This window comes from Podarcis pityusensis (assembly GCF_964106645.2).
Source record: "Podarcis pityusensis genome assembly, chromosome: 10".
NCBI lineage: Eukaryota > Metazoa > Chordata > Lepidosauria > Squamata > Lacertidae > Podarcis > Podarcis pityusensis.
The window spans coordinates 34,621,005-34,691,822 of record NC_138035.1 but is presented as its reverse complement, the minus strand read 5'-3'; the positions used below and the strand labels follow the sequence as shown (position 1 = coordinate 34,691,822).

The following is a 70,818-nucleotide window of genomic DNA, read 5'->3' as shown; positions in this document are numbered from 1 at the left end:
GTGTGATCCCAAACTCATCCTACACTGGGCCCTTTGTGTGTGCTGTGGTTGTCCTCAGAATGGTAGGCTCTGGACCCATCACTGCCTTAGAACACAGCTAAGCCATTCTTTTTCTCAATTCAGATTGAAGCTGGTTTGGGGATAAGCACATAAAAATGCAGCGTTCCACAAGAAACGACAGGATCGATACGAGATAAATATAGATTGTGGCTACTGTCGGGTGAACACAGCTTCCTAAGCTAGCAGTAGGGGTGCAATGGATGCAGAGTAAATAGGAAGCATGTTCACACTAGTAGTCAGGAGCTCCAAAAGAAGCCATTCATAAGTATTGCACCTGTGATATCACTGTAGCCATTTGCTACCTAGAATCTTCTCAATCAAGATTCAGACATAATTATGGTTGTATTGAGAAATCATGCTATTCCAGTTTGGTTTTTGTGGGAGACTGATTGCCCAAAATCAGTTATTTCCAACATCTGCTGATATTTTATTCTTCTCAAGCCAAAGGAGAAATGCTTTAAAAGGGGGAATCACATGCCCCCACCCTACACTATACACACACACTCTCTCTCTAAATGTCTAAATGCAATTACCATACGTTTTCACTACACATCTTTTCCCAGCCACTAGCTCGCTGATAATAAGAATGTACAGGCAGCAGACATCATATTGTGAAGGAAGAAATGTTGGCAGCTCCTTGTAATTGGTTGAATATTTTAGGAATCAGGTGAAACCCTGCTCCAATAGATGTCAATGGCAAAACACCCACTGGTTTTAATAAAGCCCCACTTTAGCCTTTGCCACCCTTCCATCTTCCTGATACAATCTCAAGGCATCAACACTTTAAAGTCCTTCAAAGACCACATCGGACACCCACCATGCACCCTTGATAAAAAAGCTCTTTAATTACATTCTTCAAACCACTTCAGACAATTCTGCAAGCCAACTCAGCTAAGAATAGAGTCCCATGAAGTTTGCAACTGCCAACGGGTAAGCCAAAACGCTATCAAGAAAAATACTACGGTAAAAGTGACTAACAGAATAAAACTTGCCTGTATGTCCAACTGACTACCTATATAACTGAGTCCAATGAAAGATTTATTGCATTCTTCTTGAAAAAGTCACATAATCATAAGGCAAATTATATAACCTTTACTGCTGGTGTTAAGAGTCCTTCAGATTAAAAAAAGATCAAAGAAAAGGGAAGTTTAAACAAGTCCTCCTGGGTTTCAATCCATGCTTTTTTCTAATTTCAAAGCACAGTCCACAAGAACTCCTTTCTCTCTTCCCTGCTTCACTGTCTACAAAATGCAGATTTTTTTTAAAAATGAAAACTTACAGTGTTGTGAGCTCCTCTTGGAAACCATGAAGTTAATTCCCACCCGCTTGATGAGAAAAATCTCTCTGAAAGGCAAAGCACCCTCCAGAAATACTCCAGGGTGTCCTAATCCACCAGGTGACTTCACTGTCAAATGGCACCAATGACAATGTGTCATGCCTCAGAGGAGGAGGAGTGGACATGTTTCTGAGAGTGTTGATCCCAGATTTACTTTAGAGTGCATTTTGGGGGAGCTGTGCTAGAATACGACAAGCATGAGAAGACATTCCTCAGAGGAAGGGGATGAGATTGTCTGGCACTGACTGGACGTTTCTTACCTGCCCTGAAATTCTCACTTTACTGAAAAAAGAAAAGAAAAGAGGGAATCAGATACATAGGGGGAGGCTCTCACATAAATGCAGAAGCTGTTGTATGAAATTAAAGCTTTTTCAACAGTGCCAGAATAGGGGAAGCCCTGGGCCAAATGATTAGGAACAAAACAACAAAAGGGGTACTTTTCAATTCAACACCACATTGTTAAGATCCTTTAGAGAGACTCACACTTCTCCTGTTTGATAGTATTCACTGTACATTTTCTGTCTAATATCTTCTAGTTACATAATAACATGTGGCTCCAAGTCTGAGGAGTGTGCCTGTGTACTTGGCAGCAGTAACTACAATAATTAGTTTCCAGTTTGTTTCTGGGCCTAGTTCAAGGTGCTCATATTGGTCTTTAAAGCCTTACACAACTTAGGTCCTGACTATCTGAAAGACCACTTTCATCACTACAGATGCTCTCAGGTGTTAAGATCACAAGAGAAGTGTTTCACCACCCTCAGAAGTGCAGATTATGACATTTTAGGAGAGGGTTTTTCTACGTCCAAGCACACTGGTCCGGTAACCCGGGTGGAGGTTCTGCTATAGCAAAAATGATGACAAAACAATAATCTGGGATTAAAATTGGCCACAACTTCATTGATTACAGATGTAGTAGATATTGGCATAGGCATTGGGTATGCATCCTAAATCAACCTGCCTGCTTGCTGATTGATTACTACTTCAGGGTTGATCCTGGGTGCAGGGATCTCCCCTTGACGTAGATCAAATGGGGCGATCCCACCAGAATGCCAGCAGGGTGTTCTATGGCCCAATGGGCCCAGTCTGTAGTGGCAGGCCTTGATTTGTGGAATTCCCCACAGAGGTGTATGAAGTAGGATTGCCTATGACCACTTTGACATCATCATGAGTACAAATCATGATGAGTGCAGAACGATAAGGATGTGTCCTTTTTATTGCACATTCATGATTATTTCTGCTCATGATGCTATTGGGGTGGTCACATACAATCCCACTTTCAATACTGCTTGCACCTGAAAACGTTTGGGGGCAGTCACATTGCTTCATTCCCAGTCAGTGCATATCCTGTAACTTCCTGCTGAAGTCCTGTAACTTTTTATACCACAAACGTTCTGGGTTTCTTTTATCCTCCTTTTGTTGCGCTGTAGCCCCACTGGACAGCATTAACGTGGTAGTGTTGTGGAATCACCACAGAACAACTAATGATGCAGAAGAAACCCACCACTAATGCACTATAATTGTGGGCTCATCCAGACTTCTGCTTGTCCCACCACTTCCCCCCATGAAAATCTTTACAGCAGAATAGCAGCAAACATCAATGGGGTTTTCTGCGGATTGATGCTTGCTCTGATTCAGTGCTAAAGCGTGTGGAAAGCGGAGGGGCAAACAGAAAATCACTCAAACCTGTGCACAAAAAGCTTTCTAGGCATAAGACAAGTGGAAGTGTGGACAAGCCCACAGTCAGTAACAGGTTGCAAAATACACCCGTGATAAAACAGCAGTCTACCCCCCCCCCCCGTGTTAGGTTGCTATTAAAGGCATATGAGCAGGACATTTATTTTTTTTTAAGACAATTATAGAGAAAAGAGACTGTAGTTTGTGAGGCCATGTGCCTTCCTTTTGTGTGTGAATGCCAATACATACACACACACAGATCCCTCAGGGATGAAATCTCCTCCGCACAGTGCCTGGGACCTTGAGATTATTCATGTTGCACATGACATGATAAGCGTTGGCTGCAGCCAGCTGGAGGAACCATGCACAGATTCAGCAGCAGGCTTGTTGCATCTGCCGCCGCCGCCGCCACTCCACCCACATGTCTGCTCACCTCTGAGTTTCCATCTGTCTCGGCAGCCACGCAAAGGGTTGCTTCTTGCCACTGTCCCCTTTTTATGCGGTACTTGCTCTCTCCTCTCTTTTTAACATGCCTCACGGCTTGTGGCCTCTTTTACCATTTCCTTATTTCTTTATGAGATTCCTTACCCACCTTTTCACCGCAAGGCTGGCTACAACAACAGAACACACAAATATCAAGACAGACATAACAGTTACAGTTTTAAAAACAAGTTTAAACTGTTTCAGCCGGAACAGAACAAATTGAGCAATAGAGGCGAGTCCCACAAAACATCCTGTCTTAACTGCCAAAGGGCAGAGTAAAGAGATGGATTTTCATTTGTTTTTCTCCCCACCCCCGACGTCTTGTGATCGATTATGCAAAGCGGGGCTTACCTGCCCCCCCAATATTTTATTCAAGTTGGCACCCCTGGTGAGTATTGTGTTTTGGCGAGTGTATTCTACAACATATAATTGATACAATGATTGTGCATTATGGGTAGATTTATACTGGATGGCCCACACACTATTCTGCTTTATTAGTTGTTCTGCAATGCTTCCCCAATGTAACTGAATGTAACAATATTTCAGCAGGAAGTTACAGGGCATGAACCAATTGGAAATGATGCGGTATGCCCACACCTCGAAACTTTTGCAGTTGCAAACAGTATGGAAAGTGGATTTGCATATAACCTCCCTGATAAAATCATGAGTGCAACTAACCATGAATGCACAATAAAAGGGACAGCTGGTCTTCTACTCACGACCCCCTATTGAGTCTCATTCTTCTTCCTAGCTAAGGACCAAACTAGGCAAGATCTCACATGGTCAATGCCCCTGAAAATGGCAGCTGGGCATCTCATTTCCCTCCCCCCACCCTTCATAAGCAAGGTCAACCATTGAAGGGTTGGTTCACCCGTGAGGCAAGGTAAGACAATCTCTACAAGCAGCAGAATTGACAGAAGCAGCATACGCAACCTCCAAGGAATGCTTCTCCTGCTGCTGCCACCACTGCTGCACATTCCTTGGAAGCCAGATCTGCGTTCTTCTTGGCAGCACCCCAACTCCCAATGCTGCCTCTGCAGATGCCTCTCAGTGAATAGGGGATGCTGCTGGTCTACTCCCACCCCAGGGAGGAAATGGCAGGGGCTGTCCTCTGGGGTCTTCTAGGCTCTACTTGCATGGGACGCGGGTGGCGTTGTGGTCTAAACCACTGAGCCTTTTGGGCTTGCTGATCAGAAGGTCGACGGTTCAAATCCCCGTGATAGAGCAAGCTCCCATTGCTCTGTCCCAGCTCCTGCCAACCTAGCAGTTCGAAAGCATGCCAGTGCAAGTAGATAAATAGGTACCGCTGTGGTGGGAAGGTAAACGGCGTTTCCGTGCGCTCTGGCTTCCGTCACAGTGTTCCGTTGAGCCAGAAGTGGTTTAGTCATGCTGGCCACATGACCTGGAAAGTTGTCTGTGGACAAACACCAGTTCCCTTGGCCTGAAAGAGAGATGAGCGCCGCAAGCCCATAGTCACCTTTGACGGGACTTAACCATCCAGGGGTCATTTACCTTTACCTTTTACCTAGGCTCTGCACCCAGCATGATTCAGAGTGGCTCCCTTTCCCTCTCACAATGGTCTTTGATTCCCATTCCAACCTTTCGGGAAAGTTGATTTGATTGCCCCTTGCTCCTGATGTAGTTCTTCACTCAATCCTTCTTCCCTGGTGGTGGGGGCAACATCTTGTGGTTCACTTCAGGTGCCAAAATGTCTTGAGTTGGCCCTGTTGCCTTGTGTTGTGACATGATGGGTTCCCCCATCCCTGCTCTGAATAACTGATGACAGCAAGGAGGGGAGGGGGAAATTTGGTACGTTGTGACATCACATCATGGGGTAAGCTGTACTATATGTCATGGAAAGGCTGGAAGAACTAGATGTTCCCTCTGCTAATTGCTGGTTTTGACAGTAGCCATCTGTTATAGCATTTTTGCTTCTTCCGATCTTTAATTAAAATGCTTCGTTATCTATAATAATAAACAACACTAGAAATGAAGGAGAAGAATGGTAAATAAAAGTACTGTAACACAGCCTTCACCAGTGTGGTGCTTCCATCAACTCCCATTAAAAATTCCCATCAGTTCCATCCAGGATGGCCAATGCTCAGGGATGATGGGAGTTGCAGCCCAACAACATATGGAAGGACCACAGTTTCCCAACCCTGCGCCAGTCCAAAATCAACAAGCCACACACATTTGGAAGCTCTTAAGCAGGATATGAAGATTATGAATGTCTCATATTGTTTACTTCCAGCACCTGATAATGACATAAAGATTCCATTTAGCTGTCATGGTGAACGGCCGTTGACAGAATGATTGTCCATTGATTTGCTTAATCAGGTTTGAGATCCGTTTAAGCTTTGGCCATCATTCCTTCTTCAGATAGTGAATTCTAAAGGGGATGGGGGACAATTCCCTTTTCTCTCCTGACCCTATCGCAGATAACTTTTGCTGGGTAGCTGTGACCCAAGGTACCAATATTGTGAGAGAGGAAGAAAAAAAATATCTCTCCAACTACCCTCTCTCAGCATTACTGGTAATTCATGAACTCTTATTATCTCTCCCCTAAATGTGGGAACACGTGCTGCAGCTGCTTTTAAACTTCAGATACACTGCTGGGAAATTGGATTATGGATCTTCTCCTACATCTCAGCTTGTTTGGTCCTGACTCAGAGCATGCAGTTAAGACTGCCTTGCCAATTTTATTGTTGAAAACAGATAGCTTTCACCTCAGTTCTGCTGAGAAACACCATAACCTTTCAAAATGAGTACTCCATTTAAACCTTGCTTTCACTTTAATCCAGTTTTCCAAAATAATAACTTAAGCTTGTTTTCTGTATGGAAACCAGAGGGATCCAACACAGCGTCCATGGCTTATGTGTAGCTGTATACTTGGATATCAGTACTTTGCCTGGCGTGTCCCACTAGAATTTTTTTTTAGTAACCTTAACTACAAAATATATACTTTCCTACCTCTAAAACCCTTATGGCAACATTTACGTATCTCCCATTCTTACGATTTCCAGTGTAATACCAGCAAAATTTGATTCCCTATATACAATTATAAAATACCCATGTTTGGAGCAGTGTCCTTTATTCCTTTCCCACTCCAGAAACTAACCCCCACCCCACCCCCTTCTGGCAGCAAAAAGCGCCTGAGTTGGTGATACACTAGAGGAGGCAATCATTTTCCGTGTGTCCAATTGATGTGCAACCGCCAATGCACAGGTCATTTTGGACCTGGAAGGGCTCAGAACGGGGGCGGGGTTATGTCTGCTCCGCCGACATTTGCAGGGGCAGAATGGAATCCTTGTGCAAAATGGCCACCACCTGTTGTTGTTGTTGTCGTTTAGTCGTGTCCGACTCTTCGTGACCCCATGGATCAGAGCACGCCAGGCACTTCTGTCTTCCACTGCCTCCTGCAGTTTAGTCAAACTCAGGCTGGTAGCTTCGAGAACACTATCCAACCATCTCGTCCTCTGACGTCCCCTTCTCCTTGTGCCCTCAATCTTTCCCAACATCAGAGTCTTTTCCAGGGAATCTTCTCTTCTCATGAGGTGGCCAAAGTATTGGAGCCTCAGCTTCACTATCTGTCCTTCCAGTGAGCACTCAGGGCTGATTTCCTTAAGAATGGATAGGTTTGTTCTTCTTGCAGTCCATGGGACTCTCAAGAGTCTCCTCCAGCACCATAATTCAAAAGCATCAATTCTTCGGCAATCAGCCTTCTTTATGGTCCAGCTCTCACTTCCATACATCACTTGGGAAAACCATAGCTTTAACTATACGGACCTTTGTTGGCAAGGTGATGTCTCTGCTTTTTAGGATGCTGTCTAGGTTTGTCATTGCTTTTCTCCCAAGAAGCAGGCGTCTTTTAATTTCGTGGCTGCTGTCACCATCTGCAGTGATCATGAAGCCCAAGAAAGTAAAATCTCTCACTGCCTCCATTTCTTCCCCTTCTATTTGCTAGGCACCTGTAGTTAATAACAAATTTTGAACTTTTTGAATTATGCTGGAGCAAAGCAGGAGTGATGAACACTTTTCACCTCCAGGGTCAGGCAGCCACCTGGGGGTGAACAGGGTAAAGGAAAAAGGAGGTGGAACATGGGATGTGACTCTTAACATGGTGCAGGTGCCTACATCTCAGCCATGTAATAGAAGCCCGATGCTTCTACATTTTGCCATCTGTTCACTCAACTTGGAGAGGTCTCCACAATCTGCTTTTGTTTCGACGACCCTGGACAATTTAGTGCCGAGGTGTATAACTGGCTTTGCTGCAACTCGTGCAGGAAGGGTAAAATTATATAGCATGCTCCTGCCCAGAGATTTGCAATCTAATAAAAGGAGCTGAAAAATCAATAAGGCCCCAGGCAGGCAACTAGTTATTAACACAGTGTTCAAAAAGATTTATGAGATTATAAGAGTGCGAGTGTTTTGCTGTGTATATAATTAGCTGCAGGACTGGGACCGGATGTTCAGTTTCAAAGTGCACTTGTTCTTTACTCTGTGCTCACTTACAGGAATTTCGCCATTTCCCTGGAAAGAGTAATTGCTAAAAAGTATGTATTGTGTGGCATCCTGACCTTCCAGAGGACGTTCAGGCAGATTTTCTGCAGCACAACAGAGCCCTGATCTTAGCTTGCTTTTACTCTCATGCAGCACAATCCTGTGCATGTTTACTCAGAATTCCTGCTATGCTATTTATTCCTTATTCCTGCATCGTTGAGGGTTGGACTAGATGACCCTTGGTGTCCTTTCCAGTTCTACAGTTCTATGATTCTCTATGTTCAATGGGCTAAAATGTGCAGAGGATTTCAGCTGGAGCAGTCTCACACCTTGCTTCTTTTGGAGGATCTTTTCAGCTGATCAGCTGACCGGTTACAACTATGGAATTACATTTGAAACACCTGTACTGCATGTTATTCCACTGGCTCTAGAGGCAAATTTCTCAGGGAAACATGCACCATATTTCAAATTGTTTTAGTATTTTGGCACTGTAGTACTTCAGTTGCTGAAGAATGAGGCTTTTTTTGTTTACTCAGAAGTAATCACTGTTTATGTCAATGGGGATTTACTTCCAGGTACATATAACTAGCATTATACTCAGATCCTAGCTATGCACCCATTGAAGACTTTGCTATTTGTCTGGGTATTTTAAGTGATTCCAGATTGTTCTACAATGCTCTTTAGTCATTCAGATTTTAACTTGTTTTTGTTTCATATTTTGTAATGTTAATTTAGCAGTTTCAATTTGTATTTATATGCACTGTGAACTTTCGTGTTTATTTACATTTTTTGTATACCATCCTGGAATCTTTTTTATGAAGAGTTATTAACAAATATTTTAAATAAATAAAATGAATACATTTTTAAGTCCAAAAATTAAAGTCAAGAAGTTGAACTCCATTTTGAAATCTGTAATATTTAACTTTACATAAAATATATAAATGTATATATGGACACAAGGCCTCTTAACACCTATTATCTACAAATAGGTTTTGCACTTCTGTATAATTTACTTATGCACTTTTCACATCCAGTTATGATTCTAAAACCTGGATGTAGCACACAGAATATTATTATTATAATAATTATTATAGAATATGTATTTCTAAACTTGAAATTTCAGCCTTTCTAGAAGCAATACTTTCCTTAGGGAGCCAAGGGGATTAGTGAGGTGCACTAACATCTCCTTTAATTAAATATCCTGCTTGCTGCAGTGGATCTTTCAGAATCATGAAACAAAGAGAGCTTTCCAAACTTTACAGGCTGATGGGAGTTGGAGTTCCCCATCTGGGTCCTAGCTGCTTTTTGAAAAGACACCAGCACCAAGATGTGTTGTATTATTTCCCACAAACATTGAAGAAAATATGTATTCCTTACTGCAATTATAAATCTAAAAGATTTCATGATACATCATTTTTAAACATCTCTTTTCAAATCTTTGGTCTAATATCGAGAACTGACAGGGTTTTCATACGGCAGTAGGAAGAGAGGGGAACATTGCACACAGAAGGATTAAAGGAGAGAATGAGTCTCCTTGTCTCCCTCCATCATAGTCCTTTCCACTCCCCAACCTGAACACGTTTGTTTCTTGAAGCATCATTGCCTCAGCGCCACAATCAGTCAGCAAGAAGCAGGAGCAGCACTTGCCCACGTGTCTTATTTTTCTCACCTTTAAGCTAGGGACAGGAGCTAGGCGATTAGCTGGCCTGTAAGCGGATTAATAAGGCATTAAAACTCCCCATCTTCTAAATGGTGGAGGAGTGATGGACTGTCATGTATGTTAACAAGACAAGCCCCGCTTCCTACCTGTGCAAAGCCTCCTGAGAGCTTTACATGTCATTCAGGTACTAGCTGCAATCAACACCCATAATACATACCCTTTCCTTTGTAGTATTGTGGATGGCTGTCCCCACTTTGCCAGACACCTGATACAGCGGGCCTATAATGCAATTTAATCATGTAACTGTAGCACTGGAAGGAACCATGAGGGCCATCTAATCTAACCCACTGAAACGCAGGAATCTCAGCTAAAGCATCCATGACAGATGGCCATCCCACCTCTGCTTAGAAACCTCCAAGGAAGGAGAGTCCACAACTTCCCACTCTCAAGCAGCTCTTACTGTTGAAAAGGTCTTTCTGATGTTTAGTCAGAATCTCCTTTTTTGTAACTTGAATCCATTGGTTCAAGTCCTACCCTCCGGGGCTTATTCTGATTTATTACTTTCTTTTCCCACTATTACTCCAATTAGCTCCAGGCACCATTCACGTACATTGTTAGCCACCATGGGTTGCATCTTCACAAGATGCAGTGGGATATGGTGGTACCTCAGGTTACATACGCTTCAGGTTACATATGCTTCAGGTTACAGACTCCACTAACCCAGAAATCGTGCTTCAGGATGAGAACAGAAATCGTGCTTCAGCGGCGCGGCAGCAGCAGGAGGCCCCATTAGCTAAAGTGGTGCTTCAGGTTAAGAACAGTTTCAGGTTAAGTATGGACTTCCAGAAGGAATTAAGTACTTAACCCGAGGTACCACTGTATACATTTTTAAAATAATGGCAAGAGCGGTTCTCTCCTGATCCCCACCACTCTCTTAACCTCACAACAAATCTGTGAGATTGTTTAGGTTTAGGATTAAAGGCCATAGCTCAACAACAGATCTCTTGCTTTGCAGGCAACAGATCTTGGGGTAGAGCTGGAAAATATTCCTCTCAAAAATCCTGGAGAGCCACTGCCAGTCAGTGTAGAAAATATGGAATTATATCAGCATCCTTCAGCCTTGGGTCCCCAGATGCTGTCTGACTCCCACCATCCCATTGGCTATGATGGTTGGGGGATGAGGGGAGTTGCAGTCCAACATCTGGAGACCCATGGTTGACGAACACTGAGCTATATGGGCAAATGGTATACGGAAACTTCCTGTATCCTATTACTGACATAAGGCCACCCAATGAGCTTCATGACTAGTAGAGGGAATTTAAACCCATGACTCTCTGTTTCAGTCAAGCATGCTACTGACTGCACCATACCAGCACCCTGTCCTATAATTTGGCACACATATTCTCTTTATGCACACATAAGCCACATACCCTATCCAGCCGATATACCTGTAACCTGCCACATTACGGAGAATGTAGACATTCTGACCATATTGACAGGCTGTACATCTGGTTTTAGTAATTTTCCTCACATTTGGAATGTGGCCTCTCTTTTCAACATGCGGTAATTTAAACACAACTATAGTTGGAGCTGTGGGTAATTGAAAAGGAGAGGCTCCATATTTTAGATGGCAATTGTTCCGGCTCCCATAAAAAAACACGTAATGCAGGGACATTGGGTCCTTACCGTGATTTACACAATTATGGAAGGGTGTGTTCATACTCAGTAACACCAGCTTCAGCTTAGGAATCTGCAGGGGATCAAGGTTCAAGTTGCCTTCCATGAATTCTTATACAATAATAGCTAAACTGCTAGGTAAACGAGGCTTGCTGGATTGATTCCAACTAAGGCTGCAGTCCTTACCCCACCTACTTGGGAGTAAGTCACATTGAATTCAATGGAACTGACTTCTGAGTAGATCTGGCAAGGACCGCAGGCTAAGTCATACTTGGAGTAGACCCATTGAAATCAATGGGCTTAAATTAGTCAAGTCTATTGATTTCAGTGGATTTTCTCTTACAGCTTGGATACATCTTGAGGAAAGGTAATCCTCTCGGTTTACAAACAAAACAACATGGCTATTACAGCATTTGCTAAATCTCAGAATATAACATGCAAGTTCTGAAATGTATGGATTAGAGAACTGCACCTGCAGCTTCTAGCACAGGGGTCAGCAAACTTTTTCAGCAGGGGGCCGGTCCACTGTCCCTCAAACCTTGTGGGGGGCCGGACTATATTTTGGGGGAAAAATGAATGAATTCCTATGCCCCACAAATAACCCAGAGATGCATTTTAAATAAAAGCACACATTCTACTCATGTAAGAACACCAGGCAGGCCCCACAAATAACCCAGAGACGCATTTTAAATAAAAGGACACATTCTACTCATGTAAAAACACGCTGATTCCTGGACCGTCCTTGGGCCGGATTTAGAAGGCGATTGGGCCGGATCTGGCCCCCAGGCCTTAGTTTGCCTACCCATGTTCTAGCAGCTAGCTCACAGAAGAAATTGCCTAATAGTCATTCTTACTCTTACAGTTGGCAAACAGGAAGAAGGTTATAGAGGAAGTGTTGTTACTACATTCCACCAAGTTCCTCCCTGGAAACAATTTGAGCCTTAATGACCAAGAGTTTATTTGTTATACAGTAACAAATTGCAATTAAAATCAAAGCAAGATTTCTAAATATAGCACATGAAAACTTAAATGGTTTCAGATGTAGCCAAGAGTAACTCTTTAACTTTCAAACATTAGGGAAGTGTGATTATTCTGAATCCTGTGAGTGGTGTTTTGGTTTTCTATATAGTGGATGCAATCCAAAGAACTGCACAACTAGTTCTGTAATCCAAGGAACTGTTAAACATGTTTTTAAAAAACACAGGAACCTAGTAAGAGCCCTACTGGATCAGTTCAATGTCCATTTAATCTAGCAATCTGTTCACAGTGGCCAACCAGATGCAGGACACAAGTACAATTTCATTAATAGCTGCTCCCCACCTGCAGTGCTGCATGGCAAACATTTTGAAACTTACAAGAATTTCAAAACACCATGGAATATGGCCAAGAGAGAAGGAGAGTTATTGAAAGGAAAAAGTAAGCCAATTCCATTGGGAATGAGCAAATCCTTATTTATTACTAAGTAGCTCTTTGACTCTTCTCAAATGCCCATTAAAAGTCATCCTTTAAAAAATGGTTTTCAACTATGACATTTTTTATTTAGAATCAAGAAAAGAAATGTCTTACCTGTAAAATATTGCAGGACTTTGAAAGGTGGTACTTGCGTGCCTGAAGAAATTTTCTGTCACAAATAGAATGGGTTCTTTCCCTTGTGTATGTATAGAGGTTTTTCACTTAAATCACCTTATTCTGTTGGGATGGAATGACATGCAAACATAACGTCGGATAAATATTATTAAGCACACATTACCACTTATTTCTTTCTTTGCACACCCATGCCTCCATTGCCACCCATTGTTGTTTTCTGTATCTGTTTTAGATTGCAAGCCCCTTGGGGCAGAGACCTATCATACATTTTGTTTGTAATCACTAAGCTCACATGTGACACTAATACGTTTATCTTCTGGCAACCAGCCAACATACACTCATTTCTTCCAGCTCATGTTCATTTTCTGGCTACTGATTTTCATCTCATTTTCTCTCTCTTTACACAGAGCAGTTCTTATGGTACAGTGTAATATTTCAGCTCAGCTGATGACAGCTACAGAAATGAACAACATTCAATGTATTTTAGAGCTGCTCAGTTATCTGTAATGCACTTTGAATTAAGGCATAAAGCCTGTCAGTGGATTTGTGTAAAGGAAGTATTAATAGTTTAAGAATGTTTACTTTACGGAGCCTTAATGACCAATGACTAGATGTTGCAGTGGTGAGAGAACAAATAGAAACAAAACAAGCTGTATGTAATCCCCTGCATGTTTACTTGTGAGTAAGACCTACTGAAATAAATAGGATCAGACTGCACACTGTGGGAGTCATAAAGCCACGGTAAAGGCTTGTAATATTGCAGGGTGCCCCCTGACCTCGGCTGACCAGCACTCTGAGCTTTACAATGTATTGGAATGTAATGCAGTTGTGTTCCTCTGGGCAGTGATGCCCTATATGGTGAAGGGGGCAATAAAAGCCTTGACCGGATGAGGTAACGTGAGACACTGGCAAACAGCCATGCGGCTGGAGAGGGACAAAGGAATAAAATAGCTGCAGGAGGAGAGGGAAGTTCGATAAGGAGCTGCTCCTACCATCATGAAAATATTGCTGGCTCTCTGTGTCATAATTTTATGCTAAACTTCGCCACTTTGTCACGGCTGGCTCCGACAGCACACCAACCCCCACAGATGCCTGCTTCATCATCCCCCTAGCCTAGGTATCTTCTTCCAGTGTCTGAATGCTTTTTCAAGATTTGATCAGCCAAAATTAAGCATTTATAAGGTCCACTGATCTCACTGGCAGAGTTAAGCACATGCTCACATATGTCCAAGTGAAACTTAATATGTGGCTTGGTCATGCCCATAGTTAGGATGCATTTCTCAGGGGTTTCTTTCATTAATTCTTTCCCTCTTCTCCTGTGATACTGAAATAAACATTTCTTCATAACAAAAAAATTGCGTGCATGCAGTGCTTCTGTGCAGGAACCAGAAGCTAAGTGGTACTCTGATGAAATACAAAACAGGAAGTAGTAAAAATCACCTAGCTCAGGGGTAGGCAGAAGTAGATCAGGTTCAACTTGCAGATTTACTTTGCAGTAGATCAGGAAGGGTGTTTGGTTCCCAATTGTTCAACAACAGAAACTACAATATTACCTTTCCCATCTGTATTAGCAGTGCTTTTTGACTCAAGAAAATCACCATTTTATAGTTCAGCTTGGGAGAAATAAATACAGTAGATGGACAAAAGTACAAAGATTCGCAAAATGTTTAGGGGTATGTGTACCCCCAGAAAAAAAGCACTGTGTATTAGGCTGTTGTAATCGTCATCAGGAATCGAACTGTGTGAAAAAGCAAAAGAAGAGTCTGGCTGGATTGCAGGCCCATCACGTTTAGCATTCTGGTCTCATAGTTGCCAACCAGATGCCTATGGGAAGTCTGAAAGCAGGACCTGAGCAGAACAACACTGTCCCCACTCTGCTATTCAGAGGCACACTGCCTGACAGCAAAGGAAGAACACAAAACATATCAAGTAGCCATTGGTAGCCTTTAGCTGCATGAACCCCCTTACATTTAAAGCACATCCCCTCCACCTCTTGGGAACTGTAGTTTGTTAAGGGTGCTGGGAATTGTAGCACTGTAAAGGGTAAACGCTTTTAATGTGCTTTCACACCTGGCTTCAGTGTGCAGCTTTGGGGATTCTCGTGGGGGGGGGGGGGAGCAGATCCAACAATGCTGAAGGCTGCCCATCCCTTTTGCAAGACAAGCTTCTGGAGTGTGAAGATCAAGCAGAAAACACAGTGTGTGTGTATCTATATATCTAGGTATCTCTATTTCTCTCCTTCTCCCGCCCCCAATAATCTTCTTGATGCGAGTTACAATACCTAACAGAGGAGTTTACCGGGCAACGTTCACAAAATGAAACATGCATGTACTTATTTTTTAACGGGCGGAGTGCAAAAAGGAGAAACCTGTATTTTTGTGGACCCTCTCCCTAAAAACCGTCCGCGCCCGAGCACTAAAAGTCAAGTAACATCCCAGCCAAGGAAGATCACTTTCAGAAAGCCTCGTCTGCACAGAGCTGCAGGTTTCCTACAGAAACCCAGGTATGCGCCCCGCCCCGCAGCCCAGCAATGCCTGAATGAATCCATTCTGTCCATATATCTATGGAGGGGCACTTCAGGAATTCACAGGCATCTCCTCTGTGGGCGAGGATGCTTTTTTTCGCCTTGAAGAGAGAGAGAGAGAGAGAGAGAGAGGCTTCGTGCACGGCAGGAAAAGCAGCGACACCGCAGCCCGGGGCTTCCTCTAAGAGTCGGGGTTTTTTTAAAAAAAAATTCTTATTTTTTCACCGACTTCCTTCCTGCTTTTTTAAACTGCCCAAGCTCGAAGCTGAGCGCAGAGCTCCGGACAGAGACGCCCCTCGCCGCCGCCGGTACGTGAGTCCGCCTTCTCGCAGGGGGGCGGGCGGAGGGACACCCACCCACCCGCTTGCCTTGCCCGCGCTTCCAGCCTCCTCCGGGAGACTTAATCCACAACCGGGAAAAGGCGGCCGGGAGAGCGGAGCGCGGCTCCCGCGCCCAAAGGGGAAGAAGCGCGCCTTGCTCTGCAATGCAGCAGGGCGCGCAGGCCGTATCCCGGGGGCGGAGGAAGGGGTCCGCTTGGGAAACGTGGCGGGAAGCGCCCCTCCGGATTCTGCCCCTTCGGGAAACCTGCCCGGGGGTGGCCGAGTTTGGGCAGGCGAGGCTGAGGGACGTTTCTCGCCTTGGTGCATTTCTCCGTGGAAAATTCCACCCCACTTCCTGTGCCAGAGCTCGCCCGTCATTCACATGAACTCTGGAGGCCTGGATGCTCAGTTCATTATTTTTAGATTTGGGTCGCTGCATATTTTAAGGAGCGCGGGGCCCAGCGGCTCAGGGACTCGTTAAGGAAAGGAGAGAGTCGCTGCTTGACTTGCTTCTTCCTCCAACGGGCTTCCTGTGTGAATTCAGACAGTTGCTGCTGCAAAGAATAAGGGTGTCTCTGCCTTTTTTTTTTTTTATAATGGCGTTGAGTTTTAGTCAGGTTGGGGCTTCCAGACAGGCAATTTTTGGGGGGTTGAATTCAGTTACTGGCAAATTGAGGTTGCACATTGATAGTGGGTTGGAAGATCTTGCACAACAAAACCTACTTCCGCAAAAGGCCAGTAAGGAAAAGGGTGGGAAAGTCGGGTAACATTTTGCTTTGACCTAACCTCCCTGGAAACAGGTTGGAACGTTTGCTCATTAGGTAGCCAATGTTGTCTTCTTGCAAACCGATCAGGATGTCTTATCAATAAACAGGTCATCTGGAAGCAACAAGGGAAGTATTGAGCCCGCTCAGTTCTACAGGAACAGGTGTATGGGTTCTGTGCTCACTGAGAAAATCTTTCCTAGGGTTCTTTCTGTGTTCCTTACTCCATACTAAAACACAGAGTTTTCCTGCATAGGCAGGAAAGACAACATATAGCTTTATTCTTCGATTGAAAATACTTAGATAAAAGAATCATTAATCCTTCCTCTAGCTAGATTGGGCCCCCAATGAGAGTATGGGAGTAGTCCAAACTAAAGACTAAACAAGTTTTTTTAATTTAAAAAAACCTCGCCCAAAGGCCAGCAAGATATTGGGAGAGGAGTGAATGAGTTTCATCATGGGGTGTCTCAGCTGAAAAGGCCCTGTCTTACTTCTTATTTGGATGAGCCCCTAAAGGCAATAGAACATAGGGCAAGGCCTCCAGTGGCAACCACAATGTGCCAAATAACCTGGTCCTAATGCCCATTTAGGGCTTTATAGATAACAAGTAGCATTTTGAATTGTTTACAGAAATGAAATTGGCAACCAGTGCACATTGAACAACAGAGAAATATGCTCTTGTTGCCTTCAATCACCTTCAAGGAGTTCTGAAACTCCTAAGATGTGCAACCCTTTGCAAATAATCAAGTCAAGGGTGCTCTCCAAACCCAGCATGGAAAACGTGTGCCCACCAGCCAGTGTCTTAGCTCCAGATGAGTCCCAAATTTTCCCTGTTGATACCCTTATTGGGCCTGAATTGCCGTAGTTCAGAACCATTAGCTGGTCTCAGATAATTAATTTTGCTCATCCTGTCCCCAGTGCATTGCTAGTTTCTGCACAGGACCCCCTCCTTGCTTAATACTTGGCCTGCAGAAGGTATGAACTTCCACACAGAAATCACTTACTGAGTCGCAGAAAGACTGAGCTCCTAAACCCTGTTACAGATAGGTAGCCGTGTTGGTCTGCCATAGTCAAAATAAAAAAAATCCTTCCAGTAGCACCTTTAAGACCAACTAAGTTAGTTCTTGGTATGAGCTTTCGTGTGCAAGCACACTTCTTCAGATACACTGAAACAGAAGTTGCCAGATCCTTCTATATAGTGAGAAGGTGGGGAGGGGTATTACTCAGAAGGGTGGTGGGAATGGGAGATTGGCAGATAGCTGAGATGAGCCTGCTGACGACTCTTAACGACTGTAATAGGTCTTACAGGAAAAGGCAAGGGGTGAGAAGGTGAGAAATGGCTTAGTCATGTATAATGGGATAAGAATCCAATGTCTTTGTTCAAACCAGGTCTCTCCATGGTTTTAAGTTTGGTAATGAGTTGCAATTCAGCAGCTTCTCTTTCCAGTCTATTTCTGAAATTCCTTTGTAGTAAAACAGTTACTTTGAGATCTTGTATAGAATGTCCTGGGAGATTGAAGTGTTCTCCTACTGGTTTCTCTGTTTTGTGATTCTTGATGTCAGATTTATGTCCATTTATTCTTTGGCGTAAGGTTTGGCCTGTTTGTCCAATATAGAGAGCTGAAGGACACTGTTGGCTCCTAAACCCTGTTTGCTTTCCTTATGGTAATACCGCTCCCCCTTTAAAATTAGCAAAGCTACTGCTGATCAAAGAAGGCTCTTCCTCCTGCCATTTAGTGAGCTGGGGTAACCTCAGAGCCTCTGGCTTGGAAGATTAAGTCACTTAATCTCTACTTTCTTCTAAAGTTGGTTTGCATAGGATTCCCCCTATCCTATCCCACCTTACATATAATCTGTTGATTTGCTGGACCTACAGCCTGGCTTTTCCCCCATTCATAGAACAGTGGTTTATGCTAGGATAACTGGAAACCACCTTGAGGCAACTGTCTTATGTGAATACATTGCATTTTCAAGATTACCTCTTCCTTTCCGCCATCTTTTGTGGTCACAGTCAGGGTGGTGAAAGCAGCAAAAGTGTATTTCCACCATGATAGGTCTTTTCTCTCCTTTGCCTTTAGCAACTGCACAACAGGCAGAAATCCAGCAAGTGAAGCCTCCTCTATCCCTCTCTATCTGCATGTAAAGAAAGGCTTTACCTCCTGAATTGCAGTTGTTAAAAAGCCCCAGATCCCCACCAGGAAGCAAACAAATAGCCTTGGCAATCCTATTTAATATATGGGTTTGGATAAATTGGAAATTTAAGTCTCTATGTTAGCAACTGTGAGTATGTAGAACAAGAGGATGGAAGTTATTAGAGACTGAGAAAACTCTTCGTGCTGTGTTTGCACCTACCCTTTCTGATATACTTACTCCACCTGTAAAATGGGGTGTGGTGGGTAGTTGTGCTTACTTCAGCTGCTATGCTTTTAGGATGAATGCAGTAATTGCCTTATGGATACTTACAACTGACAAATGAAATAGCAAAGGGGTACAGCAGCACAGCAGGGACCTACTTCTTTGCCCATAGAACAACCAATTATACAGCAAAGAAAAGAGTAACGAGGACTTTTTGTACCAGTTTTGTTGTGCCCCAGTGCTGCTTCTTTAATCTGGATATCTGACTTAAGGGAGTACAGAAATTTCCTTCCTTCTGAGAAATTGCTACTCGTAGTGATCGCTTAAACCCTCTTCCTGCTCTTAAAACTGGTGCTTGCTTTTTATAGCAACAGCCCAGGAATTCTAATGCTTTTGTTTCTTCTCTGGAAATGCTGAAGTACTGCGGTACTATGGAAACAATTTGAAATCTAGGGTGTCAACAAAGAAGAGCTATAGGAGATGGGCAGTAGATACAGAGAGTGAAAGAACTGGTGAGGCGAGCAGACAGGGAGGGAGGGAGCAATCTTTATTTTTGCTTGCCTTGTTTTTTTTTAAAGGCCATTTTTGTTAGAAAAAGAGAAGGTAGACAGTAAACTACATGGATCCTTTCTACAGAAGCCCTCTAAGCTACATGGAGTATGAGCCCATGTTTGTGGCCTGTACGTATATTTTTGCAACGTCCCACATTAAAAGCACTGTTTGTTAGTCCCAGGCTTCTGTTCTTTTCCTGAGACTATCTGGGCTCTACCTGCTTTCTTTAGACTGTTGCTGTTTTTAATCTACTCTGATGTGCAATGGACCTTTGGAATCTATGCTATGCTGTGCATCCTCCCCTTCATTCCTCTTTCCACTAGAAAGTCTTTTCCTGTTCTATTGAAGTGTCAGCAGTCCAAATTCATGTTAGTAGATGGTCATCATGTGCCACAGCAGTGCTGTTTGGAAAGAAACCATTTGTCTTCTTACCGTAACTCCTAGTTGAGGTGGAGCTGAAGGAACAGAGTAAATGTAGTTGGGTAATTTGAGTATGTTGAATCTGGAAATTGCTGTTCCTGAGCTGATTTGTCAACTGGAAACCTGGAATTCAAGGTGGAACCCATACTGGTGTATTGAACTAATACTTCCTGCTTCTATAGCTGGTGGTGCCTGAAGGAAGCAATTAACTGAATTGGGACTTTCAAGTGCCTACAAATCAACCAAATATGTACCCAAAGTATCTGACACAGTATTTATTCTTGCTGACCATATAGTGCTATGAAAGCGTATTCATTCTTTGAAACTGGGTTTCTTCTGTGAATTGTTTGGGTTTTCATGATATGATATTTGGTATTTGGTGCTTTTCATTTTTTGATGTATTCATTTATTTCACAGCGGAAGTGGTTTCATAGTCATCCCCTTCCCCCTAGACTCATCGGAGCTGTAGTTTTATAAAAGTGCCCAGGGTGTTTGTGCTCTAACAGGAAATTCTTAGCATCTGTACCAGACTACAATCACTAGGATGGTTTAGCTAGTTAGATTGGAGTAACACTGATTTAAATATATTTATAGGATGCAATGCCTTCATTCTTTCTTGTTGTTTGTTGTCATGGTCTGTAACCCTCCCCACACAATGTGGCTGAAACTAACAGTACTCAATCAAAAGTCATGATTCCGCCATGGCCTGTGAAGAACCTGATTCGCAAAAGCTCTGTCACTGACAGTGTGCAATGCAGCACATTAAAAAGGCTTTCCAGGCTTTGTTTTCTGCTTGTACATCAAGCCTCTGAGAGAGATCAATGTTAGTATTTTACACACAGGCATACTTCCAATTGTAGTGCTTGCCCAGAAGGGTATGGAACTAGGAGGGTTCATAAAAATATAAATAAATGCAGTCAGTCTGATCTTGGCATTGACTTCCCGGTGAACTTCAACAAGAACTGAGATTAGGAAAAAACATATTTATCAGTAGCATCTTCTGGTAAGAGGTACAGTTGACAGCTCTGCAAATGGGGAACTGCAACCATGAAAAGAGTAAGTTGCCCAGGATCACATCTTACACTCATGACTAAGGATTTGACCCCAGATAACCCATGATTCAAGTTTAATATTCCATTCATTAGTTTATGACAGTGTTGCGCATGTACAGTCCCACCCCCTGCAGACAGGCAAACCAATGTCCACAGGGAAGGGCAGCATCTGACCCACACACTCTTGAAGGAGCTAATAGTCAAAGGAGGAAATCTAGCTAGGGAGAAAACAAGAGCTTTTCAGTGTACAGTTGTACCTTGGAAGTCAAAACAGAATCCGTTCCGGAACTCCGTTCGACTTCCAAAATGTTTGAAAACCAAATCGCAGCTTCTGGTTGACTACAGGAGCTTCCTGCAGCCAATCAGAAGCCGCAGAAGCCCCGTCGGATGTTTGGGTTCCAAAAGAATGTTCGCAACTGGAACAATCACTTCCGAGTTCCAGGGCGTTCGGGATCCAAGGTACTCACCAGTGAAGTGTTATGTAATTAAACTGCCTCAACTTTAAAGTTCAGTAATGGTGGGGAAAGGAATCTCACTTGTCATTTCTCACTTGTCATAATAAATGCATATGTAAATTTGTTGGGGAGCAGTTTGGTGCGGGGAACCTTTTTGAGGGAAGGCCATCTATTTTCCTACAGAAATGGAAATGAGTTTCGTCTGGCGCTGGACTCCTGCCCCAAGCTGGCTTTACCATGCAACCAGTTAAAAGATTTTTCGAAGGCTCCTGTGGGTGGTTTCATTGCTAGGCTAAGTGACTGATACACATGTTGAGGTCAGAGGCGTGGGTCTCTTCGAAATAAGCAGCTGGACTGAGGCTATGAGTTATTAAAAGAAGATGATTATTTTATGGTTCTTTCCTTTTTCACAGTTGCATACAGATTGGTGTTCTTCCTTCCAGAATTCCCTCCTAAGTCATGGGGTAGACTATTCTAGGCTTAGGCCAGAGCAATCTGGAATCCTGGTCTAGATCAAGGAATGGATCTGCCATAGACATAACAATGCACACTCTCTGGGACCAAGCTCTGGAGTTAGTGGGGGAAAGTATCGCAATATGGATGAGTGTCACGGATGTAGGAGTCCACCTTCAAGTCATGCTTTGTCCAGGTCCCACCATGGAGATGTAGAAATTTGTGTTATTGAGTGGAGATAGATTACAGCTGGCTTTTTCCTGTATGTAACAAGCGCAGACAGCAGTGCTGTCTTTGGGACGAAGCACATAATCCCCCCTCTATTTTTGGGGGGGTAAGAGGTTGTGGTCCCCATTTCACTTCTTGTTGCATCCCTGTATTATTACATGTTTAAAAATAGGAGCGGTGGTGAACAAGAGGCGCTGCAATTGCCAGCCTCCATAAATCGGAGAGGGCTGAGATCAACTGCTTCTCAGGAAAAGGCACAGAGAAGCAAGCCCGACTTGTACAAGGAACATTTATGGAGTGAGTGCCTGGTGTGTCTTCACTCTCCTTTTCTCCCTTTACATCTCTCTAATGCACCCCTTTGCTGAAGTCTATCTATTGAGCCTCTGCATTTAACCTTCTCTTCTTTCTCTCTCACTTCTTCTTTCAAGCAGATGTTTCTCTTTGTGTGTGTGTGTGGCCTTTTGTTTCAGTGCTTTTGGGCACATGCATTTCTGAACTGGGGAGGGCTGATTTATACTGGATAGCTAGCAAAATGCATTACAACTCGGCATAGCCGTATTCTCTGCATTACACAGTAATTTGAGTACACACATTTTGGCGCATCTTTGAATGATCAAGTGATGCAGTTATGTAATCTTAGACTCTGAAGTCAGTGGCCCTTGTAGATGGCAAAGTGTATTACTTGAAGGTGTGGTATGGCAGGCCTTCTGCACCTTCTGATGACTGGGGCCCTGGACATCTGCCCCAAAGTCTTGCCCTGATGGCATCATTGTGTACGCCTCTTCTTTTTTCTTTTTGTGTGTGTCGTTACTGGTACTTTATTTGATGGAAATGTGTCTTTGCTGTGTGCAATTTACTGTAGTCTTACACTTTGATAGTTCTGCATTCCCATTCATGCAAATATATCTCAACGTTTGATTTGCATTTAAGCAGCTGCCTCTTGACATTCAGAACTGCTTGAGGTCCACGTGGGAAGCTGTTTGTGTGTGGCCACTGGGCTTGGGCATCATGGTACAGCAGACTGGTTTTTTTGGAAGCTTGTGGTGATGTGGTGTTATTATTTGCATTGCAAAGCTGAGAGGCGGCACATGGCTTGCCCACACAGAACAGCCTCAGCAAGATTTCAATTTTTGTTGTCCACCACATTGCAGCTTATTTGTCTGAATGAGGCGTATAAACTACTCTTATCTCTGTCTTCCCGGTAGCACATGCAGTCTTGTTTTGCTGCTGGCTAAGTATATTTGGCACCTCTCCTTTTTTGGATTAAAAAAGTCTGGTTAGGAATGATGTATGTATCACATGTAATTTTAAAAGCCACAGGTATACACACTATACCTTAAAAGCACATTCTTTCTCTCAGAGAATTCTGGAAATTGTAGTTTATGCCTCTCAGTAGCGAATTTCCCACCATTCCTTAGCAAACTACAGTGCCCAAAACTTGCAAGCAGAAACAGTATTAAAAGAGCACCGAAAAGGGCATGTGGAGTGGAACTGAGCCACAAAGAGACAGCTGCCAGTCCGTGTAGACAGTACTAAGCTAGGTGGACCAATGGTCCTACAGTATAGAACAGTTCCCATCTACCTACATAAAATGTAATCTCTCTGGGATTGATAGGCAGTCTGGGTAGATAGCTGGAGTGTGAGCTGCAAATGGTTTAAAAACCCTGCATTTATTATACAATCAAAGGACTGTGTAGGATTGTGTCTCTTTCAAGATCAGATCCTATTCTACTCACCAATATGCCATTAATACGGTTTCAGAAGGCATGGCTAGTGTGATGTAGTTATTAGAATAGAATTAGGGAGACCTTGGTTCAAATCATCCATGCAGTTCACTGGGTTCATTTCAGCTGGCTGAGGATCCGTTGTTAAAGCTCAGTGTGCTTCACGAGTTGAACCTACGGAGTTATAAGTAAGCCGCACTGATTTTGCATCCTGAGAAACCGGATTTTATTCTAGGCACTTCTGTTCATTGCCCTGCATTTGTGTGAGGGTGGGTATATAATATGTAATCCATTTATTTATCTACATTTCCTGCATTTTGAGGTGTGGCTGTGGCAGCTGTCATGGTGAGCTCCTGCACTTCAAACTTTACCACTCCACCCACGTGCTTCTTTCCTCTGCCCCTCACCCTTCTTGTGCTGTCCATCACAGAGGTGTTCCTGATCTGCCCATCTTGGGTACTCATGAACCCTCTCGCTGTTCCTTCCTCTGTCTTTGCCTCTTGACCTCAAACCACAAGAGGAGACGTGTTCTTCTGGCATTGCAAAGGGAGTGCCAGTTTCAGCCGCTGCTGAGAATGCAGCACGCTGATTTCAGCCTTTCTTACTTCCTCCTCTTTTGGAGAAGTTTCAGTGCTTAACGGCTGCTGCTGCTGCTGCTAGTAGGAGTCTGCAGCCAGGGCATGTGTTGTCATAGGAACAAACCACATGCTTCCTTCTTGCACAGGAAAGGGACCTGGTCATAGCGCAGACAACAGCTATTTTAACTGTTGTGCAGTCAAGAAACTACACGATATTTGCAGCTGGATTCATCGGCATTCTTCATTTAATTTTTTTTAAAGCTTGTGTTATGAGCTCCATCCAGGTATTTCCCCCTCATTCCTTGCTTTTCTTTCTGAACGCCATCTCTAGCCTGTCCTTAACTGAGGCAAAGCCCTATAATTTGCTGCATGGCATATTTGATTGATTGTGATTGTAGCGGAATTGATCAAGGCTGCAGTGGATCTCAGTTGGTGTGTTGCTCAGACGCTGTGTGTGGTGGGCTGTTCCTGTGTCAGTGTGCCGTGAAGGCATTTGTTCCGCAAAGGCGGCTCCTGGTGGGGTTTGCTGGGTCGCTGCTGGAGCTGCGTGAGGTGTCTTGTTACTCAGAAGAGGATGAGGCTATGTGCGCTTAGCAGATTTTTCTGCTTAAATCAGTTCCAGACCAGTATATAGGTCAAAAACGTTTTGAATCCAGTTGCAATGATCAGCCCTATAAATCAGTTCAATGAGCAACACAGAAGAGAATCCCAGAATTGCGAGCTGCAGGCTTGGTGTATTGATCCCCTGTAGGTGGTCCCAGCAACCAGGTGTATCTGAAAACTGGAATAAGGTTTTCAGCCACCTTGAAACTAAATTCTTGGATTGAAGATATGCTGAAAGTGCAGGGGAATCTCGCCTGCTCAAAACTGACCAGTGTTCACAAGTTGCAATGGGTATTTTGAGGTTCCACTGATGGAAATGTGTAGAAACCATAATATGCCAAGGGCTATAAATCAGTGCCAGGTTCTGTTTCTGCATTAGTTGCTCTCTGTGATTCCAGTTGGATAGAGGAAGAGGGAAATGTGTTTGTGTGTATGTGCATGTGTGTATGCATTATATGCTTTATATGTGCTCAGATATGTTTTTTTCCTATATAATATTCTAGAGAGAGAGCTGCCGATTAGATTAGCTGATTTAGATGGCTGTGGATTTCTCTCTAGGTGGAAAAAAATATTTCTCACTGCCTCAGAACCTGGCCTAGATGCAGACTGTCAGCAGATGGTTGTATTTTATAACTTTTTTTGTTTGGTGCCCAAAGAACCAAGTGCGACTTGGTTTGGTTTATTTAAAAATAAATAAATAATACATATATTTTACAGTTGCTAATCACAGTATTAGATAAGTTCACAGGAGGCAGTAATATTAACGGTTGGAGGTAACTGACAGGGACTGGAGTGACACCTTGCGCTGTTTGTATACTTTCTGTGCAGAATATCGGGTTAGGAAATGCTGCACAAATAATATTTTGCTAGGTAGGCTCCTGTTGGTTTGACAGGACCAGCAGCGTTCAGGCGCCAGCAGTCAGGCTGCTGTTCACATCTCTTTGTATAGAATTGACTGCAGTACAGCTGTTGCACGTCTGGATGCAACAGAATCTTAATTTTGAATACCAGAAAAACGTCATTGACACTTGTGCTTACAAAAGCATTTAGATGGCTGTACCTTTGCTCTTTATTGCAGCAGAAGCCCAGCTAAGGACTTAGGAGCCCCACCAGCCTCGTGCTTTTACACTCACTGGCGGCTTCCTCTTCCGAGGCCGGACGACCATGACTGAGAAAGATCCCGAGGTGCATGTGGAAGATGATGATGATGAGCTAGATAGCAAATTGAACTATAAGCCCCCACCTCAGAAGACGCTTCAGGAACTGCAGGAGCTGGACAAGGACGACGAGAGCCTTGCAAAGTACAAGAAGTCCCTGCTGGGGGATGGACCTGTTGTGGCAGGTATGGCTCAAGAGACCTCGGTGGGAACGGGATTGGTCCTATGGCATAGGCATTGGGAACCTTTTTCACTCCACAGGCCTGACCTCATGGGCCAAAATTGGTAGTGGGAGGGGCTTCCCACATGGCAATCATGTGATGCCATTATGATGTCACATGACTGTCAAATTTGGTTTGCTCTGATCTTAAAAGGGTAATGGGTGGAGGCTTGCAAAAACCTTTGTGGATCTCAACCCCCCCCCCCCGCTTTGCTTTTAAGTCCTCAATCTTGCACTGTTATGGCTCTGATTTCTCATTATTTGATGAGTGGAGATTAAATCCTGCTGCCTAGGCTTCACCTTCCTGTTCCAGGATGATGCAGCTGGTGCAGGATTAAATTCTGTGCTCCCGCTCATCACTTGATGACAGCAGTTACATCAGCTGCTGGGCAGGTGGGTTGAGTTTGGGGCAAATGGCCAGCTGGGCCAAATTGGACTCCCCTGGCAGGCCGAGACTGGCCTGTGGGCTGAAGGCTCCCCAACCCTGATGTAGCAGGACACCTTTCAGAATAGGGAGAGAGCTGATTTGGCATTATGTAGCAGGACTAGCATTGTCATGGATGAGAGAATATGAATAAATCTTAAATGTAGGTAAAGAAATTATGTTGGTTTGCTATAAAAAATAATATTATTTTGTGTGGGTTGCTTACAGGAAGATTTGGGTTCTATTTTCAGCATCCAAATACATTCTCTCTTTGACTAGGGATACCTAGTTTTGAAGCTCAGACTTATGAGCACTTGCGACCAAAAGGATCTTACCTAGCGGTGCTGAGAGAAACTCCAGCTGTGTGCACACCATACATTTAAAGCACAGAGCTGGGGGGGGGGGGGGAGAATCCTGTGTTTTACCATGTAGAGAGCTATGATTCCCAGCACCCTTAAACTACAGCTCCCAAGATTCCTTCTTTGGGGAAGTGGGATGTGCTTTAAATGAATAGTGTAAACACAGCTTTCTGCTCATGATCCTAGAGATCTGCTTCCAGTCAGGGTTAATAGCTCTAGGTGGGATCCTGCAGCACCTGCTTCACAGTGTATCAGCCCTTCCAATGCCACAGTTTTAGGAGGCATTCGGTACTTGCCTGTAACATGTACGCAGTAAAACCCAACTGAGTGAATTCATGCTTAGCTGCTCTCAGTTGGGGCCTTCACGAATGTGTGATTGAACATATTGGGAGGGACTCGCAAGAATTATTTTGGGAAGTGGGGATGTGGGATTGTTCTCGTCAAGCAGAGAAGGGAGCCAGGTATGTGCTCAGTTGTTAGACTGCAATCCTAAGCATATCTACTAGTGGGGGGAGGAGAGGAACAGTTTGTACAATCGGCAGAATCAAATGGCAATGCTCAAGCGTGACTGTAGCACTTTTAAGCTGGCAGGAACAGGAATCGTGCGGTTATGCGATTGAATACGCTCTCATAAAAAGAAGAGCAGGAGGGTATTTCAACATGCAGATAACACTTTGTGGCATGAAGTGTATAGCTTCATCACATGTTTCTAATCCTGGAATGCCTTTATCACCATTATTATTAGTATTCACTAAATTTATTAGGGTTTTTTTGCGGCAGCAACTCAAAGCAACTTACAACATTTAAAGCAAGCATATGCATTAAAACCAGCATTTTTTTAAAGTGATTTTGTCTGAGAATTTTGGGCAGCGCTGGACGCATGTTCGAGGGGACCCTGGGCAATGTGTTCTCTGTGAGGGGACCCTCCTCTGCTAGTGAGCCCCCCTGGTCTTACCTGGTTATGGTGGGGGCATACCAAGTCATGCTGGACAGCTGGGTCTCACAGTGCCCCAGAGCAATGCTATCCAAGGGGTGTTGTGATAAAGGAAGAGTAGCTAGATGTTGTTCGGAGCGCTAGGTTAAAAATTAAGGAAGGAATGGGGGGTGGGGGCACTAGCTGATGCCCAAGGCGCTTTTCTACAGAGTGACTGATGCTGTAGAAGTCTTTGAGCAACAAAGGCATAGGACCTTGTTTCCTTAACGCTGACTTACCTACCTTTCCTGTTCCCACAGACCCTACAGTTGCCAATGTGACCGTCACTCGGCTCACCCTGGTTTGTAACAGTGCTCCAGGGCCAATTACCATGGACCTTACTGGTAGGTGAAATTCTCTTCCTTTCACAGCATAAGGCCAGTGCTTTTCCCCCCTAAAAAAAAGTTTAGGGGTACTCTCATTTTCCTACTCATAGATTCATAAAATGTTTAGGGGTATGCGTAGCCCTGCGTCCCGCCAGAAAAAAAGCACCGCATAAGGCTAACCTGTTTTGTTTTGTTCTGTCCCCTAGGCCACATTCATCCTTTCCTAACCCTCCAGGGATCACGCTGGTAGTTAGTGTGACCACCCCACACTTTCATATTCCTGCAGACACACTCACATGACATGCTGCTCCTCAGCTGATCTATGCAGATTATGCATTATTAGGTTATTGCCCTCTTACCCCCATCAAACGATTGAGCTGATGGTTGGGGAGGGCTGACCAGTCATGGCACCCTTCCTCCCATTCAGTATCTTACTTAATTTTGTTTTCATTCTGTTGTCACTGCAAAAAGAAAATCCAGGTCTTGAGTGGGGGAGGGAGAGAAAAAAAATGGTTGAGGGCTGATACAACAAGGGACATCAGCTGGTTGACAGGTGGGTGTTGATTGCGGAAAACAGCTTCATGGGCTGAATTGGAAACCCGGGGGGGGGGGGGCAAGATTGGCCCACGGGGCAGAGGTTCCCCACCCTTGCTTAGTGAGTTTGCAGGTTAGGCAAGACTTGAACTGGGCACCCTGAGATCCCAGGTGCCTTATTCCATTTGCACACACTACGTGTTGTTGTTTTTTTAAAAAGCAAAAGAATTTGCGGGTGCTTAAAACAACAACAACAAAGCAACAGTAAAGTGACACATCTCTGTAAATGGGTCATAGAAACTTTTCCCAGAGTCCTATGAAGTGTACACAGAATAGTTCTTGCCAAGCCCTTTTTGCTGGCACAGACTAGAGCATCAGTCCTTTTTGCAGACTAAATCAGCAGTCTGCGTTTCTCTGAGCTTCACACCAGTGTGAGAGAGTCACGCTTCGCCTTATATGGACTTCTTATCTGAGAGAGGAAGTTGGGGCTTGGCAGAGCTAGGATGCTTCCTCTTCAGCTGAAATCTCTGGGGAGGCAATACCACAAACAGTTTCTTGATTATCTCAACATTATGCAGCCTGTTTTGTGTGAGCACCTAGGCTCCTCTCACACCCACCTAGCAACAGCCTCACCCCTTATACAACCCTCTCAGTGTCAGTGGCTCTTTGCACAAGAGAATCTCCCAAGGAGTTGTGCCTGAAAACGTGCTCATATACATAAACACACAAGTACACAGGCACATTTATGGTTCAGGAATACATCCACAACCCTATTTGCAACCATAAAGTATAGGTATCGTAGGCATGTTAAGACTGTTATCTATGCAACATAAACAACTCGAATAGCAATTTTTTTTTGTTTAGGGAACCTCAACAACTGTCTGTGTAGGGGAACGTTCAAGATCTCAAACAAAGATGTCGCAGTGCCTCTTCAAACATCGCCCAGGATTCTTTGGAGAATGCTCTTTTAGTTTTAATGTATTTGTTTAAAACATTTATATGCCTTCATCAAACATACTCCAGTTTACCTTGTGTGAAATCGATCCATATTTGAAGGGCAGGTGTTTAAATGTCCACATGTACCACAGTCCTTCAACCTACTATAGTTAGAACTGTCTGTGGGTAAATGTGTTCTCTTGTATCTTGTCTTCTTCACAAGATTAACTGGGTGTCTCTTTTCTCTCCCTGACCCCTCTCAGGGGACCTTGAAGCTCTCAAGAAACAGACATTTGTAATAAAGGAAGGATCTGAATATTGCGCCAAGATCCACTTCAAAGTGAGTCACTCTTCTACTTGTGTTTTCTGTGGGTGTCTAGTGCTGGATTCTGCCCCCTGCTGATGCAAACCTGTGTATTGGGTTGTAGGTTCACATGTTTCAAACCCTGACAGTCTAAATAGTAAAAGCACTGCTAAATTAAAAGTGCATATTGTACAAACACAGCAGTAGGCTGTACCAGGCCAAAATGGCTTTCCACAGTGCAGGCTCTTGCATTCCTAAACCCCACTGCTGGGACTGGTAGTTTATTTAGTTTATATTTTTATTCTTTAATGTATTTTATTGGAATGGTAAATGTTGCAGATAAACCAGAATGGTGCTCCCCACCAGAAGAACAACATATAAATGTTTTAATAGTTGTCTTTTCAGAAAAGTTTTTTACAATGTTTACCACTTTCATAAAATCACCCTTTTTTCAAATCTCATTACTGTGATATTGTAGTACTTCACGGAGAATTTTACACTTGTGCAAAACTTGAAGGTGCACTTGGAGAAAGGCTTAAACTCAGTGCTTTTTTTCTGGGGGGACGCAAGGGTACGCATACCCCTAAACATTTTGTGACTCTAAGTTTGGCCTCATTGAGGGCAGTATTTCAATATGAGTAGGAAAATGAGAGTACCCCTAAACATTTTTTAAAGAAAAAAAGCACTGCTTAAACAGCCTATCCAAAAGCAGCAAATCAAGTGTGTGTTTGGGGGGGCGTAGGTTTGTGTGGTATCTGAAAAAAAAGTAATTAGTTAATTTATATGATGACATATAATTAAATTGCATTTGCAAACCCATTGCTAAATGTGAGTGAGTTTATCTGAAAAAATTACACTAAATTTATCATTCTAAAATGTAATAAAAGCTATCAGTTTCTCAGCTTGATCCCTGCGCTGGCCTAGAGTAAACTTCTCATGTAAAGGAGTTTCATTATTGGCAAGCACCTCTTACAGCTGCTTATGAGGTGGCACTCTGAAATTGAGTAGGGTGGGCTTTATTCCTCCATGCCATCTCCCAACAGCCAAAAAGGGTGAGGGATGGCAAAACGTGGCACAAGCAAAGAGGAATCAAGGAGGGAAACATGGAATAAAACAGAGTCCTATTACTGAGGCAGAAGCTTGAATGATGATGCTTTTGTCTTGCAGGTAAATAGAGAAATTGTATCTGGCTTGAAATATGTGCAGCACACTTACCGGACAGGGGTGAAAGGTAAGTAAAAATGAGCTATTTTTCTACTTCCTTAGCAAAGCTTCTTCCCACCTCCCTGCATACTGTTCTCCTCTACTGCTGCAGCTCACCTAATCCCACTCACTTTCCCATGTATTCCCCATCACTTTCCAAACTGCAAACATTCCATTTTTTAAAAAAGCTGAATTTGTTGTGTTAGGCCAACAGACGGCTTTGATCAAAATTAAATGCTTAAAAGTAAAGTTTGGGTACGCCCTTGGACCCCTCCCACAAAATACTGCCAGTTTGGAGGCAACCTAGTTTATGGAAAGAGCATTAAAATCCTTTCTGGGCTATTTTCTGTGCATGGCTGCAGAGCAGCAGCAGTGTACACAGGACTGATGCAGCAGAGAAACTGCAGAGCTGAGCTGCTTGTGTGGCTGTCTCTCAGCAGCCTGTGTTTGTGCCCTGCCTCTGATGACTTTCTTGCGGGCTGTTCTCTCCTAGTGGACAAAGTGACATTCATGGTGGGCAGCTATGGGCCACGGCCGGAGGAATACGAATTCATTACACCTCTCGAGGAGGCACCTAAAGGCATGATGGCTCGAGGAAACTACCGCAACAAGTCCTTCTTCACCGACGACGACAAGCACGACCATCTCACCTGGGAGTGGAACTTGGCCATTAAGAAGGAGTGGACAGAATGAGCTCCCCCTCGTTTCTCCTCCTCCCCCTTTGCTTCCTCCTGCCTCTTGCACTGTTCTCCAGGTGTGCCAGTCTCTGGCTCCTGCATGCCACGCTTCCTCCAACTCCCCCCACCTGGCCCTTTTACTGTCACAAGAAATTCTGTTTTAACACAGGCCTTGGGACAGACTCTGTCTCTCCTGCGCTGAAAAATAAACCACAAGGAATTAAAACTGGGACAAATCATCCTCTCTGCTTGCATAGGATCAGTCCTTGAAGTGCCTTTGCTAGGAAGACGCACAGATACTAACCCAACACAATTGCTATCTAGGTTGTCCCCATTTAAAGATCTATGGCCGTTAGCCTAGTTTCCTTGCAGTCTGTATTCACTGGAAACATACTTGCCTATGAGTGGATTCTATCTAATTTAAGCTTGTTTTTTGTGTGCGGAAAACTTGCCTTTGAGAGACCAGGAGACACAGTTCCTGCCCTGGCCTGTGAAAATGTCTGTGTCTTTGAAAATAAAGCCAGTTTTGTCCTTTGCCTCTGAGTGTCTCGTGTTTCATATAGTAAATGGATTTGTTCCGTCCTTTGCACATGCAGAATGTCAAACATATTCAGATCTACAGTGAATTTTAAAAATAGATCTGAATACTTTCGTGGGTCGGTATTGTTTGACTTAGGGTTTCTCCCTCCCTTTTACTGAAGCATATTTATTGAGTGCTTACACTCCGCAAGGTGCTGCATGGAACATAGATATGACCTAATCCTTGTCCAGAGGGCATGGTGTTTATGAGATACTGTTCTAAGAAGGGAAGACACCTGTCATCTATCTGCATCATCTCAGAAGAGGCATTCCTCCTCCCTCACATGGAGGGGATGCATACCTCTCCTGAGATTAGGCAAGCAGTGTTTAAGAGCACATAAATAATGTCTTTTTCCTCAGAACTATTGTTTCATTCCTATACAATATTCATGCAGATTTAATCAAGTAAACACATTAAATTAAACTACTGAGATACCTTTAACTGAGCGAAGCTTGATTAAAAATGGTTTGGGGGCGAGCACTGACAACCCTAGAGTGCCTTGGTTGCATAATAAGTGGGAGACAAGGCTCTGATTATAATAAATAAGGTCTTTCTTTGTTATCTTCGCTGTGCCTAGACCACTATGAAAAAGGGAGTCCTATTGCCAACAAAATGAGGAACTAAACACTTGCAAAAAGAAACCTCCGGGAGCCTCCTGTCCCTGAAGTCTCTTATCTTGTGAACTAACAGATCTGAACATTTACAGGTGTTTCACTCCCACAGCTTTAGGTGTTGCCACATCAGATTCGGGGACAGATGGCAAGTCCCCTTTCCGATATCTGGCTCAAAGCAGAGCTCGTGGCAAGGAGAGAAACGAGGCAAGGCAATGAAAACCTCTGTTTTGCAGCAGTGGTTCCTTATGTCCCTTCTCAGTTGTGCCTTCATGTTGGAATGTGCTGAGAAGGAGCCAGCACCCAAAGGTAAGGGAGGAATGGCTTGAATTCCAAAGAGGTGGTGAGGCTGTGGGGATTGGCACATAGAGTAGGAGGGCTCATCCAGATGGAAGCAGCCATTCTAGCTGAGGAACTGCTGCTCCCAAGTGAGAATGTGGGAAGCGTTCTGAAGGCAGCCATGAAGGCTCATCGCTTTTGTCTGTGAAATCTGATAAAAACATTCAAGGAGGGTCAGGTACAGTGTGTTTGTGTGCATCCATGTAGCTACGAAAAGAGGCTGGCTATACCTTCCTCCACTTCTTAGGTACCCCTGAAGATGCGAGAAAACCAGTACAGTTGGAGGACGTTGCAGCCGTGGCCGCATTTGTCAGTGCAGCTGAGGTGGTTGTCGTTGGATTCTTCCAGGTTTGTTAAGATGACTCTGTAGCTGTAGACTTAAACTTTCATGCTGGGCACTCTAGCACAACCTCCTTACAACCCTGTATTATGTGGAGAACCGTGTAAAAAATAGTTGCTCCCATCTATGGTTGTTAAAATTTTGTCAGCAAAAGTAGTTGGACTTTTGTGAGCAGTGATGATGTCATAGGAGGACAATATAACACCTTAATGCTGTCTGGTTCAGGAAGGAGACTATGACTGTTGTGTGAGCACACAGTCCAAGTTCCAAAAGCATAAAGGTAAAGGTACCCTTGACCGTTAGGTCCAGTCACGGACAACTCTGGAGTTGCATGTTCATCTTGCTCTATAGGCCGAGGGAGCCGGCGTTTGTCCGCAGGCAGCCTCTGGGTCATATGGCCAGCATGACTAAGCCGCTTCTGGCAAACCAGAGCAGCGCACGGAAACGCTGTTTACCTTCCCACCAGAGCAGTACCTATCTATTTACTTGCACTTGGCGTGCTTTTGAACTGCTGGGTGGGCAGGAGCTGGGACCAAACAACGGGAGCTCACCCCTGTTGTGGGGATTCGAACTGTGACCTTCCAATCGGCAAGCCCTAGGCTCTGTGGTTTAGACCACAGTGCCACCTGCACCCAAAAGCATATTGATCCCAAAATTATCTTGAGTACATAGTTTTCTCCCTTCTCAGTTTTCGGTGTGTTTTCTGAAGGTCATTTCTCACATTTATGGCCAGCATCAGTACTTGACATCCTCTGGCAGCTTCCAGGGCCCAAATGACCCAGTAAGGATCAATGTTTGTCATGGCTCCTCACCTGGCAGCTACAAGCTACTACTACTATATCCCCCCCCCAACACTATAGAACACCTGATATATTGACACTGGAGCATTGTGGGAAATTAAAAATGGCAGTTGTCCGGTGCTAATGGGAGGAATGTCACTGCCAAACGGGCAGCGTTTCCTGTTTTGCCATAACAAGAAGTGCTGCTGCTGTTGCCCTGCACCACTTGTCCTGCTGCTTCTGCCACTGATTTCTGGTGGGATTGTGCCAATTTCCAGTGAGAGCTTGCTCTCCAAGCATTGCATGATCTCACTGGAAATTGGCGCGATTGCACTGGAAATCAGCACTGATGCCGGTGCTGCTTCTCTGCCAGAAGAGTCCCCGCAAAACAAACCACCGCCAAGACTCAAATAAAATGTGTACGAATAGAAGGCTCCTTCAAATGGAGGACTGTTCTCTGTAAAGTAGGACAAACAACAATCCTAGCAATAGTTCAATGGACTTACTAAACATTGTGCTGTACTTCAACAGAACATTGCACTGCTATTGTTAAAAATATCACTGTCTCTATAAACACACTTTACAAATGTGAAGCCAAGTTTTCAAAGGCTTGGAATTTGGTTCGTCCAGCTAAAGCCCAGTTGATTAATCACTGAATACTCAAAAGTGCTTTCTTCCTCAGTTTGAACTTACCGATGTATTTTCAGTCCACGCTTCTGCTTCCGCTCTAGAACCAGCTGCTCAACAACAATAATAAAATGATGAAGAGGCCTTTGTTTAATATGAGGTCTCTCTCTTCCACCCCTGTTATTTTCAACCCAACTTCTTTTCCCCAATTGAACCACATTAGCTGTAAACTTTGTTTCAATCTCAGTTTCAATCTCTGAGAATTTTAACTTGATTGAAAACAGTTTCAGGAAATAGACGTTTTAAAGGGCCAACTGTCACTGTTATTTGAGATGTAGAAAGGATGCAGAGCAAAATTATCTTAAAATATTTGCTAAGTTGTGCATTTCCAGTCTCTGAGCGCTACCTCGTTTTATACTGAGAGTCTGTCTAAAGATGCAAGGAGGGCTGGGACGGAATGGGTCAGAAAACAAACAGCTATGTGTGGTTCACCAACACCTTGACATCCTTTTTTGATGGTGGCAGAGAGAGATATTTAATGTGTTTTAATGCCTACTCTTTAAGTACCCATGAAACAGTCTTAGAATCTCAATAAGTAGATAGAGATTGCTGTATTGGCTCCAAAGGACAGAAAAACAGGTGGTATCTCCCAGTGAGGAAGTGCTGTCATCTACAGTCTCAGGGCCTAAGGTTCAACAGAGCACAAAGGAAAGTCAAGCACTCTGCACTGTTTAAGGAGCCTCATGACTTTAGTTGCATCTGGTTTATAATTGCAGCCATGGTAGCAGGAATGTATTGCTCATTCTCTTTTAAATACAGCAGGTGATCAGTCTGGAAGGTCATCCAGAATATTCATTTATTGAGGGATGTCCAGTAATCCTTGTCATGGAATACTGACTCATGCAGAATAAGGGCCGCTAAAGAAACCTGTTTAGGAAAGTTTTTAATGTTTGAGGTTTTATTTTCTTTTTAGTGTTCTGTTGGGAGCCGCCCAGAGTGACTGGGGAAAGCCAGCCAGATGGGTGGGGTATATATAATAAAATTATTATTATTATTATTATTAACCTGCACAACTACAAGCAGCCGCTAGATGTCATCATCCTTCACTTAAATTGCAGTGGAAAGCCAAAGCCCTGAAGAAAATCAGAGGCAGAGATTTCTGCCTACAGAGCTGCTTTCTTAGTCTTTATTTAGTACATTTTCCTGCTCTATTTTTCTCCACACACACCCATATCCTCCACCTTTCTCTTTTCCTCTCATTCTACCTCTTTAAGGGTACAGCTACACTATAGACTGAAATGACTTTGATAGTTTTATAGGGTGGTCTGGATGACTACTCATCGGTCCCCTCCAACTTGTGATCCTGTATTTATTAGCCTAGAATCTATAAGAAGAAACCTGCTGAACCAGCCAAAGAAGTTCCTTTGTTAAGGTAATGGCTTCAGCTGGCCAGTTAAGTACTTCCATTTGCATGTCCAAAGAGTGAGCTCTGTTGCCACACAGACTAATGGGCAAGACTTCCCATCTTATCTTGATGCCATCATCATAGGAAGGAGAACAATAAGTTGTCCCTCCCCCATTTTTTTTTCATTCTCTCTTCCCCTCTCCTTTTCAGGATCCAGAGCGACCAGAACTTTCAGAATTCCTTAAAATGGTACAAGATATGCAAGATGTACCGTTTGGGCTCTGCACCTCCTCTAATGTTCTTTCCCATTATAACATCACAACAAACACCATCTCCCTCTTCCGTATGGTAGGTTTTTGTTTTTTCGCTTGTAGTTCTGCTGCTTCCAGCAAACAGGTCAGTGGTGGCTGATGCCCATTGGAACTGGTAGGGTAGAAGGCAGGGAGGCCAACAGCAGGTGGCGCCGTAACCAAGGACAGGCCAAGCCAACGGATTCCAGTCTTTAACCTCTTTACTGAGTTCTACAACAAGCAACACTGATGCAAGGAGGAGGAAGCTGATAAGCAATTCTAACCCCCTGTTTATAAGTAAGAAGGCAGGCAGGTGGAGGGTGGCTAAGTCATACTAACATTGGTGGACAGGGCTCTATTCACCCCAATGAAGAAGCCTTTGCTGATCCAGGTGCTGCTGTAACTTGGTGTGTTAACTGGGTTCTCTTCTTCCGACAGTCTCTTGGTAGAAATCAATATTATACTCAGAAGGAGAGGCTAAGTCTTTCCAAGAGCAACAGAAAAGAGCTGGAATGCGCTAGGTAGGAATGTTGGCCCATGAAATCTGTACGCTCTACATACAAAACATGAAGAGAACAACCCCCTCCTCTCTTTCTTTTAAAGGCCAATGGAATATTTTGGAAGGACTTTAGTTCAGCTACAACTTTGCTAAAATGAAGATCAAAGGCTTGCAATCCTGATTAACATATGCCCAGTAACCATAGACTTGTAGACTTTGGCAAGACACATATGACTGTCTCATTAAAAACAAATTCATGTCAGCTGCCCTGTGGCAATTACTAGAACCTCTACATAACACTTGACCACTGCCTTGCTGTTCTAAGATTGAACGGTCACACGCATCTGACTTCCCTGTGCAGTGAGAAGGTCCAGGGGTGCAGAACTTAAGCGGAGTTTGATTTCTTTGGATCAAGGGATCAGTGGAGCCGCATAGTGTGGATACGGGTCATTGGTTTAGGAATCAGGCAGAAAATGTAAACAGCTTGTCTATGGACACCCTTACATGGAAAAATCAGATCTAAGCAACTTGTTGTGCAAGATAACACCCCTGTCTTGACACAGCCAATCAGTCTAGGCTAGGTTTTTTGATGGATACATTTCCCCCTGATTTCCTATCCTAATTGCTCCTTCAGTCAACTCCTAGAATTCTCCCCCACCCCGAAAATATCATTGCAATAACTGTTTCAATTATTGCCATGCAAAACCATAAGTAAATAAATAATAGATTAAATGGCTGTTTTAGATTAAAAGCATTCAGGATTTATTTATTTTTAAGTCATGCTCCTATGGATGCCCTCTGGGGCCAGGGTCCCAATCTCAGCAGGTATAAGTCTACTAGCAAAAAACACTCACTAGCAAGGGCAGGGCTGCAGATGCAGAGCAGTCCAAACAAACCCCAGAAAATCAGTCTCGGAACCAAAACATGATCCAAAGGCAAGGCAACAGTCCAAGATCAATATCACAGGGAGTTCAGGCGAGATACAACACTGCAAAGGAAATAACAAAGAGCCAGAGTCCTCTGTTGTTTCCAGCATCTGGAAAGCCCCAAAGGGAAACCTTATACATGCTGACCTCCTAGACCACATCCTAAGCACAGCTGCTAATAGTGAAGGTATTCCAGACATTGCTTACTTAGAAGGAGACCCCTTACAAGCCACATGGAGGATCTGGATCTGTAGATACAGGCTATGTTGCTGCCATTCAGCCCCCTAAGCCCTGGCCCTTGAGAACCCCAAGTGTTCTTAAGGACTAGATGGTGGTGGCTCCTCCTATGACAGTTCCAATGGTTCTTCAGCCCATTGTTCATTTCAAAGGACCCTTCCTGCTCCTCCAGACCCTTGGCCAGTGGTGTGTCTGATTTGTCCTTTGAGAACCCCCTGACTGACACCAGGTTGGGGCTATGCATGAGAGGTAGCCATAGTGATGAAGACCCTCAGAGGGAATAAGTTAGCTTAGGGATCAGCAAACTTTTTCAGCACGGGGCTGGTCCACTGTCCCTCAAACCTTGTGGGGGGCCAGACTATATATTTTTTTTGGGGGGGGGGGAATGAATGAATTCCTATGCCCCACAAATAACCCAGAGATGCATTTTAAATAAAAGCACACATTCTACTCATGTAAGAACATGCTGATTCCCGGACCATCCATGGGCTGGATTTAGAAGGCGAGTGGGCCGGATTTGGCCCCCGGGCCTTAGTTTGCCTACCCATGATTAGCTGGTGTGCTCACCTCCCTTCCATCTCTCATGGGGCAGGCTACAGTTTATGGTGTGTTGCTGTCCCACCACTATCGAATGTATGTTTAACTTGAACCTGCAGGACAAATAAAAGAGCAGCAGGAAGTGAATCCTGGGCATGATGTCCATTAGGGGAATCAGCTGGATCAGACTAATTAAAATGTACAGGACTTCCTGGAGTAAGCCATTAAGTCTATGGGTGGTGGTGAAGTGAAATAAAATTTTGTCTGAATATCTTTTTTTAAACCCTGCACATAGAAAATGAACATGCGTGTGTAGAGCAGCATCCCTTTCTCTGATATGGTAGCTTTCTGTTGATGGTTAAACTATGGAACTCGCTCCCAACTGGATGGCTTCTTTTAATGAGGATTAGACAAACTCATGGAGGAGACGGCTGTCAAAGGCTACAAGCCGTGACTGGAGTCAGCAATGCTTCTGAATACTAGTTGCTGGGTTGGCACAGGACGGAAGAGTACTCTTGCGCTCGAATCCTGTTTGCTGGTTTCCCCACAGGCAACTTAACAATGCAGCCACTGTGAGAGCAAGCTGAGGGACTAGATGGGCCACTGGTCTGATCCAGAAGGTTCTTCTTAGGTTCTGATGCTGTTGGTATTTCATTCAAACAAGTGTTCTCCTTCCTGCAAGCTGAAGTAGCATTACTCAAGAAGGCTGCTGCTGTTGAAGTTTGGTAAACATACTACAGAAAGGAATAGTCAGGTTAAGACTGCTGGTAGAAACTTAAGGTTGACAAAGCCATTCTGAGCACATCCTGCATCTGGCTTGAACTAATGAAACTTAGGAAACAGGCAGGCAGGCCTTAAGTTATCTACCTTACCAACAAACTTGTTTGCTCCTGCTCTGGAGGGTAGGACTCGAACCAATGGATTCAAGTTACAAGGAAGGAGATTCCGACTAGATGTGTGGAAAACCTTTCTGATAGTAAGCTGTTCGACAGTGGAATGGTCTCCCTTGGGAGGTTGCGGACTCTCCTTCCTTGAAGGTTTTTAAGCAGAGGTTGGATGGCCATCGGTCATGGATGCTTCAGCTGAGATTCCTGCATTTCAGGAGGTTGGGACTAGATGACCCTTGGGAGTCCATGAGTCTAAGCAGTTACTTAAGGAGGAATCCGCGAATGAAGAATAGCTTGCCTTTCTGTCTATTGCTGCTGCCGCCCAGTTCTGGTAAAATATTGCAAGTGTTACTGCTTGACTCCCATCAGTTAGCACACTCTTACTTTTGCTTTATGTTGGCCCTTCATGGCAAGTCCATTTCCCCCCTGAACAAATGCCCAAGGCAGGGACAGATCAACTAGTGTTACCTTCTAGGCTCTCTCTCTCTCTCTCTCTCTCTCTCACACACACACACACACCTGGCTGCCTATGCTCTCTTCATCCTCCCTCTGCTACTTGCCCTTCCTGCCACTAGGCCAGCCTGGCAGAGCTTTGCTGCTGATTTCCAACTCTCTTCAGCCTTTACCAGTAGGGACTTTCAAAAGGGCTAGACAGCAAAATTCAAATCACACCAGTAAATGAGCTGTGGTCAGGAAGGTATCCCCCACCACTCCCCTCTCTGTGGGAGAGGTGGCAAAGCTAACAATGATCTTATTTACTTACTGGCAGAAGCCGAAGAAGGAATGGAGGGGGTGTACAAACACAGCCCCCATTGGTAACCTGACATTGCAGTTCATAGCAGTGCACAGGAAATCCTTCAGCTTACTTTGCGTAGGCATATTGGGAGCAGCTTCCTTGGCTAGGTAGCATCCTGGTTTATTGTGGTCTTTTGTCAGCCCAGAAGCCATCAGGGAAGGAGGCGGCTTGCTGGGCTGTGTGTGCTGTGTGGGGTGGGGTCCGAATCCTGGGGCAGAGCAGGTTAGCGCTTCCAGTCATGAAGAGAACTTGGTCGCTGCAGGCACAAATGCTTGCCATATCTAGATGTAGGGGTAGAGCGATGGGTTAGTTGTAGCTTCCAATTTAGTACTGGAAGTTGACTATGGGTCACTCCAATCTTTTTCTTTATTAGGGAGGCAAGTCTCTATAAACAGCAGCAAGTCTCTAAAAAGCCCTTTATCCCAATTACAGTGGTACCTTGGGTTACAGACGCTTCAGGTTACAGATGCTTCAGGTTACAGACTCCACTAACCCAGAAGTAGTACCTCAGGTTAAGAACTTTACCTCAGGATGAGAACAGAAATCGCATGCTGGCGGCACGGCGGCAGTGGCAGGCCCCAGTAGCTAAAATGATACTTCAGGTTAAGAACCGTTTCAGGTTAAGAACGGACCTCCAGAACGAATTAAGTTCTTAACCCAAGGTACCACTGTTTAATGGTGGCCTTACAGCTGGGCAAGGTAACTTGGTTATGCCTTCATTTGGGATTTTAAAATGTTGTGCAAGTTAGAGGCAGCTGGTAACCTATTTGGAATGGAATACTCTCACCTTCACTCCCAAATTTATGAAGTACAATGAAATGTGGCAAGTTTGTTAGGATGACTCACCATTAACTTTGTATGTAATTTCAACAGGTGTTACAAATGGAAACCAGATTTCACTGGCCTGTTTCCATTGGTCATAACGTTCCTCTTCCAAAGACTCTTCAAAGATCTGTACTGTGAGGGAAATAAACATCATCATTTGATTGTGGAAGGCCGACAACCTAAATACACCCTTCTAGATTCATGTTTGTCCTTAATATGAGATAAACAAATAGATGCAGCTAAAATTAAACTAGGTTGACAGGGTAGATATACAGCTTTGCCAATTGTCTTGCAAAAAAGTTGAAGAATTTATATAGTTCCCTCTCAGCCTGCCTTCCCTTGAATAAATTTGGAAGAAGTGAAAAGAGGTGTGGGGAACTGAGGCAGGAGTCCAGAACAAAATATCTGTAGAATTGTGAAAAAATGCATAAGAAAATGAATCTGACTGCAATTAATCAAACAATTATTGCTTCATTCAAGCAAGTCCAGCTGTGTTCAATGGGACTTATTCCCAGAAAAGCATGGATAGCACTGTGGCCTTAAGTTGCAATCCCTCCTCGCTTGCCTGGGAGTAAATGTCATTCAGTGCAGAAGGACCTAATTCTGGGTAGACATGGCTACTGTACTCCAATCAAACTCATACAAGCAGTTTATGGCTCTGCCCCTGATTCAAAGGCCTATTGCTTTCAGTGAGACAAGCCTCATTCATTGTGATAAGAGTAGAACAGGGATTGTCAAACTTCTGTCACATTTCATCCCCTTAATGGAAGAACAGACTTAATTTCCCAGGAAACATAGGTAAAATCTGCCCTGCACTGGAGTTATTTTGATAGGTTTACTTTTTCTGCCTGTGCAACCCATTTGCATTTCCTCCCCTGTTTTTTCCAGGGTTCTCTTTGGCATGGGGTGAATTTGCATTTGGTGCCATTTTGACACTCCCTATGGTTCTGTGAATGACAAATTCATCTTTCCATTGACTTTTTAAAAACATCCCAACAGCTTCTACTTTCAAAGGGAAAGGTATTCTGCCCATGCTCAGAAACACTGTGCGATTAAAAAAAACACCACAGACACACATTCCTGGTTCCCTTCATAAATAACTGTTTCTATGCATGTACCTGTGTTAGAGCCTGTTTTAACCACCCTCCCGACCTTTATGCACTTTTCATGTCTTCCAAGAACTTCAGCTTGAGATACCATCAATTTTGCAATAAAAATAACATGACTCTTGAGCCCTGGCCCAATCCAGTGGGATTGGATGGGTCACACCACCCAGTGTCTGTGGGTGTATATATGTTTGTAGGTATGTCAATAGAACACACACACACACACACAAACATATGATTTTTTACTAGAACAGGGGGGAAATGCAAAGCATTAGATTAGACTTGTTCAATGTTCTTGCAGTAGTCTGCAGTCTATTCCAACCCCCAATGAAGACGCTTTCCACTGACTCTGGTGGTCTTTGGAACCATCCCAAAGGTTTATGTACTCTGGCTCACTTTAGTTTAGTGCCAGTCTAACACTCTTTACTTTCCATGGAGCTGCTCTTGTTTTCCTTCCAAGCTTGTGAGAGAAGACTCACTCCTCAGTCCTCTCAGCTGTGGCCTGAAGAGGGCTAGTAATGCACCAGAGTCAAGAACTAGCTCCAGGGAAAAGCAAACGAGGACTATGTTGGTAGATCTGTTTCTGGAAATGACAACTCCATTTATGGCGTATGACAGTATAGGATTTCTATGTGCCATTTCCTAAGTTCCATATATCTCATCCATAATATTCTTTTAAAAAATAATCACAAGGATTCAGCTTTGCCTTGCTGGGTCAATACATTAATTGAACACCTTATTATTCCTCTGGGATTTCTTGTTGAATTTTCGTTTCCTGCCTGCCGGCCTACTAAGAGGTCCATCAGGAAGATAGATCCAGGAAGATGTCAAAGAATCTTTTCCAAAAAAACAGTATTTGTGGAGCCTAAATATTTTCTTTTCTTGATCTGCTGGAAAAATTCCTCTATTTATTGGAGAGGATTCTTGCTTGCACAATGTTTCCAGGAAATCCATACATGCCTGTGCCAGTTTAGAAGTAATGAAGTGAGCAGGCAAATATTTTCAAAAAGGAAAGAGATTTAGGTTGGTTTAAGATCCTTTTTCCAGAGGTCCCACAAATGTTTGCTTGCTAATCCCCATATCTCTAATGTCTAGGGCAATTTAATGCAACTGATAACAGCCACATCTGATTTTATTTTTAAAATGTTTCTATCATACCCTTCAGCTTATGGCAAAAGAGCAAATTACAGTGGTACCTTGGGTTACATATGCTTCAGGTTACATACGCTTCGGATTACAGACTCCGCTAACCCAGAAATAGTGCTTCAGGTTAAGAACTTTGCTTCAGGATGAGAACAGAAATTGTGCTCCGGCGGCGTGGCAGCAGCAGGAGGCCCCCATTAGCTAAAGTGGTGCTTCAGGTTAAGAACAGTTTCAGGTTAAATACGGATCTCCGGAACGAATTAAGTACTTAACCCGAGGTACCACTGTAAAAAGTTTATTCGAGGCTCTGGGATAAATCAGTAGGATAGTCCTCATGAAAATCTTAGGCCAAAAGTGAACCATACACAGGAATACATACTGTGTGTTTGTGGGAGTGGAAATATAACGTATTGCTGCCTCACAGCTGGGTTGCATGGAGATTAACCGGTTTTTTTGGGGGGGGGGCTGAGGTCGTAGAACTTCCATAATCTGGCTAAGGACCCCATCCTGGGCAGGATTGGGTGCGTCATACAAATAATTTACTGGGCCCAGAGACCCTATTGGCTTTCCTGCCTCCCAAGACACATGACGTTGATTTTGCAAGTGTTTTAAGGGACAATGTTTGGGGCAGGGTGACAACGGTGAGACTATTTGCTTTGCTTCAGGTGGATAACAAGCGGCAAGACCTGGAAATCAAAGACAACAGTGGAATTGACGCCACCAAGCTGAGTCGCTTTGTTCGGATCAATGAACTCCGCTGGGTAACTGAGTACAACCCTATGGTAAGAAAGGACGTCTCTATATCATGCTGGAGTTATACCCAGGCATTTGAATACCGAGTTCACTTTGGAGAGAACAAACCCATGAAATTACTGCCTGTTTCTTGACCCAAGAATGAGTTAATTGAATAGTGGCAGGGATGGCCACCAACTTGGGTGGCTTTAAAAGACAAATGGACAAATCCATGGCTATCGATGGCTACTAGCCATGGTTGCTATGCTCTGCCTCTATAGTTAGAGGCAGCAATGGTTTGGAATACCAGTTGCTGGAAACCACAGGAGGAAAGAGGGCTCTTGTGCTTGGAACCTGCTTGCAGGTTTCCTACAGGCATCTGGTTGTCCAATGTGAGAAGAGGGTGCTGGACTGGGTGGGCCATTGGCTTTCCTTATGTTCTGATGTCTCTCTCCCTAAGCTTTCCTTGCACTTCCTACCTGCTGCTCCTTCAACCTTCCCGTCTTCTGTGATCTGAGAAACTGAGCACGGAGCTTGACGTAGGGCCTAGTACGCTGGACCTCCCACAATGCTCCAAATCCCACAGCTCTTGAGCTGGAAGGCTCTTCGAGAAATGCACTCTCTGACCTTTTCTTGTGAATTCTGGAATACACACACACACACTCTTTCCTTCTTTTTATTGACACAGAGCCTCTCTCAACCCCCACCCCCCATCCTGCCAATCTCCCTGTGGGTGGGTGTAGCGCACAGGGAGGCGGTAGGTCAGCTGTAGGGTGTCCACAGGCCCTTGTTTGGCTTGTGGGAGAAGGGTGGGGGGAAAGTGCAAGGGGAAGGAAAAAGTCAGATGACAAATTATCCGCCGACAGGAAACTATGCGAGGAGCCCATTGGCAATACCAGGCAACTTGAGGCTCTTCACAGAGGGCTAGTGTGTACAGCTCAGTCATTCCCAGTGATATATGGAGAGTTCCCGGTCTACTTTCCATGTTGTTAGCATCCAGTCTGCTTCGACTTGTGGCTTTCAAACACAGTTCAGATCGGTGTTGAAATGTTTTCCAGGCTTCTTCTATGTTTTTCTAAATAGGAATGATAGCATCAGAAAGGTGTACTTGTGTGTGTGTGTGTGTGTGTGTGTATGTGTTTTTTCTTGGTTGCCATTGCAGTGGTAACACTTCCACAGGATTTTCCATCCTTCGCTTCTTAAGGTTTGCAGTCTGACTCAGAGAAGCAGCTTAAGCCAAATGGTGGTATATATCACGTTTAGAATAAAGACTCACATAAGTTTTTTTAAAAATAGGAAGCATAGAATTCCATGGTGATTAAAAAGCGTACATGCAGAGTGGTAAATAAAATACATGGAAATGGAGCAGTGAGGGCTGCATTCTCGCATGCTGGGAGTAAGTCCCATTGAACTCAGTTGGGCATCCTTCCAGTTAAAGAGGTAATGGACTGAGCTGAAGATCTTAAAAGCTGTGTTTGAAAGGGCAGCCAGCAACCTTTAGGGCAAACACAAAGACATAACATTGATGAACATTAAAAGGACAACTGGGATCTGCAATCTCAAATGTGAACTGTAGAGAATCAACTTTGTTAAATGCAAACGAACAAGCAAACAAATAAGCCCACGCCCTCGATATATTCTTGTTCTATGCTCCTGATGCTAATAACAGGGCTGTCACATGAGGCCCTACTTTCAATACTGTTTGTGCTTGCAAAAGTTTTAGGGTGGTAACCCTGCTTCACTTCCACACCCCTTAATTTCCTGCCAAAATCTCATAATTTTTAATACCACAAATGTTCCGGTGTATTTTTGTCTGGCTTTTCTTGCGATATAAGCACTTGGACAGCAATAATGTGGTAGCATAGGGGATGCATCTCAAAACAAACAAAATCAGAATAAATCCACCACTGTTGTTGTGTCAAGGTCAATATCCTGTTGCAGAATACACAGCAACTATCATCACCATCATCATCATCCTCCATCTGGAGAGGACCTTGATTTAAAATATCAAGCTTTTTTTAAAAAATATTGACTTCCTTGAAAAATAATGATGTTTAATTGCTTTTATTCTTACAGGTTAAACAACAACACAAATACAACAAAAGGCGCACACACCCCTTAGGAACTAAATATTTAATTCCACCATCAATTTGGGTCCTGGATTTGTGTTTTTGAGAAAATCTTGAGTTTCCAAATCCTCACCTGAAACATATTCTCTTACAAGCAACTCTTAAACACACACACACACACACACACACACACACACAGAGAGAGAGAGAGAGAGAGAGAGAAGTTTTATTACTGTTTTGAAAAATTATAGTAACATACAAACAAAATATAAATAGGAGAAGTCAAAAATAGGAAAGGAGGATGTTGGTTAATGTGGCTTGTCCTTAGAAATTGTTTATGTATAACAAATGCTTACCAATTGCCTATGCTTCCCTTTTGCAGATGTCAAGCTCAGTATGCAGCCATTGAGGGCTGGGGGTGGGCTGTAGCCAATAGCACAGTCCTGTACTGACTTATCCACCTGTTTGTTGTTCGAAGAAGAGTGTTGAGATGCCTCTTCTTTTGCTTGAATTCAAGCATCTATTGGCCTATGTCTGAATCCAGCAGTTCTAAAAAGAGCACACCTGTGAATTCTTCTAATTTGTGGGTTTTTGTTTTTTTGCCAGTTTAACAAATACAATGCGCAGACACAAAGAGGAAAACAGTTGAGGGTTGATAAATAGATTAATCAGAGCAAAACTGATCAATGTTCTGACAAATCAAGTAACACCTATCTTACTAACCATCTTAGCTGGACTTGCCTGAACTTTGTGCAGATTCAACTGCACCACCTCGGTCCAGCTCTACTTCATCCTGAAATGTAAATCACCTCTGCTCTTTGCCTCTCTGCTTTTAATCCATTGCATTATGCTCTTTCATTTGGATACAAACTCGAGGGAGCATTGTCATGATTCTGAGGGCTAGCCTTACGTTTTCAGTGTTCTAGGTTTTAGGGCTTGGTGCTCCAAGAGTGCCTCAGATCTCACATTCCCTAATCAACATATTTCTCCATCTCTGATATATTGACAGACTGCAGTAGGTCTCTTTAATAGTACCATTCAGACCCACCTTCTCTTGTTCACTGACAAGTCATCCCCAAAGCATGTGGAGATGATGGACAACTATTGTGAAGCAGCAGTTCTCTTCCAAGGGAAGGTAAGTTTGAGGCAACTTGGGGTGCAAGGGTTGTTGTTGTTTTTTTGATCCTTCCAGACAGAAGCAGTAATTTATGATTGGGCACACTACGGTCTAAAGCGGGGTTGACCAGTGGCGGAAGAAGGGGGTGCAAGGGGTGCGGTCCACACCGGGTGTCATTACCGGGTGGGTGACAAAATGAGTTTAAAAATTAAAAATTGGGCTCACAAAACTTTTTAGGAGTGACGCGGTGGCTTAGGCACCTGCAGGTTCCATGCTGCCTGAAATGGCAGCATAGGACTTACCCCTGCCTACTGCTTCTCCCTCAGCCGTCCTACAGCTGAGGGGGAAGCGGCAGAGAGGCTCCAAGCATCGGAGAGGCTTGTCTGGCCCCATGGGCGGCTTGCCCTGCTCCCGGCTACAGGACACGCCCCTGCACCAGGCACCCGAGCGGCTAGCTACGTCGCTGGGGTTGACACCTGCTGTTGGCATCAACAAGCACTTGCCAAGACTCACTCCCCAGTAGCAGCAGGTGAGCAATGAAAAGGAGAAGGAACTAAATTCCTCACACTTTGTTCTCCCCACCCCCCTGCTCAGGAAATCATGCCAACTGAGCCCAGGGGTGGCAGCAAGGGAATGGACAGTGGCAACAGGAGATATGGGCCACATCTATACCTTTAAAGCACTATTATACCACTTTAACAGTCTTGGCTTCTCCCAAAGCATCCTGGGGATTGTAATTTCTTAAGTGTGATGAGAGTTGTTAGGAAACCCCTATTCCCCACACAGAATTACAATTCCCAGAGTGGTTTAACATTCAATCCCTCTTCCCAGGGAACGCTGGGAATTGCAGCTCTGTGAAGGGAATAGGAGCCTCTTTCTTTACATTCTCAGTAACCTTAACAAATTGCAGTTCCCAGGGTGCTTTGGAGGAAGGCAAGACTGTTAAAGTGGTATAAGAGTGCTTTTAATGTCTGGTGTGGATGTAGCCCAGGAGAACAGTCATGGAGATATGAGATTAGAATTGAAAATAACTTTGTAGAATACATGAAAACTCATTAGGGAACTTTTGGTTTAATACTAGTAGTCACTTGCCAAAGTAGAAATGCTATGTATTTCAAAAGACTTTTGGGATCCATTTCCTTCGCTGATGGCCAGCTTCCATTTTTATTATATATCTGAGTCACAGTTCAACTCTGGAAAAGAACTTGGAGTGGCCAATGGCACTGCTGCTCCTGTTCCATTGGCCACCTCCTGATGTCTCTGAATATTCCATATGCCTGAAGAACTTTCTTCAAATGGCAGCACAACCCTCCCTCGGACATGCCAGGTGAACTGCGCTGAGGACACTGAGTCAGAATTTCAGAGCTTATAATGTCGTAGAGGTTTCTTTGTTGCTTCTGTTTAAATTACTGACCTAAACACCAGGGGCTTCAGAAACCTGTAGGTGATCTCATGTGAATTCTTTCCCCCAGCTTTTCAGTTCCAAACATCTTCTACACAAATGTTGTTTTAATAGGTGAAAAGACTTCTGAGACATGCAGGATCAAAGGCTGGTGTTTGGGCAGGAGCAGGTCCAACAATCTTTGCCTAAAGTCCATGGCACTATTATGCGGAACCCATATTAAAGACAGAGCTTCATAACTGTCTGGTCTGCATAGTCTAGCTAGAATCAAACATGGGGAACACACAGCTCTGAGTCACTCTCCCCAACCCATCCCATCCCCCAAACCATGCTTTCCCATCTCTTGTTATTATTATTTGCATACAAAATACAAATGTGGGGAAGCTCAGAGATCGAGCAAATGCTTTGCATGCACAGGGTCTCAGATTCAGTCTCTGGCTTCTCCAGGTAGAGGTGGGGAAAATTCCTGATGGAGATTTAAATGAAGAACAGAATAGGGTGGCATGACACAGAAGCGTTTATCTTTTCTATGTGAGTAAAGGTAGATGGAAATGCATGACTTTGGGATGGGAAGTGATATAGGGCCACTCTAGACTTTTTGTTTTTGCAGATGATACTATTATGAGTACAAATCATAAGAAATGCCGCATAAAAAGGATGGTCATTCCCCACTTTTAATTGCCCAGACCCCCCCTCGTCAATTGGCCTTGCCTCTCATTCCTCTGTCCCCTCTGCTAATTCAGGTTTGCTATTTTCAGTTAGAAGAGACTGCAAGGCTGGCCCATTTTGCTGCTCAAGGCAAAACAGCAACACACACATACACACATACCATTCCTCAAGTCAAGTTGCATAGTACCCAAAGCTGATTCTGACTACAGATGCACACAATGGTATTCCCTTCATTGTGGTGCTTCACAGAAAGGTCTAAACCCCTCTGGGCAGACCAGAACACCCAGTGTTACCTGCCCTCTCTGCTCTTCAGATCTGAAAAGCAGAGAGGATGTGATTTCCTCCACTTCCTGCCACTGGGTTGACTGGTGAGGTTTGAATCTCCATGTCTAGCCCAGCTCCATGATGTTACTGCTGTGTGTCTGATGGGCCACGAAACATGGTTGGGGGGCGAGATCTGACCCGTAGGCCAACAGTTTGCAAATATCTAGGTTATTGGAGCTCCTCTGAGCTCTCATAATCTGCGTGATAACATTCATTTGCCTGTGTGAGCATTCTAAAATATCTCTACGCCTTTCCTATTGCCTCCTTGAAGATTCTTTTTATCTCAGTGGATGTCTGTGCAAAGGGCAATGACAGGGTTATGTCTTATTTTCACCTGAAGAAGTCTCAGCTGCCTGCACTGGCTGCATTCCACACTCCAGATGAGGAGCAGGAGGTGCTATCCGTGGATGAAGTCTCCCTGGAGACTGTAAAGGGTTTTTGCAATGGTTTCTTACGGAGAAAGGAATTGGTGAGTGCACAGGATGACAACTGGGCTGACCAATCACAGCTTTCTGTTCCATTATCAACCCCATCCCATGGAAATGTTGTACCCACTTTTTCACTTCAATCTGATGTCTAGTTTTATACCTGACACAGCTGGTAGTGTTTCAGAGCAATGCTTTTGCACCTAAATAATAAACAGAGGACCAAACTAGATGTGATATTAAGTGTATCTTTACACCTTAAAAAAAGAAGGAAATATCAGTCAATGGGGGGCAAAGAGGATTAATGATTATCAAGACAGCCAGTGGTGGTGATGGAGGTGTTTAACATTTTCCTGGAATGCTAAGGTCTCTTATTGGTGCCTATGGAGGATTTCCTTCCAATGTAAATAACAGCTACTAAGGGGCTATTTTCATCAGGGCTACACCTGGGGAGGAAAGGGTTAAACCCACTCATCCCTACCAGGTGAGATTCTGATAACTGTCAGCCCTCCCAGTGCCTTTAAAATCATGAAGTCTAAATGCAAAGATGCATTTAACTCATCCTAAATAATGCAGATCATTTCTGACATAGCAGGTACTGTGTGCATCCCCAACTGTCAACATAGTTCTGAATTATTAGTGGGTCATAGCAGTGCTATTGCATCAGTGATCAAGCGTAACCATCCATAGCTTCCCCTGAGCCAGTTCAGAGTCACAATACACATCCTCTTGAGTGCTTGTGAAATCTTCTCTATCGCTTCCCTAAGAAAAAGTGTCCATGTAGAAACCATCTCTGTGTAGCTCAGTCTATCATGGAAGTAGAATAATTTCTCCTTCTGAAAAGTTGTGCAGTCTCAAAAGATTTAGAGATCTGTGCTAAAAATAATTTCTTAAATCTGAAATTATAGGATTGGAATAAATTATGCAAATGGAACAAATGTGAACAATTACATTCAGTTTGTATGTTTTCTCCTCTGGCTACACAGCTTGATTTTTCTCCTCCCCCCTGCAATGGAAATGTTTAGTTCCGTTGTTTTATTTTTGTTTTTCCAGGATTTGGGTAAGGAGGTTTTGGACTCATGGAAAACTGGGGAATTGTGGTGGAATATACATGCAAGAGTCAGGGCACAGGGACTCCAGATGATGGGGGAAAGTTTGGGAACTGGCAAAAGCAACTCTGCCTCATTTCCTTAAAAAGCAAACCTTAGGAATTATACGGCCTGCTGCTGTTGTGGAGACAGAAGAGATCCACTAGGGAATGGATCTTCAGAATATCTCGGTGCCGAGTTTATCTGCACAGATTTTTTTCCTCCTAATTCCTGTCTTGCTCTTTAATCTTGATGCAAAGCGAATCCCCTACCTCCTTGTTCTGCTAAAAATATGAAAAAGATCACATGAAATACTCATTATATGTATAATATTATAGGCATGTGCACTCCAGATTTCCTACAGTAACTAGCAGATAACAGGTAAATACAGCGATACAATAAAATTTTATACAATTACAGCAGAATATATATGTGCAACAGAGATTTCCTGCCTTCAGAGGTCTTGTTTGAGTGATGGTAGGAAAACTAAAATGGTATAAGAGATTAGCCCCCATATTAATGTGGCTCAGTTGGTAGAGCATGACACTCTTGATCTCGGGCTTGTGGGTTCGAGCCCCACGTTGGGCAAATGATTCCTGCATTGCAGGGGCTTGGACTAGATGGCTCTCAGGGTAACTCTACAGTTCTATGGTTCTATGCACAGCGAGAGACACCAAGTGCTCTTTCAGGATCTCAAGTGTCTCCACTCCCAGTTCATCTTTCCACTAAAAATCATGATGTTGACGTGGTTCCTTTTGTTCTGCTTTATTTCAGAAAGAAAACTCTAAGCCAGAGGATAAGATCTTCAAAGAGGAACTCTGACTCTGTTCCAACAGCCTCTAGCCACAACCTAATTCCTGCTGTAGTTCTGTGCATACTCTTGTCCTGGGGGGTTGGGGGATAATCAGCAGCAACCAACAGTCACACAACAGAAATGTGCCAGACCATGTCAGCCGAGTTCAATACTTCCTCGATCCTCCCATAAATGCTCACATTGGGCAGACCCACACTATACCACACTATACCTCTGGCTTTCACCAGAGATATATGGGAACTGTAGAGTTATTTGGGGGAAGTCATGTGCTTTACATGTGCATTGAATATGCTTTAAAGGTATAGTCTGGGTGTACCCATTGTCTTTCCTACTTTACCAGCTCCATCTTTTCAGTTTTGTTCTTTGGTAATTCAAGCTCTGCCTTGTTTTGCAAACAATGAGATTAAGGGCTGCTGGGATCTGCTAGCTTTGGACAGGCTGCCAGGTAGTTGGCTCTTGACATTGCAATGCCACGTTAGTGGTGGGTTTATTCTATTTTAGTTTGTTCTGCAATGCTTTCCCTACGCGGCCACATTTTTGCTGTCTGGAGGGGTTATAGTGCAACAAAAGTGGAACAAAAATAAAAAGAACATTTGTGGTATAATAAATATGGGATTCCAACAGGAGGTTACAGGATATGCACAGATTGGGAATAAAGCAATGTGACCAAACTTTTGCAGGCACAAACAGTAGTGATAGTTCATGTGTGAGCTCCCCATTAGCATCATGAGCACATATAATCATGAAAGTGCAATGAAAGGGTGTCTGAAGAGTCCCACCTGGGAAAATGTTGCATCAAAACTGGGGGGGGGGGGGTGTCAGGAAAGACTCATGATTAAGGCCTGAGATAGCTCCTCTACAGGATCTTGTAATAGTCACTTGAAGGAAAATCTTACAGCAGTACAGCTTTGAGGCCTAAACCTGGATGTATTTGATTAGTTGGTTGTGTCTTTAAAGCACTCTTTAGCTGAAGTGCCTCCTGGAGCAGCTTTATAAAGATCCCCAAAGAAAACAGGATGGGGAAAAAGCAAGCTCAGCCTCCAGGTCTTGAAAGTTACGGTTCTTATAACAACCAGCTGGCATAGAAACAGTTCAGGAAGCCAGATGGGATGGCAGCTGTTTGGTGAGAGTTGCATTAAGTCTTGTTTGCCACCCCAATCTCCAAGCAGTGTGGAATTCTAGGGGGTTCAGGGCTCGGTTTCCTTGGAAAGAGGGAAAGCGGAGACTGTAGTGTCTTTATGATATATGGTTTATTTACACATATATATAACCTGAGCCTACGATGCAGATCACAGCATTAACACTCCAAGGGGCTCTTGCTTCTCCCATAGTCACAGCCTTGGATTCAAGCAGAAATCAATCTCTGGTTTCTGCCAGCAGCCTCCTTCCAGCTCTCTCTCACACAAGTGGCTTTTGTCTTTCTCACTACCAGCAAGGTGAGGAAGAAGGCCCCATCCATTTGCCCTCTGACACGGAGAAACTTCGCTTGTCATACTAAGGACTGTACAGTACTCACATAAATAGTAATGAGAATCCTTGGCTAATTCAACAATGGAATCCTACATTAGATTTTAGCCCTTGCTGGACCTAGGATTCCAGGATCACAAGGGATTCTGGCATCATGCAGGCTGACCGCCTCCTGTCCAAACCTCACAACAGTATTATGGGGAACAAAAAGAGCTGCTTGGTCCAATTCAGTACTTAAGATTCTGTTTTTCTTCAGCAAGGGTATATAAAATGCATCCTGTCAAAGTCTCCAGCGAAAAGGTAATCTGCAAGGGGCTCACTTTACAACAGAATTGTAAAAATGTAGTTGGCGGTGGGGGGGGGGGGAGGTTGTAGCTGACTGGCTTTAACTGAAGTGCTTGCTGAGTCAGACTGCTGAAGAGTGGGGAGGAGGAAGGCTGCTACAGATGAAGAGTATCGCTGCATCCAAGATGTGGCAGAGAGCTATCCCGCTTCGCTCTTGGCATACCCTTTCTAACCCTGACAGATTGCTGCTGCCATGTGAACAGTTGCCACGTTGTCTCACAGGAAGGCATTTGACTTGAGGGGAACTGCTAAGTACTGCAGAGCAGAGAAACCACAGAACACCCCCTGTCCCCAAGGGCAAAGCTAGGAGTAAAAGGCCACTCTTGTTCTCCTAATCCCTGCTCAGCCGCCTCCATCTCTGAAAGTGGAGTTACCAGCAGCAATGTGCGGTGGTGGCAGCAGCAGCAGCAGCAGTACACGACAGCCAGGGGAATGAGATGGACTTTCATGGCCCACAGTGCTGAGTCAAAGGGTCTCTATCCTCTAAAACAGCCTCTTGTTGCAACTTACAAGGCCACTTGCAAGTTCTTGGGTGCCTCCGTTTGTCCCTTGCTAATTCTTCTCATCTCAGGATTTCATTTTCCACTCTGAATTGCACTGAGTCAACACCAGAGCTGCAAAGCTGAACAGCCCTACTATGGGATCTTGGCGCAACGGCGTGAGTGGAATTGGCACGCGGTTAAAGCTCTGGGTTCTACTGTGCTGGGAACTGGCAGTGCAAAAACACACACACACGCAAATCACCAAGTTGTAAACAACAACAACACCCAGGAACGTATTGCAGGCTCGCCTACAGACACAAAACCCCACATCTGCTTTCCTACTGCTTGGAATCGATAGAGAGATCATTGATGCACAGAAGTGCCTGGTTAGGAATCACTTCTTCACAGAGCACATACAGTAGTTGAACTGGAATTTGCTAGTACAGCAAGTAGCAAAGGCAGCCCACTTGGATTTCTTTAAGAAGGAATAAGAAAAGTTCATGGCAGATAAGATATGCACCTTCTGCAATGTCAATGACAGTTGCTGGGACTCATGGGGGCGGGGAAGAGTGCTGTTGCATTCATGTCCTGCATGCAGGCTTCTCAAGGATCTGGTTGGCCACTGTGAGAATAGGATGCTGGACCAGATGGGCCTTTGGGATGATCTATCTAAACACAAACTCTCAACTAAACCTTAAAGGTAAAGGGACCCCTGACCATCAGGTCCAGTCGTGACCGACTCTGGCGTTGTGGCGCTCATCTCACTTTACTGGCCAAGGGAGCCGGCGTACAGCTTCCGGGTCATGTGGTCAGCATGACTAAGCCGCTTCTGGCGAACGAGAGCAGCGCACGGAAACGCCATTTACCTTCCCGCCGGAGCGGTACCTATTTATCTACTTGCACTTTGACGTGCTTTCGAACTGCTAGGTTGGCAGGAGCAGGGACTGAGCAATGGGAGCTCACCCTGTCATGGGGATTCGACCTTCTGATCGGCAAGCCCTAGGCTCTGTGGTTTAACCCACAGCACCACCCGTGTCCCGAACTCAACCTTACTGATCTGTATTGCCTAATGAATCTGATCTCATCATTTCAGTTTGACCTTCATAGAATCCATAGAACTTCATGTCATCATCACCACTCCTATTTATCTGAACTTATAATTATCCAGACATTTTGAATATTCCCCAATTGAAAGGAACATTTCCATCACCCCACCTGCAAAGAAAAAATTTGTCAAAACCAATGCCCTACCTTTATCAGTCCTATTGGCAAAATCCATACATTTCTGTTTGTCCTGTACTGTTTCCACTGACTGATGGGTGTCCAAAGATCCTCAGAGCAAGAGGATGTTCATATCATATGACCAAGTGTCACAAGACATTTCCCACGATCTCAGCATATGGTGAAATGTAATGGTTTCATAGGCAAATCTCTTTTTGGGAAATTAGGCTTCAGAACATATTTACTTCGTAGGAAGGCCTTGCCTTAAATACTTAAGTTGTAATTCTTTTATACCAAGGCTAGGAAATCTTTTACCTTCCAAATGTTGTGTGGATCCAAATCCCATTGGTCCCAGCCAGTGTCCTGTCTCTTGCCCTTGAACTCAGAACTTGAACTGTTGTCACGTCTGGAGGTTTTGAAAGTTCTGTTGATTAATTCAGTACAGCATTCCACCATGGGTCTACAGGTTACACACAGGTAAGGCATGACACAGTACTATGATACATGACTAGGTGCAACTAAGCTACTGATCCAACACTTGACATGCTCCCTCGGAGAGTGGGGTGTGCACAGCTATTCACACAGGCAGGACATGCAAGGTTTGCTTGAACCAGCACTGTTCCCATGCGTCTTTGGAGACAAATGTGGAAGGGACATAGCTGGCTCCCTGTCAGACGTATTCCTGGGTGTCTTCCTTGAGGGATGAGGTGCATAGGGTGTCCAGTACCATAGAGGCAGGCTGTTCTTCTGCTAGGCCACTAGACCCTTCCCCTGAATCCAGATCACCACCTCCCACCTCCCAATTTACTAGGACCATCCCTGGGTCAATCTCCTGTGCAGTCCCAAGTGCTCATCCCTCAACTTGCTAGGATTGTCCCTTGGGTCAGCCTCCTCCAATTCCCTGCGTTCTTCCCATTCCTCATCCTCATCTGACTACCCTTTCTGCAATGTCTCCACGGGTCTCATGACATCCAGTAGTGACAGCGGAGTGGGGTAGAGGTACTTTCCTGACCTCCTGGCAGGTGAATGGGTGCTGCTTAAAGGGAAGGGCAAGGTGTCAGGGAGGGTGGTGCAGTGCATATGAGTTAATAGGAGTGTTGCAGTGGCTCTGCTGGTGCTCTTGCACCAAACCACCTTGATCCTCACCCTCCTCCTGGTAAGCAGCAGTGACTCATCTGCTGGAAGGTCAGACAAGTGTCTCCACCCCACCACTACTCCATCCACTGCTGGTCCCAGTCAGCTTGGTCAATAGTCAGGGATGATGAATCCAACAGCCTCTGGAAAGCCAGAGGTTTCATGTCCCTGTTTCATGCAAATAACAAAAGATAGGGGACTGGGTCAGCCAAAGGCACTGTATAACTTGTATAACACGTGCACAGAGTATGGGAAACAAGCAAGATGAATTGGAGCATTTAAAACAGGATGGCAAATATGACCCGGTAGGCATTACCAAAATCTGGTGGGATGAGACCCATGATGGGAATGTAGGAATTGAGGGGTATAACATGTTCAAAGGGAATAGGCAACAAGGATGTTTTCATGGATAGTTGAGATTCCTGCATTGCAGGGGGTTGGGCTAGATGACCATCGGGGTCCCTTTAAACACTATATATTTCTATGAGTCTATGAAGAGCTGGATAACTACAAAATAAGGAGCAGAACAGCTATATTGATTTGCTTCTCAGATTGCAGCAATGTGAATCATTTTTAGTCAAATAAGCCAGAGGAAAAACAAAACAGGATGTACAGGGACCTTGTGGTTATGCTAACGTGTTCATGAGGAGATGTTTCCTCAATGCCTGTCCCACGAGTGTACATAGATAATTATAGAGACAACTTTTTAAAGAGGCTTGTTATGTACATTGGTAAACTTTAATTCCTTTTCTCTCTTGTCTAGAAGACCACATTTGAAACAACAAGCCCTTAAACCACTGTGTGGCCAAGAAGCCATCCTCTATCCTCCCACAGCTGGCCACAGCCAGAGTGCTAAAATATAGAAAGTTGCTGTCAGATGTCCTCACAAGACCCTCCAGTTAGTGGAGTAGTTGTCAAGTGTGGGGGCAGAAGATTTCCTCAAAAGGCTCAAGTCAGCACTTTTGAGAACATTTGGGACCAGCATGTGTAAACACTATGATGGTGTTGCTGCAGATATTTAATGGAGAACATATTTATTAGACCAGTTCAAACCAGCTGATGATCTGCCCATCCCAGGATGCTATCTGGTATGAACTGGTATGAACAACTAGCTAGTGTGAACGAAACCTTTGCCAGGAGTTATTGCAAGAAAAATTGACCGCAGCTGCTCCGCTCTAGTTTGTTGCAAGACAATGTCATAGACTAGTGAAGCAGCTGTACAGATGTTCCCCATCCCATGGAGTGCTTCTATTTAAAGAACATGTAAAGCTAACATGCATTTTTATCCACAATTGTAGCTTATAGAACATAATTTTAACTGTTGTTTTATTTCATTATGCTTTTATTTTATTTTGTTTTTAACACTGGTTTTTATTGACATTTTAAATGTATATTTTATATTCTTGGTAAACTACTTCAGTATTTTATTTACAGTTAAGCAGTATAAAATTCTGTTAATAAAATTAAATACTATGCTTTCTCTAACAGCTCATAATGTGGGGTTGCTTCAAAATTGCAGTTCTTTCTGCATCGCGATTAGGAGAGTTGCTTGTAAGATGACTATTGGGTAGTGTCTGTGATGTCATTGATGATGAGCAACACAAGTCCTCCTCCTCCAAAGCCCACGCATTCAGAAAAGGAGAACTGAAACGGATTACTCTCAGGGCAAAGTTTGGAGAGGTCCCATGCCAGTCTTCCTACTGCTCCATACAGCCTTGAGATTTTAGCTGGAATATCCTTTGGGACTTTGCTTGGATGATAATACTCATTCCTGTGCAAGTCCCTGCTTTCTACGCCCAGTGCTCTTAACCTCTGGTACACTAGATGTGTAGTATCCAGCCTTTTGAATATTGAGTTACAGTGGTACCTCGGGTTACATACGCTTCAGGTTACATACGCTTCAGGTTACAGACTCCGCTAACCCAGAAATAGTACCTCGGGTTAAGAACTTTGCTTCAGGATGAGAACAGAAATCGTGCTCCGGTGGTGCGGCGGCAGCGGGAGGCTCCATTAGCTAAAGTGGTGTTTCAGGTTAAGAACAGTTTCAGGTTAAGAACGGACCTCTGGAACGAATTAAGTATGTAACCAGAGGTACCACTGTATCTTATTTTGGTGTGATATTGCAGAAGACACCTGTAGAGGTATGACAATCAGATGAGACACTTCGCTTCTACGTCTCTCTGTCCCCTGACATTCCCTTCTTGTCTTGATGGAACCAAAATATGGCACGATAGATACTCTGTGGGTGGCTCTTGTGGCTGTTACAGAGGGCAGTCTGGTACGTTCTGGTGGTTCTTGGGAACTAATGAGCCAAGACAAGGATTTGGAATTAGAACCAAACCACTACGTCCACCTCCACCGACCACAAGGCTGAGTCACTTGCCACATAACTAGTTTTTCCAATACCACTAACAACCTCCTTATGAAGCAGAAGAGGTAGTGGCTGTCTCAACAGCCAAAATGCCCACTGAAAGGTGCGTACTGATGCATGGAGGTAGGCTGCATGACTATGGCAAGGAGAGAGAGATAATGCCACCCTAATTTCAATGATCATGGACAGAGTAAGATAGAGACCGGGGAAGTGATAAGTTACCATGGAAGATGAAGGCATCTCTGCCTTGTTGAACAATTAAGAACCTGTTGTGCTCACTGGCCTTTGTGTGATGCTGTTTAATGCTGCATCACTACATAATAAGACCACACTCACCCATAATTTGATCTACTGAGACCTGGGTGGGTGTGTTTCGAGGAGTTGATCTGACCCAACTGTGCCCACCTGGACTCTTGGTGCAGCATCAGCACAGGAGCTGCTGTGCTCCACAGATCTTCCATAACCAGGAAACACCTCTGTCGGATCTGGCTGTGAGAGCCTGCACCCAGTATTGTGCCAAGGAGACACTAAACAATGGCTGTTGTTGGTACACCATCCACCCTCTGCCCAGAGGTCATACAAACCTTGAGCAAAAACTTGGCTGTAAAACCTACACATTGAGCAGGAATGAGTGTCTTCTAGGTTCCAGCTCAGGGAGGGCAGAGATCTGAGGAGGCTCCAATTCAGATCTCAGTTGAGTAGAGTTCTAAATCACATGGGGAGCCTCGGTGAGTACAGGTGGACACTTGCCCCGATCTTCTCCTGTAGGTTTACACCTGAGCAGAATGTCCACATTGGGCTACTATAGCAGGAGATTCTAGAATTCAAGGGTGTATGAACACATGGTAATTAGCTTCAAATGGACCGCATCTGAGTGAATCAAATGTAGCACACCAACTTTGTCTCAAATAGGTGATTTAACTTGTGTTGCAGACATGACCTAAGAGCTATTCAGCTTTGCATCAAATAGGTTATTTAAGAGATACGTAATGACTTATTTGAAGTCCCATGGAAAGACAAGAGGAAGTTTCTCCTAAGCACCAGCTCACTGTCTATCAGCAGATCCTTGTTCCCTACCAAAATATACAAATAAAAGGTTCAGCTGCATAGCAATTATTTCCAAGGCGGGGCAATGACATCTGTTCAGGAGAGGGAATATTGGCTTGAGTTTGAGACACTTTGGTTAAACACCACAGCCTCAACATGCCACACAGCTCCTCTTTCACTGCATTTCACGCCAATGGGAATATTGTTTGGGATGCAATTGTTAATGTTTTCTTGGGATCCCAGAGGTTTCCAACATAGGCCTTCGTCATGAGCTCTTCTCATCTTCAATGTCCTGAGCTCCTGGAAATATGAAGGTCTTAGGATGGTTTCCCAGCCCTTTTCTCATCCACGGAAAATATCCCACACTGACGAAGAGATTAAAAAGCCACAGAAAAACTTGCAAGAGGAACATGTTAGTATTGATTCTATTTAGTATTGATTCTATTAAATGCTGCCTTTCTTCCATGATGGAATATAAGGCAGAATAGATACATGAAGTTTCCAGGCTGCCTGCCATCCAGGTCATTACTTAGACCTGCTTCTCATTAGCAAGGCCAATGGATGCAGGTCCACGGGACTCATGGGGGGCTGCCCATCCACCTCAGTCTGGCCTCAGCCAGGCTGTTTTTGCCTGGTTGGGATGTGTTATCAAAGAACTTTTGCTTGCCTTGATAGAGGATAGCAAGGCATGTGAGAACGTTCATAGAAATGTGCCTGTTTTACAATGGTAATATTCACATTTGCTGCTCCGCCCACTTTTTGCCCTGCCCCACCCCCATTGGCATTTGGCCCTCAGAAACTTACCAAGAGGAAAATGTGGCCCTCAGGCTGGACAAGGTTTCCCAGCCCTGTTTAAGGCAGTGGGTTAAGATGCTCCTTTCTCTGCAGGCTTTCAGAGGAAATTATTAGACCCGATTAGACTAATTGATTCTATTCAGCTGCTGCTACTAAGCATCACCGTTGGATGATTTGTTATGATGGGTTTGGTCCTTTGTGAGAATTGTGTTTTTGTTATGGATTTTATATTTTCCTCAGATCTCTCTTGCCTACCTTCGAATTCTCACAAGGTCATGCTTCCTGCTCATGCCAGAGCATTGTGGGTAACAGATGTACTAGCACTGTCAACAATCCCAGTGAGGTTACCATTCCAGATCGTGAAGCTGGACGGGAGGAGACCTGCTGGAGGCAACCTGCCACAGCTCCAAGCGATGGGCAGGTGACCATTCAGAGCCAAGGTTGGAGGATACAGGAAACAGAGATTTCCAGTCCTGTTAGTCCTTGCCTTGGGGCCAAAGCCAAGCTAGACTTAGCAACAACAGATGACACATTTGTTTAAACTTGTCTGTCTGGATCTTGCAGGTGGAATCAAAAGGGGCACTCAGAAAGGTACCTCACAGCTGACCACCCCATATTTTGTTCCCCCTCCAAGTGCTTTTTTTTCTTCCGTGAAGCTTTAATATCTTCAGCCAAGCTTCATTACATATCTTTAGGTGCCAAGTGAAAATGTTTCTCTATAACCAGGCCTTTGGCAGATTGAACATTTGCTGGCCTTTTAAATGTGCTTGTGGGAAAGTGGGGGGTTATTGGTTTGTTTTTCGTTTTATTATGTATTTTGTGCCCTCATTTTGTATTTTTATGTCGTGAACCGCCATGTGATCTTCAGATGAAGGGCGGTGCGCAAATTTAATACATAATAAATAATAAAATATATAATATAATGGTATAGTCGGAACATTGGTTCATCTAAACCAGTGCTGTTGACACTGACTCCAGTCTTATCTGGAGATGTGAGGGACTGAATCTTGGACACATGAAGCAAGTGCTTTGCCACTGAGCTCTGGCCTTTCCCCACAGCTGAGATGTGCTCAGGTGGCAGAAAAGCTGTGACTGGGACAGACCCAGGTTTAAATAAAGGGGCCTGACACTATCCTGCCCAGTTAGTTATTATGAGTTGTAGTCAATGTTTGCCATAGTCTCAGAGCAGATCCCTTGAAATGAATGGACATGACCAACTTGGGACTATTAAATTAAATGAGTCTACTCTGAGGAGGAGCACAAGGATGAAAAGGCATGTCTAATTTTCTGCAAAAACAAGCAAACAAAAAAACCACCACACACAATAGGATGCGGGGAGGGAGAATATGGTGATTCATATTAGTCACACAAGAAACAGCAAGAAGATAGGCAAATCACAGAAAACACAACCCAAGTCTTCCTACTGGAGGGGGTCAAGCTACATATTAGGTTAATGTGGAGTTTCTCCCCTGAATTTTCTTTGTAATTTTTTTGGAGAGCGAGAGGTTTGGAAGTAGAGTTTCGTAGTAGAGTTAGCACAATGGTGTTTGCTCCAAGCACATTTAAACTTGGTTCGATATACATATATCCTCATTCACTAAAAAACAAAAACAAAACGTTCCCCCGGAAGAAACTACAATGCATGGATATGATTTTCGGGGTCTGCAAAAAATCCTTGGGAGTTACTTTCCCCAACATCAATTTAAACTGATACTAGAACAAGCTTGTGCATCATGTCTGAATACTCTGCTTATGCTCTGTTGCTACTTAATGTACATACCATAGCAGATCCCACTAAATCCATTTCCCAATGATGTTTTCTGAGCCCAAGAGAGAAAAGCACCCTCAGCCCTCTGAGTACAGAACACTGAATTAGTTGAGCTTAGTCATATATCCTGGAGGCTCTGTGTTTTGAAACCTTATCCTGCTCTAAAATATGTGGGTGGTGCGTGCTGTTTAATATAAACCATGTTTAGTCTCCTTCCTCCCCTGCTTTAACAAATCAGAGCGTTCAAACCCCCAAACTGAGAAAGAGACAGCTTCTATTTTGGGTGGGGAATATGTGCCAAGTCTCAGTCCATGTTTTATTTTTGTTTAATAAATCAACTCTGTCTCAGGGAATTTGTCTGTGGCTGAAAAACAAGGTCCAGACCGTATCATGTTATTGTGGCTGTGAAGAGGTGTGCATGTATGGGGGAGAGAACTTTATTTCAAGGTAAACACTCTCCAACCTTGTCAACCTTTCTTCGCAAAATCTGTGAAGAGCCTTGGCTTCATAAGCATCACTAACATAGGTTCCTGGTCTGTAAATCACCCACCCACTGGGTTGTCAATACAGCAGTGTAAACAAGATCTGTGCTTGCATCACTTTTGCATCTGAGCATGTACTTTTATGGCGGCTGACACTGGCCAAATCTGACTTAACATAGGAGAGCTGAGATTAGACTCTGTGTGTGTGTGTGTAAAGTTGTTTGAAGGTGGCCTTGTTTTAATTGGCTCAGCAGTCCTGGGAGGGTATTTAATATTCCCCCTTTCACTGCTTCACCAGGGGCATACCTAGGGGTTGTCGAAACTGACTCCCACCGAGGTGAAGCTCAAAATCCCCCCAGATTGCTCTGGCTGCGGAAAGAGAGTTAGTTGTGTAGGGTGAGAGGCATAAGAGGCAGATTGCCTGGATAACAATTGCCTGGGGTGGGTAAATAGGGTTACAGGACGGCTGGTGTCACTGCCGCTGCCTTTTTTGCAGCTGCTACCAATGGGAGCTTTTAACTTCTCCCAACTATTTCAAACAGTGAGAAAAAATTTGGCCAAAGTTTTTTTTTTTTTTTAGTCCCCCCCCCATGGCATTGACAACATAAGTTGCCATACATCTGGATTTCTGCTTCCAACTGCAGTATTCTGGAAATTGTCCAGGAAATTGCGGACGTATGGCAACCCTACCTGACTAGGCCCTGCCTGCCTGCCTCCCTCCCCACTTGCAAATAAATAAATAAATAATAAAATAAAAATACAATGAGAAATTCATTGTAAAATTCCATTTGAATATTTAATGTAATGGATGTGCCATCTCCTGTCTTCAGCTATACAGACACTCCATGGACCACCTGAATGAAGCTGGCCTAATTCAATTACTTACTCAGAATCTCATGGAGAGTGAAGAGGAAGCTTCTCCTAAGCATCAATGCAGAGACCACTGAAACCTGCCACACATTGGTGGTCCATGGACCACAATTTGGAAACCCCCGGTCTATTAAAATGTTCTGCCCCTGAAGACTGATCCAAATGGTTTTATGTTGGATCTGGAAGGATTTCCTGTCAATATGGCCTATGAAACGAGATGTACAACCTACTGATGCCATAGAAATACATCTATAGAGTCTATTAGCCAGGAATGTGAGACTTGGAATGATTTTTTTGCTTGGCATTCTTTTGTAGAATATTGCAAGCTGGGCTAATGAAAGCAAGTACAGCAAATTCTTAAAATATATAAATCAACACAATATATTGTGTTTCAAGAAACTTGGGCCAAGTGGTGACCGGGGTAAAAGTCTTTTAGAATATGGTACTCTGTTCCTGGAATGATATTCCTGGGAAAGCTGGTTTGATGTCTACACTTAGGTCTTTTCAGCACCAAATGAAGCCTTTTTTTATTTTCCTAGATTTCTTCAAATGTCAACTTCAGTGGGTTTTTATTTTGCGGCTTAAATGTGCTCTGTTGCTTTGCATGAAATGGTGCTGCTGATCTCTAGCGATTTGAATTTTATCATTTCTACATATTTATGGACAGCTTTTCTGAATGCAATGATAATTTTTGTAATTAATTAATTAAAATGCTACACCACACTCCAGTGGATTGCTCCTGAACACCCTTCTTCTCTTTCCTGGATAGCTTCAGTCAGTGATGTAGTCCAAAGAATGCAAACATTGCCAATCTCTGCTCTCAACCATCCACCATGAAGTTGTTCTGCACAGAAGCCCCTGAAATGAATTGGAGCTAAATGAGGGAACTTGTCCAGCTCCCATTGATTTCAGTGAGACTTGAGCTTCCTGGCGGATTGTATTCAACAAAGTCAATCGTAGGAAGGTGCTGCTTGTTGAGATGTATAAGCATTGTTCTCTTGCCTCTGTCTGATAGCAAGCTGGAGCAGACCTCTCTCAGATGCATGTTGCAGCTGGATGGGCAAACATTCCAGGCGGTCTTCATCTCACATGCCAGACCTTCAAACCCTACAGGGTATTGCTTTTGGTAATCCTTCTGCATGGTCTGCATTCAAGACATTTTATTTAGCGCTCTGACGTTTTGAAACCTGCGGCAACATATGAAATTGTGTAGCTGCTTCCATATCAGAGGAACTAGAGTAATATTTGTTAGCTTGTTGAAAGAGCTGTGAGCTTTATCATCGCATTTTAAAATGTTTGCACCTACGGTATTTCTGAGCACACACATAAACATGTAAAGAGTGAATGTTTGTGAGCACAACTGTCATAAAGGTCCATATGTGAGGGAGTAAAACTTACCTCTAAGACCCTGTTTAGTGTGTAATTCAGCAGTAAACCCAGGTTTGCCTCTGCACAAGGTGTGAACTAGCTGTTAGATGCTGGTTGAAAACTACACTTAGGGAGCTTCAAGAATCTTGCTATTTTTGGCAACTACTTAATCATATACCAACTAATTCAGGTTGTGCATCTAAAGCTGATCAGTGCTCTTGTCAACCAACTCAATTCCAGCAAAAAACAACAACAGACTTTTTGCAATAAGGCAGGGGTTGAGGAACCTCAGACCCAGGGGCAAAAAACAGCTGTTTGAGTGTTGTTATCTGACCTTTGAGACTCTCTCCAGTCCATTACCCCTACCCAGCCATACCACCCTTGAATGTTTTGCCGGTTTGGAATGTTTCCTTGAACTCTTGCTTGCTTGGACAGAGAGGCGTATAGAAACTAGTGTACTGTACAATGGTAAAATTAACATTAACTAATCCATCCACTTTTATTCTGGCCCCACCCACCTCTGGTATGCGGCCTCCAGAATGTTGCCCAGAAGAGAATGTGGCCTTCAGACTTAAAAACGTTCCCCCATCCCTGTGATAAGGAAAATAAATGGGAAATGTACTGGAAAGTTTGGGATGACACTTGTTTGATGCAACATTGTATAACCTTCCTAAAAACATATCAGGATGAATGCTCAATAAACAAGTTGTCTGGTAGGATTCTGGTCACATTCTTAATGGAATAGGCTCCTTGTTATATTTGGGTTGTTTGGAGGGAGAAGACATGTGATGAGCCCAGCGTTCAGGGGACAGAGGCCCATTGCCGCCCCTCACTTTGGGTGTTGGCTGCCTTAGAAGGCTGGGGGTGGGGGGCGGATTATTTAGCTAAAAGTGGGAGAGTCGGAGGAGGCTTGTGGATTTCCTGAAGTGCCCCCTACCTCTTCTCCTATAATTCAAATACTGGACAAACCTAATATACAAACAGTTTTCCCCATTAAAGCTATATGTTTCAGGGCTTTGTTTACACAGCCAGGTATCCTGGGATAACAACCACCAAACTCATTCAACACTCTAGTTTGTTTACACATTCCAGGGATGAATAAAGAATTGGTTTGCTGCAGGAGTTAGACAACTCCCATCAAGGTCAGAGGTGCCTAACTAACGTATATTTCATCCAGATTAATTGATCATGAAAGAGTTCTCCCTGTTGATGGGTAAGTTACCGTTCCTGAGAAAAACAAAATGAGTGACTTTAAATGACCCAACATACTCAGCAAGGGTGTGTACTGAAAACATCCGTGGTTCCTTAAAAAGCTAACCTTTGGCACTTGACTCATAAACAAGCTTTAGGAACTGTTCAAGTAATATGCTTGACACTGAGTGCAGGAGTACTAGGAAGCAAAGGCCAATCACATCTTGATATGGATACCTTTGGAATACCTTCATTTCCCACATTCATAAGTATATTGTTGCATGCATGAGGAAAACTTCTTGTTATATCTTCTTATATACATAAAAATGTAAGGCCATCATCACACAGCCGCCACTGGACAATTTGCAGTGCCTTATTACACTCCTAGATTTTCATGAAGTCAGGGCATGGGAAGGACGCAAAAGAGAAGGCAGGTTTTAAAATGGCCGTTTTCAACAACAGTAGCGGGTTGACTAAAGCGGTGCTGGAGGGACACAGAGGAGCTGCGAGGATACATGCTGGGGGCTTAAAGGAGCTGTGAGGGAATAGGGGAATTGAGTGAAGTGTAAAGGGAGGGGTGGTTAGTAGGCAGGGCTGGCGAGCATAAAACTGCAATTTGTGAAGTGAACCTAAGATGCTATTTTGTTGGCACCCTTTGAGTTTCTGTCTGCTGCAAGCTGAGGTTGATATCATGTCTCCACTGTATCCAGTGATTCAAAGGCACTTCCAAAGTTTGTTTAAAATGACAACATAATGGGTGGTCCCTATTTAAATCCATTACATGCACAAGAAAACCAAACTCCATTTGAATATAAAAACGTTTGAGGGACTCTTGATACTTCAGAGTCTGAAAAGGGAGAGAAACAGCTGCATCCCATCTTGCATTGCTGATCCAGAGGGAGGAAAAGAGTGGAAGCAACAAGTGAGCTCATATTTACACAAAGTACAAAATGAGATATATGCACTGCCTGACTACACCCTGCAGATCATGTGGAATGTTGAAGCCAGCCATGAGAGGAAGCAGCTCACAAAACCCTGCCTGCCTCATTTCCTTGTGCATCTTCTGACTCACTAGTTTGGGCATGCTGCCAAGCATCAGGGGCTGAAGGACCATTTCTTGTTGCCTCTTCCCCTCTTTTCCCTTCTGTCATGCAGGAGAGATACTCACTCCACTACAGGGGCTTTCCCACAAGGTACCAACACACACACAATCAGTTAGCCGATGAAAGTGGGGAAATAGTGCCAGCTCCCAGCAGTTCCCAGGCTGCATTTGTCAGAAGCAGCTGACATCAAACTTCACACCCTGTTGTTGAATGCACCAAGGATGTGGCAAGAGAGTGAGAGAAACAAGCCTGAAGCTGGAATGCCAAACACAGTTGTGGGAGGCTAAGTCCCACTGAGCACTAGGGATGAAAGAAGGCATTGTTTATTGTTTCACCCTGCGTTTGCCGCATGCAGCACTGTTTCCATACCACTACAGTTCATCTTCTGCCAAAAATATGTTATTCATCTCACTGTCTGCTGTGGCAAAATTACTTATGTAATTTGTGTAAATTTGGTTAAAAGTATGTAAATTATGTTGACATTATATTATTCCACCCCATTAATTTCAGTGCAAAGGGTACACAGTGAAAATGGGGGAAACATAATCAATTGTTTATCATTTGTGGACTGAAAGCACCAACAACAGTGAATACTGATAATTCCGTGCACTCTGGCTTCTGTCACAGTGTTCTGTTGCACCAGAGGTGGTTTAGTCATGCTGACCACATGATCTGGAAAGCTGTCTGTGGACAAACGCTGGTTCCCTTGGCCTGAAAGCGAGATGAGCGCCACAACCCCATAGTCACCTTTGACTGGACTTAGCTGTCCAGGGGTCCTTTATCTTTTATCTTTACCTAGATGAAGCAGCATCTGAAAATTAATCAGTTCTTTTTTATCATCTCTAATTCATGGAATCCAAATGCCAAAAATTAACTGCCGTTAAGCTGACTGCAAAAAAGAAGCCATACATCTTCAAAGAGCATACACTTGGACTGTGGAAGTTATTACCACAGAAGGTAATCATGTCAAAATTATTTGGCTAGAGTTTAGACTCTTTGTAGTTAATGCCACCTATAGTCCTGTGCAGTAAGATAAGATTAGCTGAGTCATGTACTTTAAGGCATAGGAAATTCTTTCTTCTCCTTACAAAATGAATGGCAGAATTGGATGAATGAATTTTTTGTACCCCTGCCCCATTTTTCATTGATGCAGGAATTTGCCAGAGATGTGTTAATGAAAGAAACATAATCTAGGTTGATGCATTTTAGGGATTCTGCAAAGATCACATTGCCCCACCTTCATTTTAACTTTTTGACCTATAGATAGAGGGAATATAACTGCCCTAAAGTACTTTGCATACTATAAATTTTTCGCCAACACCACCACAATCTATTCCAGATGTAAATCTTGATTTCTTGCCTAAGCATGTATCAGGCTTGAGCTTCAGGTTGAAATCATATTACTTGAATGGCTTAAGATATCGGGATTGGCAGTTACTCCATTCAGTGAGAAGTTCTCTACCTTTTGGTATGATATCCTGGGATAACATATGGATTTTGTCCATATGGGTTTGACTTACGCTGGAAAGAAAGAATTGTATGCATTTGAATGCAGTTCCATCGTCGTAAAAATTAAGTATACTGTCTGCTTAAACATTGTCCAATAGGACTATTTCTGGTGGGGAAAATGGGTACCTGGATGATGTCCATTTTACAACAACAGATGGAGTCCAACTCAATATAGAAAACATCTGGGAACTTTGAATCTTACGCAATGGGTTGGCCTAAGGCAACTTGGCACAAAGGATAAAAAAGGACTATTTACTGGTATAAAGCAGCTTGTAGTCCAAAGCATTTCTTATCACTTTTCAAGTCTGGGCAGGAAAATAATGTAGATAAATCACATCTGGCTGCAGAGAATGAGTCAGCTCAGGACATAAATTTGTGCAAAAGAAACAAGGAGAGGAGAGAGGAAATACAGAGGAGTGAGTACTTCTGATTCATATCCCAATGAGCTATTTGATGTTTTGCCTGGCTTCGCATGTTCTTACAAGGATTTGATTAGTTGTATGGACCCCTTGTCAAAGCACCAGCAACTATTACAGAGATCAAAATAATGTCGACAGCCCTTAAAAAAACCAAAACCCCATTCCTTCTTTCCTTCCTTCCTTTCCTGTCCGTAGGAGTAATAGCTTGATTAGTCTGGGGGAGTGTGATGAAGGAATCATTGAGTGGAAGCGAAGTTAAGAGAATCCATTTACATAATTTCCCCCTAGATGGTGAGCCTCTCACTACAGTGGTACCTCAGGTTACATACGCTTCAGGTTACAGGCTCTGCTAACCCAGAAATATTACCTCAGGTTAAGAACTTTGCTTCAGGATGAGAACAGAAATCGTGCTCTGGCGGCGTGGTGGCAGCAGAAGGCCCCATTAGCTAAAGTGGTGCTTCAGGTTAAGAACAGTTTCAGGTTAAGAACGGACCTCCGGAACGAATTAAGTACTTAATCCGAGGTACCACTGTATTTGGTCAGAACATCTGCTGTGGTGCT

The 70,818-nt window shown here is 43.8% G+C and overlaps 3 protein-coding genes and 1 long non-coding RNA gene across 14 annotated transcripts in view; 2 read left to right on the top strand and 2 right to left on the bottom strand.

The window, feature by feature from the left end:
- The window catches only part of PDE6H (phosphodiesterase 6H), a 16,403-nt gene extending 12,638 nt beyond the window's left edge, over positions 1 to 3,765 (bottom strand). Inside the window, exons 1-2 of one of the 4 annotated variants that reach the window (XM_080971299.1) lie at positions 3,504 to 3,765; positions 2,064 to 2,233 (exon numbers count right to left, since the gene is read on the bottom strand). The gene's annotated coding sequence lies outside the window, so the exon portion shown is untranslated. Of the gene's footprint in view, positions 1 to 1,339; positions 1,626 to 1,656; positions 1,699 to 2,063; positions 2,234 to 3,503 lie in introns of those variants that run through there. The other 3 variants (XM_080971297.1, XM_080971298.1, XM_080971295.1) reach the window with 3 other exon arrangements.
- An 11,879-nt stretch (positions 3,766 to 15,644) lies between these two features.
- On the top strand, positions 15,645 to 32,654 carry ARHGDIB (Rho GDP dissociation inhibitor beta). 4 transcript variants are annotated; one of them, XM_080971285.1, is made up of 6 exons: positions 15,645 to 15,809; positions 26,087 to 26,347; positions 28,399 to 28,482; positions 30,198 to 30,274; positions 31,406 to 31,469; positions 31,935 to 32,654. In XM_080971285.1, exons 2-6 carry the CDS (start codon positions 26,170 to 26,172, stop codon positions 32,132 to 32,134), a joined length of 603 nt encoding a protein of 200 aa, XP_080827411.1. In that variant the 5' UTR covers positions 15,645 to 15,809; positions 26,087 to 26,169; the 3' UTR covers positions 32,135 to 32,654. The 4 variants fall into 4 exon arrangements, with proteins under 4 accessions (XP_080827411.1, XP_080827409.1, XP_080827412.1 ...); XM_080971283.1 differs by having other exon boundaries at positions 15,646 to 15,809; positions 26,084 to 26,347; XM_080971286.1 differs by lacking the exon at positions 15,645 to 15,809 and adding an exon at positions 22,289 to 22,397 and having other exon boundaries at positions 26,084 to 26,347.
- Positions 32,655 to 33,294: 640 nt separating this feature from the next.
- Positions 33,295 to 53,293, top strand: ERP27 (endoplasmic reticulum protein 27). 2 transcript variants are annotated; one of them, XM_080971280.1, is made up of 7 exons: positions 33,295 to 33,618; positions 33,896 to 33,996; positions 37,010 to 37,147; positions 44,711 to 44,827; positions 47,856 to 47,981; positions 50,630 to 50,827; positions 52,646 to 53,293. In XM_080971280.1, exons 1-7 carry the CDS (start codon positions 33,525 to 33,527, stop codon positions 52,691 to 52,693), a joined length of 822 nt encoding a protein of 273 aa, XP_080827406.1. In that variant the 5' UTR covers positions 33,295 to 33,524; the 3' UTR covers positions 52,694 to 53,293. The 2 variants fall into 2 exon arrangements, with proteins under 2 accessions (XP_080827406.1, XP_080827407.1); XM_080971281.1 differs by lacking the exon at positions 37,010 to 37,147.
- LOC308457453 lies at positions 45,880 to 60,510 on the bottom strand. 4 transcript variants are annotated; one of them, XR_013976904.1, is made up of 5 exons: positions 60,290 to 60,510; positions 56,516 to 56,660; positions 51,987 to 52,155; positions 47,203 to 47,395; positions 45,880 to 46,272 (listed from the first exon to the last, which is right to left on the bottom strand). It is a non-coding gene; the product is annotated as an uncharacterized lncRNA (long non-coding RNA). The 4 variants fall into 4 exon arrangements; XR_013976905.1 differs by lacking the exons at positions 45,880 to 46,272; positions 47,203 to 47,395 and having other exon boundaries at positions 51,804 to 52,155; positions 56,516 to 56,624; positions 60,290 to 60,507; XR_013976906.1 differs by lacking the exons at positions 45,880 to 46,272; positions 47,203 to 47,395 and having other exon boundaries at positions 51,804 to 52,155; positions 60,290 to 60,506.
- Between the last annotated feature and the right edge of the window lie 10,308 nt (positions 60,511 to 70,818).

Bases quoted from the DNA above. Each gene is read 5' to 3' on its own strand.
- ARHGDIB (XM_080971285.1), top strand. From the start codon at position 26,170: ATGACTGAGAAAGATCCCGAGGTGCATGTGGAAGATGATGATGATGAG. The intron at 26,348-28,398 runs GTATGGCTCAAG...CTGTTCCCACAG, and splicing joins GGATGGACCTGTTGTGGCAG to ACCCTACAGTTGCCAATGTG. The intron at 31,470-31,934 runs GTAAGTAAAAAT...GTTCTCTCCTAG, and splicing joins TTACCGGACAGGGGTGAAAG to TGGACAAAGTGACATTCATG.
- ERP27 (XM_080971280.1), top strand. From the start codon at position 33,525: ATGAAAACCTCTGTTTTGCAGCAGTGGTTCCTTATGTCCCTTCTCAGT. The intron at 37,148-44,710 runs GTAGGTTTTTGT...GCTTTGCTTCAG, and splicing joins CCATCTCCCTCTTCCGTATG to GTGGATAACAAGCGGCAAGA. The intron at 50,828-52,645 runs GTGAGTGCACAG...GCTTTATTTCAG, and splicing joins TCTTACGGAGAAAGGAATTG to AAAGAAAACTCTAAGCCAGA.